Below are 72089 nucleotides of genomic sequence, written 5' to 3'. Positions count from 1 at the left end.
GCCTATGAACAAAGTAAGCAATAATTAGAGCTTGACATGAATGTCATTTTCCTCAACACCTCTGATGCTTCATTTTCAGGTTGACATCTTTATAATTGAATTTTATTCAATAATAGCTTAGGTCAAATACTTATTTGACAAAATATTATGTTTGTTTCTATAAATGATGGAAATATGACAAAAGCAATCACGCAAAGGGATTATCAAGAAAGGGACAAACTTTCTGTACAATAGATCACTACTGAACTATTAAAATGTATTCCTCTCTTTTAGGAGGTCACAATCAAAATTCATACTTGTCTCATCCACACTAGAGGGATATTATAATAGACAAAGTGCTGTTAGTATAAGGAAGGGAGATAAGAGGGGAAATAAGCTATTGGAAACTCTAGGTGCCTTTGGAAGAAGTTAATTTAATTTAGGTGATTAGCTGAGAAATTGAGTGACATCTCTTTCTAGCTGTGTATATCTCATCACCAAAGATCAGCACTTGCCCACCTTACTTTTGACAACATTAGGCTATTTTAAATTAAAACTGACCCTTGAACAATGGAGGGCTTGAGGGTGCCAATCTTGGTGCAGTGGAAAATCTGTGTACAATTTTTGACTCCCTAAAAACTTATGAACAGTCTTGGGTTGATCAGAAGCTTCACTGATAACACCCTATTTGATTCAAACATATTTTGTATGTTATATGCATTACATATGGTAAACAATACATTAGAACCAAGAAAGATCACTTTATGCTATGATCTGCAATTTATTGGAGAAACAAACTTCTCACACATAGATGTCCTATACATTTTAATTGACTGCTTCAACACTTGATTTTAACATAGTAGCAACAGGAGGTGTCTTTGAAATTATTTTAGTAATATAGTATGCAATAGCTAATTTTTTATAGTGATAATTAGTACTTCATCTTTATATCATTTACATTTCTCTGGACTGTGAATGGTGCCTTGAATAATCTGAGACTATGTGCCAGATTTTGATATATTTTAACCTTCCATCATAGATTTAAGAATATTTTATGGTAGAGTATGATAAAGTAGATGATTAAATGTGTATTATGAAATTATGCCATGCCTAACTTTTTCTTAAATTTTTAGATATTTCTAGAATATAAGAGTTTGAGTTTTTTAAAATTATCACAAATCCCCCGCCCACTCCCCCCCACAAAAACAAAAAACAAAAAAACAAAAAAACAAACAAACAAAAAAAACACCTGCAAAGGAGTGGACTGGAACAATTCAAATCTGTTGCACAAGGATTAACAATATTTATAGTTTAAGGAAATTCACTCACTCATATTCCTTATAGTTATTCCATTTAACTTAATGTATTATAAATTTCTTATTTTATACTTTATTTACTTTGATCAGTTGAAAAAACTTATTTTCATCACTCACATTCCCATTAATTTGGAAGTTCTATCATGTATCTCCATTTGTCTATTATCATTCTAACTTTGAAGGGATATTAGGTCTTCATTTCCCTACTGTTAACATTAAATTCAAACAATTACAATGGATTATGCTTTTTTTATTTACTTTCTCTTCACTATTGAGATGAAAACTTTATATTATTTTTTATTTTCCAAATGAAGTTTAATAATAAAAACTATAACTTTTGTTCTAAACTTTTATTTCTTTTCTTATTCTTATTATGTATATAATCTTTACTTAACACATTTTCCCAATGTTCAACGGTATTATCATTAAATATTCGTACATATTCATATATTGTTAACACAATATTTATTTTCCACCACTATTTATGATGATCTTTTTCTTCTCCTACCTTAAAAATTTGTTCTGGCTTACTTAATAATCTCTTCATATTGATTACTCTGAATGAACACTTGTATATTGAAAAATAGCTTTCTTTAGTCTTCACTCCAGACTACTCTGGGTGTAGATTACTTGGATTGCAATATTTATCTTCATTAAGGTCTATAGGTTTTGTTCTTTTAGTTTCTAAAATTAAAACATAGATTTTAATTTTCTTAAATAATATACTCTTTCTGCCTAGAAGTGATATGCACTAATTACTGTTGCATTCAGCTTCAAGAAGCATAACATTGAACATAGGAGCCTTTGTAAGATAGAAGTTCATTTTTCTCTCACTTAAAAGTTCAGATGTAAAGAGTGAATGATTGCCTTGGGGAATACACATCACTGTCAGGGACTAGGAGTCCACCATGCCCATATTCAGCAACCTCTAGGAATAGATTTTGTCCTTATGTCTAGCACAACTGCTAAAGTTCCAGTTATCACATTCTAATTCCCAGAAAAAATGAAAATTATACATTTTTTGTTTTAAATTTAGCTATATTGTTATAAATTTCATATACTAAAATGCACCTATTATTTTCAAGTCAACCAATTTTGACATATGTATATATTTATGTAATCACAATCAAGATTTAGAAAATTTTCCTCATTTCAAAAAGTTTCTCATGCCTCCACCCAGTCAATAACTTCAACCCTCTCTTCTAAACAAATACAGATCTGATTTCTATTAGTATAGATTAATATTGCCCATTCTAGAATTCCACATAAATGAGATCATACTGCATGTATTCTTTTGTGTATTGTTCCTTTTTCACTTAACATTTCGGAGGCTTATTAGTGTTTTGTGTGTATCAGTACTTTGTCACTTTTTATTGCTGCACATTTTGTTTCTAAGATATTCTAGTTAGTGCTCCCAATAATTGTTCTTTGCCTATTAAAGTATTACTCCTGCATATAAAGTTTAATATTCAACTGATGACTCAAGGAACACCCTGTGCTGAGTTCTAGAATTCTGTACCATATCTTTTTAGCACCACATCATATAAATTCCAAGTGTCCACCAATCTCCATTTTTGCAGCTCAGTGAGATAGCTTATTTTTGTCTGAATTTTCTACACCAATGTCTAGAAAGTGCTCACAGATAGAAATCCAGGAAAATTATTGGGCTCACCTCTTTTGCTTTTTTATTTTATTATTTTTGAAGTCATAATTCTTTTGTCTGATGTCTAAAAACAGGCCCTGTTATTTAGTTAATTCACTTTAAGGTTTTTTTTTTTTTTAAGTGTTCATCTTTTACCAGTTTCCATATTGACTAGAAGCTAAGAGAGAGAACTTAGAGATTTGATTAGATGTTCTACAAGTTTCACTAAGCATTTTTGCTCATATGCCTTTAGACATAAATTCATGACTACACTTACAAAAGAGGCTGGAATAGAATAATACATGTAGGTGACAATCCACTCAAAATAGGGTGAAACATAGAGTTCTTCTATTGAAGAATTCAATAAAGTAGACACCAAAAGGCAAGCAGAAGAGATAGTTATAGGAAACCTATATGATTTTAACCTCATTTTAGATAAAATATAAAGACATGTTCTTAGGAAGAAATAAGTTTTTTTGGGAAATTGAAGAGACCAAAAAAAAAAAAAAATCACTTAAGAGACAACCAAACTTGATATGCACCAATTTAAAAAAGCTCATTTTTCTCTAGTAATCACAGAAATTAAAATTAAAACCACAACCACATAAGGACAAACATTCAAAAGTCTGGCAATAAAATATTGGAAGTGATATGAAACAATTTAAACTCTAATAAACTGCTAATTCAAGTTCAAATTGGTACAACCATTTGGAAAGCAATTTAGAAATATCTAGTATAGATGAAGGTAGGGATAATATACATTCTAGTTATTTCATTCCTATGTATTTGCCTTAAAGAAATTCTATAAGGAGACCTGTATGAGTATGATAATAGCAACATTCTTGTAATAGAAAAATAAATTCACAGTTAAGTACAAAAATAATAGAGAAGTAAAATGTACATGTGCTTCAACTAAAAAGAAACTTGAAACCTATCACAAGTTGAAAGCATTATAAGTTGAAAACGCATTTAATATCCCTAACCTACCTGACATGATAGCTTAGCAACACAGTACTCTGTAGAGCATTGGTTGTTTATCCTTGAGATCAAGAAGCTAGCTGGAAACTGTGGATCATTGCTGCTGTCCAGCATCACAGTATCACTAAGCCAGGAAAAGATAACAATTCAAAATTTAAAGTACAGTTTTTACTGAATGCATATTGCTTTTGTACCATTAAAAGTTGAGAAATTCACAAATTATTATTAAGTTGGGGACTATCTATAATATACAATTCCATTTTATGCAACAAAATACTTCACAGGAACAAAAAGGAACTTAGAATGACTTCCACTAAACATAGATGTCTCTACCAGCTTGAGTTAGTTCGTGTGGAATGCTGTTTGAAACTTTCAGTTATTGATGTTCTGAGAAATGGGAGAAATTGTGAAGAAATTTAAGAAGTTGTATTGAGACTACTCTACTCTCAAGTTGCAAGATGTGCAGTTTGTTCTCAGTCAGATATTTTAATTTCCCTCCAGTGCTTCTATCTCTCTCTAGGGCTGGTTTTCACAAAGCCCATAAGAGTAACACCCCTTCCATATTCCAAGGAAACTTTCACACAGACTAACTCACTCCCTTTCCCTTACTCAACTTAATATGATAGCTCCATCTGTAAGCTGTGCTTCAGAATACCATAGTACTAACTTTTTCTCAACTATCTGGATTTTTCCAGGCTTTATCCACCAAGACCTTCAACTATGATACTTCTACTTAAAAGGTCTCAGATATGTGCAAATTCTCTTTCAGTCTTCAACAACCAGCCAAGCTTGGCTAAGTCACAGGAAATGATGAGTGACAGGGTATCCTCCTCTAGGTGAGACTATCATCTTTCCAAGACTTCCAAATATATGTCAATCAAATCTAGAGACCATTCTGAAAATAGAACTTCACAGGATCTTAAGACTTTGGGAATGAATTTTGGAGTCTTACTAAAAATTAGGAGGAATTATTATTTTGAAAGTATTAATGATTTTAAAGATCCAGGCCCTCCTATGTACCTGTTATGCTGATGACATTCTCACATTTTATTGCTATGTATTCTCAGCTTGCTCACTGCTAAGCAACATTGAAGTCCTTCTTTGCTCAAGTAATTACACATTCTGAGTCTTCAATGATCATCTAATTATTGCAAATTTCTCCCACACTGCTTATTAACTGGGTCAAGAATACAAATCTATTTTGACCAAGAGTAGTGTAGTTCAGTCAAATCACTCCTTTCTTTTGCATGCTCAATATTGCTTTAACTAAACAAAAAACAAAACAAATAAAATAAAATAAAGCAAAATATTCCTTTAAAGAAAACAAAATAAAATAAAATAAAACCTCTGGAAATATGAAGACTTCCAAAACAAGGTTTAATGCTCATCCACATGTCCAAATTGCCAACAGAGAACAATTGAAAAAAATGTGTGTTTTTTTTTTTTTTTTTCCATTACTGAATGGCATTGAAGTTATTGGGGCTATTAAAAAAATAAGTCAAAACATTTTTTGAAAAGGAACATCCACTGGCATTAGCAAACATGAATCTACTCTTAAAGTTTCAAATCAAGCAAGTGAAAATAATAATCCAGAGCAACTGGCAATAAAAATTAGGCACTGTGTCTGTTTTTAACATTGGCAATTCTTGATATTTCCAATTTTCTACATAATTTATATCACAAATGTGCTAAAATGGTATTTTAAAAAAACAACCCCATCTATGTGGACAAAATAGATTTCTGAAAGAGCAATACTTTGTGCAGCATACCTGAAGCAATACTCAAATCCAATAAATCAGAAATATATCATTCTGAACATTTCCTTTTTCTGTCTTTTTAAGATATTTCTAAATAGCTATTGTTTACACTTTCCTATTTTTAACATACAATTATTATAAAATAGCAATACATATTGAAAAAGAGGCATTTTAATAGTATTTTTCAGTTTGTTTTACCTTAGTGTCATCTAGGAAGGTTTAACAAACCAATGCTCCTGGCACATCATGCTAATTAAACCAAAGTGCCAGGTATTAGTGGCTTCTAAAGGTCCCTCTTTTGAGTCTAATGTGCAGCAAACTTTGAGGGCACTGCCTTAATGTCACTAATCATGTAATAGTTTGAATAAATAAAGTTTTATTTAGAGTAGGGATATACTGTTAGTCTAAATTTATGTTTCAAAAAATTCTGAATGAATTGTTCTGAGGCATGGCTTAGCTATTGAGAATTTTTCAAAGTTCCCCAAATTCATCTGTTTTTTTCTTTTTTCTTTCTTTTTTGTGTGTGTGTGGGGGTGGTATACTGGGGATTGAACTCAACAGCTCAGAAACCCTGAGCCACATCCCCAGCCCTAATTTGTATTTTATATAGAGGTGGGGTCTCACTGAGTTGTTTAGCACCTTGCTTTTGCTCAGGCTGGCTTTGAACTCACCATCCTCCTGTCTCAGCCTCTCAAGCTGCTGGAATTACAGGCTTGCACCCCTTTGCCTGACTCTAATTTGCAAAGGTGGGTTTGAGAATCACCACCTCAAGTTTTGATTGCTTCTTCCAAGCCTACTCAAAGAAGCAAGTGCAACTAAATAACCAGGAAAAGTCTCATTTGCGATTTGTAATATTTTCATCCAACCAGTATACTAGATTATTTTCAAGTGCTTATTTCCTCAAAATTGTCTCCTGCAGTCATATTAATGTCATTAAAATACTTAGATAATTACATCTTACATGGTGATAAAAATAAATTTCAAATAAGCCCAGGAGAAATCTTTTCAAGTTAAAAAAGAAGATTGTAGTGAGACAGATGAATGATTCTATTTTATAACTGCTGATTTCTGATCACTGTACCACTTCTTACTGTCTGATAGAATTTAAAAGTTAACATCTTAGGAGTAAGAAAAATGTAAGGCATGCTACTCTTCAGTGATCACAGAATTCAATGGATATAAGTTTGCAGTTAGTTAAAACTACAAGCGTTCAGCCTATGACTAAAGCTTTCCTTATGAGATTGTCTTTAGAACAGCTGAATCATATATATGACATAGCTGATGGAAAGTGTGTCTCCTAAATTATACATAATAGACGTATAATACAGAAAGGCCTTAAATTAATCAACAGCCCCCCGCCACCCCCAAACAGAATCAGGATTAATCAAAGAATGAGAAGTAAACAACAAATCACAAAATTATCTCTTTATAATTAGGTTCCAAAAAGTAAGAATTTATATTCTTTGGGAGACATTAGGAACTTAGTTTATTATCATTGTGCCTCTCTTCACCCAAATAATAATGTAGAATATCCATTTCAGAGCAGAGATGAAAACACCTGGTCAAACACACTGGCTTTTTATGGCAATGACTCTTCTGATTGGGACATCCCAGGCACAAGTCAAGGAAACCATGATCATTGGTTATTTCTCATGCCTGCTCATGTAACTATTAGAAAACATATGATTACAAAAATTCTCATGAAGATACAATTATTACAACAAAAACAATTAAAAAGAATGGTTGATAACACTGAAGCTTGTTATCATTGGCTTATAAGAATTTGTTAGGCCTTGTGGAAACAAATTTGTGTTTGCAGTTAAACATTAAAGAGGTAGGCTTTGACACATGATAAATACTTTAAGCAAAAAGGAAAAGCCTGTTTGCATCACTTTTATGATGGGGTTAAATAATAATCCTTTTTGAATACACACAATGCTGAAACATAATCTTTTTTGTATATCAATATACAATGTCAGTGGATTCTGAAAGTTTATAAAACATTGTGAACTTCTTTGACTCTAAGATATACACTTATAAATGTACTATATAAACAGAACATTGATGGGCCTAGAATACATTTTTACTGTATTACAAAACTAGTTGACTCTACATAATTTATAAATTAATTTAGACTTTATAGCTCTAAATATCAGATTGACTATTCTATGAAATGTATACTTGATAGAATACCCATAAAGCCAAGAAAATTGAAAATACTAAATTATTAATTTATTTTTAAAAATGATAATTTAGTATTGCTAAACCACATCCCAAGCTAATCAGGAATAAATGATGGTACTCTAACTTTCTTCTTTCTGTAATAATATAATATTGTATTTGTAATCTCTTGGCATTAGGGTGATATTTAGGATAGTGTGAGATATCAGTTGGACTGATAAATATTTGCAAATGTTTAAGATTAAAGAAATGTCATTGTGGCACAATTGATACATTTCAGGCTAAGATGGTATTACTTGTCACACTTTTATATTTTTATATTTTATTCTCTCACTTCTTGATCAATGACTATCTCATGCACATTAAATGAAACCAGAAAAAAAAAATCGTTGCTTCCAGTATTCAATAGAAAGATAGAGTAAATAAGCCTCCCATGAAACACAACTGTGTTCCAACACTGGTGACTTTAGGGTCTGCAGGCATCTGGTCTTCAATTCACTGTTCATTAGATGGCTTATCACACTCTATTTTTGAAGCTCAATATGCTGAATTAAACTAAAATGAAATGATCTCCTTGGTAGGAATCCTGTTGATAAATACAGAACTGATGATTTGAGTGGGAAGATTAAGCAAGGATTTGCTCATCTGAATGAGAATTGTAAATACTTGCTGGAACCATGCATGGTGTTGAATTTCCCAGAAGAAAAAGTGGAATAATCAGCAGATCTTTTGAAAGATTTCACCTGCTAACTAATCCAGCAAGATATTAGAGATAGATGATGGGATGATGACAAATCCTGCATAGAATAAAGCAGGATTTTTCCATTGGCTTTTACTTCAATTGAGCCCTTCTTTCAGATGGAAATGTGTCATTTTAAAAACGAGAAAACTCCAACTGACCTATCTTGCTGGCAATTTAGAAAATGTAGGTTTGTGGCCAACCAGAAATACAAGAACTAAGTAACTCAGAATTTCTCCAAGTGATGTACTTCCCAAATTTTCAAACATCACCACATGCTTCAAGAACTGTGGAAACATTCCAAGCAAGGTCAAGGTAGGATAGTAACTGGAAGAGAAAAGGCAGGAATTCCATCCCTAATAGGAGAAATGACCCAAAGAAAAGCTTAGCTATTGGAAAGTGAAAAGTGCTTTGGAAAATGGAATACAATTTCAAGTGCTCAAAAGGTAAGTTTTATTGTCGGAAATAAAAATGAAAAACAGCTTCTTGTGAGGATAATCGAAACCTTGTTTATGAAACTAAGGAGTTTTATTCTTTATTTGGGGAAACATGAAATCTCTGAAGATTTTTGAATCCAGTGCAGAAGCTAGTCTGAACACAGTAGGGCTCTCTAGGAAGATCAGATCAACTTGAATGGCCATGAAGGATCAAGGAGAGAGATTACATTTTACTTATGTCAATTTTTTCTTCTGTTTTTGTTTTGTTTTATTTTGTTTTAACAGAGTACAGATTTATTGAAGGTAAACGTGAAAGGTGCACTCCACAAGACAGAGTTGAGTGGGCCAGAGCAAGAGGCTCAAAGGCTGTCAATTATTGTAGTAAGGTTGAAGTACTGAATGAATTCTGTGCCAAAAGCATTGTACCCAAATGGGGAAATATGGGCCATTTTATTCATCTTTCATATTTAGAATACTAGGTATGAAAGAACTCTAAAAACATGATAAAAGAAAAAGATACATTGGTTACAGAAAATAGTTTTGGTTTTCAGCTTAGTATAGGAGAAAGATTAATCCTAATATTCAATACAAATGTGTTTTTTCCAGACTTAGGACTCTTAACAGCAGAGCCTAATTGATCAGTTCTTAAGGAATCCTGATACATATAACCAATGATATACAAAGACCTTTACAAATGTTCTCTTTTTCCTTTTTGCATATGACTGTTCTGGTAGGGATAAAGAAAGAAAGAGAGAAAAAAAAAAGAATAACATCTAAATGACTCATATCTTTAAAAACAGAACCAAACAAATTCACTTCACTTTCATATCTTTAAAAACAGAACCAAACAAATTCGCATCACTTTCATTCAAGTTGGCATTTGAACACATTTCTTACTTTCTTACTCAAAAAACAAAAACAAAACAGTAATAAAAATCTTTAAATTTGTTTCCTAAAGAATAGGAGCAATGATGATGCCTAATAGGTACAGACTTAAGCTTTAGGGCCAGAAACCCTAAAAGGAAAATGTCATGGTAAATCTGTGGTGTGGAAATATGGTGATATTGTTTCTACTTCGAATAAACCAATCCTCCAAGAGAAATTAATTCTGCATAGTTATTTGCTTCTCTCAGAAGGCAATATGAATTAAAATCAATACAGCCATGTTTGGAAATGTTACCATGTTTCTTGTTCATTAAAGAGATTTTCCTCTTGGGTTGAATGATAGTTAATATCATACCTCCCCAACAGTGTGCTGAGAGGATCTAATACACTATTTTAAGCAATAGTGAGAGTTCAACTGTTTTTTTCTTTAAGCATAAGTTAACACATCCACAAAATAATTTTAAAAGGAAACACAGTTATTACTAATATCTCTAATAGGTATAAAGTATATAAATATAAAAGTTACTTTGTATTAAATGATTGTCTCATGCCAGTATCAGTCAAGAAAACATATATGATATCATTTGACATCCATGGGGGACTGGTATTAGGATTCCAGGTAGTTACCAAAAGTTTATGAATGCTTAAGTTTTTTATATACAAAGGCATAGTATTTGCATATGACTCATGCACATACTCTCGTATAGTTTAAATAATTTTTAGATTAATTATAATACCTAATACAATATAAATGCTATGAAAATATAGTTATTATACTATATACTTCAGGGAATAATGACAAGAAAATGTTTACACATGGTCAGTAGAGACATAATTTTTGAAATATTTTTTAATCTGTGGTCAGATGAATCTGAGGATGCCAAGTCCATGAACATGGAGGGCTGACTGGAGTACATTTAGTGATTCTCAAATAATGCTGCCGATTTGGTCTCCATACCTCCTCCCATCTACAGATGAAGACTGAAGGTTCACAGTTCCTTGGGAGGAGGGCCTGACTTCAATCTCATATCATTGTTTCCTCTGCCAAGTGTAGCAGTGGTTTCTTCTGCTAAGTAAACTGCAAAAAAGGTGTAGTGCCGTTGTTTCCATTTATTTTAAATAAAATATGAAGAAAATACATGCATATTTTAGGAATGGTGACTTACCAGGTGGATAACTGCCCCCAATCCGAGAAGGAGAGCTGGAACATGGGTGTTAGGGTGCTCGCAGTTGTTGTCAGGTTGTCATAATGGGTTTCCTTAAAAAGATGGAGCTCATCACGATTGCGTTCGTTGCTTTCCTCATCTAGGAAAACCACACAAATGAGGCATTAGGAATACAACATTTGGTACCAAGTTGTATTAAAAGTAAATTCAGTATCATTACACCATGTGTTTTCACTCCAACCAAAACTGGATTAGTGCTCTCTTCAAAATTCTGCCTCGCAATGTGTAAACACGTACCCTTGTCATCATGGCACCCAGGGCTCCTCACAACTGGACTCCAGTCGTTTCTATGGCCTCCTTATTTTCTGTAAATTATAACATCAGCCATTCTGAATTAATACCACCATTCCCCCAACTCCAGAGCGGGTTAGGCTTTGTTGTTGTTGTTACTGTTTTTCAGTTGCTAGTCCTTCAGTCACAAGATATACTTTTTCTCATTCCGTATACTCTTATTTTTTTAAGACCTAACTCAAACTCTAGTTCTCTCCTCTCTAATGAATACATGTTATCTGTGACTCTTTATCACTCCTATTAGTTTTTTAAAATGATTAACAATTTTTAAAGTAATCAGTTTTTTAAAAATAATTAATAATCTGAAGATTCTGTTCCTCTTAGCTCTGGCCACTTCTCAGCCTGCAGTAATGTTGATTGAATATAACTGAATATTCTCCAGAGTAAAGTGATGATTTCACTCCTGTCTCACTTCTGTGTATGGTTTGAAGTACAGATTTTAATGTAAAATTTGACATGAGTTATCTTTTTCTAGAAACAGGTAACCCAGAAGTTCCAGGAACTCAGGAAAGTAACATTTGCAATAGGTTGGAAAAAAAAAAAAAAAAAACCCTGAAAATTGTTAGACTGAAAGAAAATATGGAGACAGAGTGATTTGTCTTTTTTCATCTAATTTCCAGAGCTGAGAGATAGATAATGAATCACAACCACAGAAGGCAAAGACAAAAAAGAATATTCCAAAATAGATAGTGTACAAGAATGGAAAATTCATGCAGTAGAGAGCTTTACATCTACAGACTGGTTTTAGTGAATGTTGAAATATTATAGAAGGAATATGTATTTTTAGCAGATATTTTGGGAAAGTGGGGGAAGATAATAATATGAATTTTTCAAAGGTTTTTGGTTATTACATCCTGCATTGCAAAACTTCAAAATCATTCTTTCTTCAAATTCTCAAGTACATTGTTCAAAGTTTCATACGTCATTGATGCCAATATCTGAATCATTCAAATCTCGACTTCAGATATTCCACCTTCATAGTCTTAAGCTCACTTTGTTTTCTATGATACATTGAATATTTCACAAATTATCCTACCTTTCAATTTGTACCTGCTAGTAATATTTTTTTCTTTCTGACTATAAATTTAGACAAAGTATCTCCTCACTGCAAGTTGGCTATAAGCCACCATAGATAGATATCAAGGAAAAGAAAGATAAAACATGACTTCTGCCCTTGCCGGAGCAATAAACAAAGTGGGCAATATCCCAGGATTGGAACATGCTTAAACAGTGATAGATTTTTTGTTTTTTTTACAATCACTGCTTTTCCAATTTGTACACTAAAATGACAATTGAAATTCAGGTAGTTTATATCAAGCATTAAGATCCTTAACATAATAAATTTTTGATCATTGGCACATTTTAACATTTATGCACATATTAATTTTAATTACTGTGATAAAGCTCTTGTAATCCTCAAACTTTTTAGAAAAGGACTATTATTCAATAAAATGTGATTATATATAATCTCTAACTGTTTAATCTCCAGATGCACTTAAAGAGATTTAATAAGAGATTTTAAAAAGTTTACAAAGTTGAATTTCATAAACATTGATTTGAATAGTTTTTTGGCATTTTATATAGGTTATTTTAATCTAAGTTATGAGTAATGTTGATCACTGAGAGTTTCTTGGGCCTAAATGTCATCTCTATACAAGTAGAAAAATGTTCACTTGGTAAGTTCTTCAAAATGATATCTGTACTTATGGTTTGCTTCCATCATATGAAAATGAGAATATTCCCACATATAACTAAATTATTATGTCACACATGCACCATTTAAAATTTCCTCATTAAAATTCTTTTTGGCAGCATATATAAAGTATTTAAAAACCTTTAGGTGATTAATTTTTTATGTAGGCAATAAATATGGTAATTTAATTTGTGTATGTAATTGATATACACAAACATTATTAATGATTAAAGGACTAAATTATTCAAATATCAGAAAGCTTAACTTAAAAATGGATTTAAATACATTATATGAAAAAATTTCAGTAAACAATCAAACCTTTTAACATCCAATCTCCATTTGCTTCGTAAAAATGAGCTAATTAAACTCAATGATTTTTAGATTTTGAGAACAAATGAAACTAGTATTTGTTGAGCTTTTATGTCATATCAAGCCTTTTATTAAATAATTTTACACTCCTGATTCAGTTGATAATCAATATTTAAGGAGAATTTAATTACACTAAAAACACCTTGACTATGCACACATAAGGAGGGTCCAGTCATTGGGCTCTGTTTTTGACTTTTCTACTAAAATCATTACCATTATTCCTTCCTGCTCAGTTTTAGAAACCTTGGACAACTCTCAAGAGGTTTAGGAATGAGGGGAAAAAAGTGAAATAATTGTCATAAGGTTGAGTGAATTTGTCTCAGTCATGGATAAAAGTCCATGTTTTGTAATACCTTTTTCCTCTACAAATTTGCTCTAGTAGTTCAGACTAGAAGAATTCTTTTCCCAATTTTCTCTCTTCTTCCCTCTTCATTCATCATACCTTCATCATCATATACTCCAGTACTTTTTATTATTTTGCTTTATAATTTGAAGAAGGAAATGAGAATCACTAAAAATTTTTATGGTTACTGAAGTTTAAATGAAAACCACTTCTCAAGTGCCTTATAAATCATCTGAAGTTAGAAAATTTTAGAAAATTGATAATAATAGTTCTAATAATATGAAATCAGTGTCTATAAATATACTCAATCTGTGATGCCAGAAATGAAAGTATCTGACATTATCCCATGTTTATTCATAAGGTAGACAAATAAAATGCTTTATTGAAGAGATTTAAAGAAAAATAATATATATTCAAGGGTTCACTGTTCCTATCAGTGGTAGTCAGTAGTCACTTTAAGCTAAAAGCAATGAAAATTAAAACTAATATTCTGTGTCAATCCATACTCTAATAAACCATAGTGTATTTAGGCACTTAGATGACATCAGGACTACCCCACTAAGTCATGTAGATGCAAAATCAGATTACATTAGAGCACATGTATCAAGAATCTAAGAGAACTGAAAATAATGACTATATTTAGAAGGTGGAATGTGGTTTAGGTCTTCCATTCCTAATGTATTTGGGTTATATGAACCTGCTATAATTTAAAACCATTAGTGAAATTTTCATACCATGAGATAACTCCATTTGTTTCTTTGAAAACCTTGGTATAAATAACTAATATCCAAGGACTTCCAACTATGACATAGTTCCTCACATAATGCATATCCCAGAAAAGATGTTTCATTGTATCAGACACTTCTTAAGTAAGTAAAATGGTCAATTTTGTTCTCTAGTAGACATAAGCACAGCTGAATAGGACCATCAAACTTAAAAAGATATAAAATATATCTAATCTGGTGGTAGCTTACCATGCATCCTAATAACATGCCATTAATGAAAGATACCTTTATTATTAAACAAAGCATAATGTCAAAATTCATAACAGTTCACAAAATTTTGTGAAAAGTCTCTTTTATTAAGTACCTGAAACTCTATCTGAAGCACCTAAACACATTTTCACCCTAAACATGTGCTCTAAACTCATTTTCAGAGCATGTGCTCTGAAAGCCTTACCAATTTCATAATGGGAGAAAGACCTCCACTCTAAAAAAAAATTAAGGTTTATGTAGGACAGGCCACAAAATAATTCAGAAGATACTATTTTGTCTTATTTGAATCACAACGTCTATTAGAGTTCTATCCAGAAACAGATGTAAGCAAAGTAATTTGAAGAAAACTCAAAAGAACATTCCATGTATTATAAATATGTGGAGTTTATAAAACACAAGAAGATCAGTAAGCAAGTGCAAGAGAGTAGGCTCCTTACCACTGCTAAGAGAAAGAAGAATGGTGGGGTGAAGTTGCTGGGATCCTGAAGAAGACAGGTAAACTCAGCAGCTTTGGGGGACACAGTGGCCTTTGGTGGAGGGGCATATTCAACTCGAGGTAAGTGCTTAGGCAGGATGCTAAAGAAAAAAGTACCCAAACTTCATCCTTCTCCCTTTCTTCAATCTCCTGCTGACTTTTCCCAATCCCAAAGGAGTCAGTGTATACAGAAGGGAGGCCTTTTGAGATGATCCCCAAAGAAGTGAAAGAAGAAAATAAGATGAGGGAGGTTAGAAAGAGATTCTTTGTGGGAATATATAAAAAGGACTTTTTTTTAAAAAAAAACATTTTTTTTCAGAATACAAAATAAAACCTGTTGCTTATGATATAAATTTTGGAAAACAGATAAACTACATGATTGGTTTAGAAAATCATTTTTTTAACCGGTTATTTTCTCTTCCTGTTAAAAGTAGAAAAACAATGGCTAAAACAATGATAACAGAAAAATACAACTCAAGCCCAATTTTTAAATGTTGAGAATTTGTTGACAAGAAAGTCAAGAGTTAAGGCAGTCTTTGGAGTTGGTTTGATCCTGTGATTCAGTGATAACTTCTGACACAAGTTCTTTTCATCTCTCAGTACCACCTGCCATGGTATCTATGTTAATATGAGGCTGCCACTTCCTGGTGACAGTGTTTGCAACACTTTCGGGTTCATACCACAGCAATGTACAGGAAGAGAATGCAGAAAGAGAATTGGTTCCAACACGTGTGTGTGTGTGTGTGTGTGTGTGTGTGTGTGTGTGTGTGGTGGTGGTGGTGGTGGTGGTGGTGGTGGGTAGAGCTTTCAGAAAATTCCCCCTTCTGTCTATTCAGAATGAATTGGATCATCTGAAACCATTTTTATGTTCAGAGGAGAATTACTTACAAATTAGTTTAGGATGAAGTTTTCAAAGACAGTAACTCTGACAGAAAAACAATTACCATCTGTCAATCTAGTGACCGAATCAGTATCTCTTCCAAGGACATGGCTGGCGAACATGACATACCTAGTGAACAGCAAAATTCGTACTGGGAAGACAGCATCAATATCTAGGATTGACTCTTACTCCCTATATATAACCAGCCTGGTATAGATGAGGAAACTGAGGCCTATATAAGGCAGGAACATTTTTTGATGGCAGTTAGCTACTAAATAAAGAGGATGGAACTACATCTTCAATTTTCAGTTTAAAATTTTATAATTTCCAAATTCTACAAATTGTTGTGAGCAGTAATTCTCTGGTGCATAAAATGTCTCATAGATTTCTGAGTAAGGACTTTAAAAATATAAAGCAAAGCATCTAAAGCATAGATAGAATTGAACATTTGAATAAACTCAAATTAACAAAGTACTTTTAAAATTATAATCTCTAATTAATGAGTTTTATTATAAATTAAGAACCAAGGATCACTAATACATCATTGGAAACAAAATTTAGGATAACTAGAGTAACTCAGTTCAAAACAAATACTGGTACTCAATAAGTATGACACATAAATACTTAACCATTTTAAACATAAAATTAAGAATATGAATCTTTAAAAAAATTTTTTAAAAGTTTAAGGACAGGAAGGACATAAGTAGTTATTGACCTAGTATTGACCTAAGGGCAAATACTAACTATTAGAAATATTCTTAAATTTGCATGTATATGCTCAATTAAATCTTAACTCATTATTATCATAAATGTATATATGTTTTGACTATGTTTGTGCCTGTGAGTTTTTATAAATGGTGGCTAGAAGTTTTATGCTCTTAAAAATACTTAATTTTGAAGATGTTTAAGTGAATCTTTTCCGGTATCATGCTACCATTAAACCTGTTTATAAATCTGAGTGCTTTTACTTATTTTCTCCTCTAAGCCTTTTGTACTAAGTAAGTATCAAGTCTTAGGTGATAAAAAGTCAACATCCATTCCTCAATGAAACTGTTTCTTAACTGCATAAAGTTCAAAAATCAAAGTAAAACTTGGATGTGAAATGACAGATCTTGTAGGTTCAGAGAGACAATTTCTCTCACTCTGAGATCGTTTTTATTTTTTGTCAGGCATTGAACACCTCTGAAGAAAGTTAAAGAAACATCACGTAGATAAAATGTTTGCCTTAGTACCCTTGTCCCTCTGGGAGTTTGATAAGAGGTAATAATCTGCCTCTAAGCCCCAGAGCATGATCAGGACTTTGACACGTTGCAGACACATGGAAACTACACGGGCTGGAGAGGGAGCATCATTTTCCCACAACAGTGTGAGATCTACTTGCGTGTGCCACTTGGACCTTTTCTTTCCTTTTAGTTTGTTTTTATATGAAATGCTCAAAATTTTATAATACAGTAGAAAATAATTTCTGCTTGTTCCATCAGTAGGACCAAAAAAAAAAAAAGAAAAACAGTACTTAGAAGTTGTAATAGTATGTACTACAGGGGCATGTGGTCATGTTCTCCCAAAACTAGTTATAATATCCAAATTGTAGTGACAAAACACTTCTTTTCACTTATTGATATAGTTATAACTATGCTGTGTTGACATTTGATATTAAATTTAATCTTTCTATATAACCTGAAACAATCAAGGAGTCCACTAACCATGCTATCTAGAGAACACAACTTGAATTTGAGATTGATCACATCTTCATATTTCCTAAACAGAGGATACATACCACTTCCTGATCATTCCTTTCTGAGTAGGCAGAAGATAGCACATTTGGTAAATTATTTGAATCCACGTTGGAAGAAGCCATCCCATAGCAAATGGATGGAAGTTTATTGGTTGATAAATTTCCCCTCTTATCCCACGTAGGTCAACAGGGTAGATTCTGTGGAGAATCAATGTACTCAGGGAGACAGGGGTGGTAGAAAGTATAGGCAGAGTCAAGATTAGGGTGGAGGTTTTCTTAAAGTCTTTGATTCAGTTGGTGATGTGCTCCCTGTGAAGTTAGCCCTTTTGGTACCTTGGCAGGCATGCCCAAAGTGACTTCCCTCTGGCCACATTTCTGCCAAGGAGCAAAGTGGTCTCCGAAGTTTAAAAGTCCGGAGGAGAATACAAAAGGTATAATTAAGAATGCAAATATAGCCAGTCTCTCTCCTAGTGATAATGGAAAGGAAGCTCTCTGGGATTGGAAATTTCCAGCAACATTCTGTCCTGTTTCACATTAGAGCTCACACTTCTCAAACCCTCCCTACCACCCCTGGTCCCTTTACTGTTCCTAGTAGTTCTTCTACTATTTTCATGTTGTCTTTAATTTACTTATTTTTTATCCTAGATTCCATATTGAAGAGATGATATATCATACTTATCTTTCTGTGAATCACTCGTTTGGTTTAACATAATGACTTCTGTTAATTTCTGAAAGTGACATGATTTCATTCTTCCTTATGACTGAATAATATTCCATTGTGAACATATACCCTATTTTCTTTATCCAATCTTCATTTGATGGGAACCTAGACTGATTGCTAATAGTGCTGTAATAAATGAATGTGCAAAGGATCTGAACAGTACAAACAACCAATGAATATATGAATAAAATGCTGCTTTTAGCCATGAAGGAAATGCAGATCAAAACTACATTGAGATGTTATCTCACACCAATCAGAATGGCTATTATCAAAAAACAAACAAACGAGAAGATAATGTGGGGGAAAGGAACCCTAATACTCTTTTGGAGGGAATGTAAATTCGTACAGCCACCATGGAAAAGAGTAAACAACTAAAAATGGAACTACCATATGATTTAGCTTTAGCACTCCTAGGTATATACCAAAATGAATGAAGTCAGATTATCTTTTAACATCACTGCCTCTTAATTAAAACAAGGAATCAAAATCCCATGACATGAACTCTGAAGTTTGTTTAGTTTGTTAGACCTTTTGTACTTATTTGCATAATTAAACAGATAAGAGAGGACTAAGTAAATTAACATTTGTTTGAAAAACTACTGTTCCATGTTGACAAAATGTTAAGTGTTTAAGTTTGTGGAGAAAGTTCTCAGGAGAAGATTAGAAAATTAATTATAACTCACCCCACACCAATGTGTAAAAGGTAGAACAGAAAAATAATTCACAGAGGAAAATATAAGAAATAATGGAAATTATACAAAACAGTATACTATTTCTTTAAAATATTTAAGAACTTAAATAATTATTGTCTTACTAGGCACATAGTAAGTTATTTTAATTCGTGGACTGCCACTGCATATGTCTGTTTCTTCATACCTCTTCCACATGTGTGTATGTATGTATCTTTATTTCCATCAGCTTTCAGAAAACATACAATTGCATCAATTCATTTAATTTACAGATTTTTATTGATTACAACCTAGGTTGACTCCATTCTTAAACCACAAAGAGAGCTATAGCATGTCACCAGTATCTGATTCCTCAATGATTTTCAGAATGGGTGATTAATGGGAATATTCTGGGTTTTAGTCAATTACTTCCTTCTCAGGCAAGACTATTTAAGACTGTGTCTTAAATAGTATCTCATAGGGTCAATTTTATGACTAAAGTTTTTTTTTTTTTTTTTCCCAATTATATGCCTGAATTATTTCTTGCTTTAAACCTTGGAGTTTGTCTCAGTTTTGTTTATAAACTAGACTTCTACCAATTGATAATACTTACTGACTAGTTTAATAACCACTATAAAAGATAAACTATCTAAACAAGAAAATCAACCTCCAATCTTCATGTGGTTTTGTGTATTTAGCAACTCTGTTTTATGTGGAAAGCTTGGGTAAAATCATAGCAAATGCATTTAACATTAATCTGGAAGAAATTACTCTGCATGGTAAACTATTTTGCTTGAAAATGAAATACATAGTTGGAAGAATATTTTCAAAGACTTTTTAAAAAAGATATTGAGTGAAAAGTCTACTCATGAGTTGTTTGCAAAGCACTTTGAACTTTTTTTCATTCTTTTCTTCTTTTCACAAATTATGAGAGCCAAAATATATTTGTGTACCATGCTCATTCATTATTATTTTCTTTTTATATTGATAGTTTATTTTAAAGTATCCCACTATTTCATAGGGAAATTAACATTTGATATGAATTGGAGTTCCAAGTACATTGACACAGTTTTTAAGTTCTTTGCAATATTGTTGAGGCTACTTTAGTTCCATTTCTCAGACCCTGGAATAGCTCAACTTCTCAGGCATCTTCAGTTATCACAAACATATGGATGACATACGGTTCTATTTTTTGCTCAGTTCTCCTATCTTTTAGGCTGCAACTTCAGGTGAGAATCTTCACATGGATGCCTTCTTGATATAAATCTCGACTGTCCAAAATTAAACTTCCTCATTTCTCTTCCTCTATTCCTGCTTCAATGCAGAGTATACTACTTCATCCAGTTCTAGACCGTGAGCCTGAAGGCTATTTTTGACTTTTCTTTCTACTTTACTCCCCTTATACCTTGTTAATCATGGAATCCTTTGGCTGTAACTCCTAATTACTAAAATTTTTTCTTTACCAGATTTTCCACCTACCATTCGGGCATGCGCTAATCCACTCATCGTGTGCTACCAGCATGATCATCTTCTTTCCTTTTTCAAATGCCCTAAGCTGCCAAGATAGCAAGTGTACTTGGAGGATTTATGAGACTTTCAGCACCTGCCTAGTAGCTGCCTCTTCATACTGCTCTTCATGTCATTCCCTTGCGTTTGCCAAGATACAGCCATAGGGAATTCATTTCTGCTCTTGTGCTGTGCCAGACTGTCTCTCTGCCATGTCTTACAATAGGCACATGTAGTTCAGAATACTGTTTGCCCTCCCCTTGCTCTTTTTGCCATTAACTGTCCTAACTCCAAGTCCAACATCTGTCTCAGTTCCCTGAAAGACTTCCTGTGAGTCCCTTGAAGCCTCTCTTCCTGATTGGTGTAGGAGTCCCTTCAGTGGCTCTCACTACACATCGTACTTGTTTCTTATATTATCCATCATATTTTATTAAAAAGACTACTTTAGATGCTTAAAATTTGTCATTTTATTGTATGTCTCTACTACTAGATTTTAATCACCATTCACAAACTTCAAAATTTTATTAACATTTTATTTCTTTTGCTTAGGACAATATCCACATGTAAGTGCTTAGTGAACAATCATTGAATAGACAGATTCTCAAAAGTGGATACCAATAAGAAATTTCTGCTTAATGTTATTGGTAAACAGTTTTGTTAGAAATTATGTATTCTGATACTTGTTTGTATACTGTAAATAAAATCTGATGACTTAAATTTGATTCAGAAATATCACCTTTCCATATGCCATAAATAATATACTACGATTGGAAATAAAAATCTAGGTCTTAGCTGAAAATGTATTACATAGATGCTAACAGATGTCTTTCCATATTGACCTAGTAAGATTATAGATGTTTCTTTTCTTACAGTGGGGGTTATATAATACTAAACCCATCACAAAATAAAAATATCTAAAGTTGAAGATGCATTTAATACACTTAAACGTCTAATCATTGTTCCTTAATCCAACATAACTTCATCCTGTTCAGAAAACTTATATTAGCCTAGAGCTGTGGAAAATATCTAACACAAAGTCTATTTTATAGTAAAGGATTCAGTATCTCATATTACTAATCAAATACTGTACTTAAAGTAAAAACCAGAATGGTTACATGGGTCTGCTTTCACATCATTATAAAATTTTTTAAAATCCTAAGTTGGACCATTGTAAGACTGACACTGTATTCACTTGCAGCTATAATTGAAAATTAGCTCAATTTAGCTAATATAATTAACTCAATATAGCTAATATAGCTCAACATATTTTCCTTAAGAAAATCTTGTAGTGCTAAGTCCCATGCATTTTTTTTCCAATGTAAACATTCTTTTTATATCAGATTTTTTTTTGGATAGGACAGTCATTAATGCCATCATATGCAAAGAAGGAAGTCACCCATTTGGTTAGTTTCCATGAAACACCAAATATTCCACTTTGAGGCTGTTCTTTTGTCAGTATGTATTTTATCTATAAAACATTTTCTTAGAGTAACTTAATTTTATACAAGCCGATTCAAACAGATAGCACCTATGTTATTTTTTTCCTTTTACAGAGAAGAGAAAATCTTTATTGGGGGAGATGTTTCTAAGGAGAACTTGTCCATGTCCAATTCCGCCTCATAACATAACTATTTAGTACCCACAAAGTAAGTTCCAGGAAGACAATGCAAGCATAAAATTTTCATGTGAACTTTCAAAATGAGATTAGATTTTAGAAGCAGTTACCTGTGTGATAAAATAACAATTTTTCATAATTTAATTTTTGTGCATATGTGAAGTGTTTTCACCACAGAGCATTTACATCATCACTGAGAACTAAAGCATTTGGAATCAAGGCCTTCATGGACTGGTAATCGACAAGTGTCAAATTTTCTCTTGGTCTAGTGATATTTATTTTTGCAGTGATATGAATGAAAAAGAGTACTGAAAGGAAAATGTAGAGTGCTGTAATAACCTTGGCATTATGAAATTTCAAGCCCTGAACACAATCCCAGTATTTGTTCCTTTTGTTGTTGTTTTCCTCTATTTTCACCCTGATTCTTAATAATGATAAGTGATGATTTACTGTTAAAAGTAATCTAAAAATTCTAAATCAATTTATTTAAATCTACTTTATATATTTATAAGGTTCTTTTGCAGATGATATAATTCCTTATAAGAAAATCAGCAAACTATTAAAATATACAATTTGCCAATAAAGTTAACAAAAACATAATCAACATTTATAAAATACATGACAGAGCTTTCCTTTCCACCAGCAATAATCAACTGGAAAAATAACAAAGAGTAAAATAATTGTTGCAATAACCAAACATTAGTTTGTTAAGTGTTTGATGTTTAATAATCATCAAGGAATGCCAATTTTGTGGAGAGCATTTTAAAATGTTACTAAAGAATATGATAAAATAAATGAATATATGAAAAGTTTTATAATGGTAATGGATGGAATAATGTTAATTCTCTAAAATTATATTTCAATTCAGTGTAATTTCAAATAAAGTCCCAGCAATATTTTGTCTATCTTCTTTTATACTTATCAGTTCTTCCTTTCTCTTTCTTCATCTCTCCCTCTCCTCTCTCTCTCTCTTTCTCTTTCTCTATCATGTGCGCACACGCACGCACACACACACACACACACAAACACACACACACAGCCACCGCCTCAACCATGATGCAGTCATTTTTAAAAGTAATATGGGAGTAAATTAAATGTTCGTGTTCCAACAATTCTATAATTATCCTTTGGGAATATAGTTCAGAAATTGTTTATATAGGTCCTCAAAGAGACATGCATGAGGTTTTTCTATTCTGGGCCCTGTTGATGAAAGCGAAATGTTAGAGATAGTCTAGAAATAGTCACCAAGGTATATACCGTTTTGTTGTGACTCTACAAAGTTCACTAAAACAGAAGTCAAAGTCAAAGAACTACATCAATAAGACAATTGTGACAAAATAGAAAAGAATGTTGAATCAAAATTTGAAAAAGTGCTGAACCAGGAAAATGGCAGAGACACAAAATACATTTGTTTGGAATGCACATATATGAAAATGAATTATTGGAAGGTGAATTGGAAGGCATATATTACATTTTTTAAAGTCAGTGCCTATTGGAGGGATACTGGAATAGGGAGATGAAAGGGAATACACAGATTCATATAGGAGCCAATGGCAACTACATGACATGAACTGAGAAACAGTTTCAATTTGGCCTGTGCACTTAGGAACTTAATTAAAGGAATAGCAAATTCAAAACCAAATTTAAAAAATTTGGATTATATGCTGGAAATTCATTTTCATTCTTATTACTGAGTAAATGTTTCTAGTAGGAAATAGATCAAATGACCACTTTTGAGGGAGATTAAAAATAGAAACATTTGCTGGGCACAGTGGTGCATGTCTGTAATCTCAGTGGCTCAGGAGGCTGAGGCAGGAGGATTGTGAGTTCAAAGCCAGTCTCAGCAACTTAGTGTGGCCCTAAGCAACTTGGTGAGACCCTGTCTCTAAATAAAAATATATAAAAGGGCTGGGGATGTGGTTCAGTGATTAAGAGCACCTGGGTTCAATGCCTGGTACCAAGAAACAAATAATTATTTAATGCAATAATATTAAAACAAAAAATATTAGGCCAAGCTAAACACTAATATTCCATTCAACAATACTTAGGTGTCATCAACTGCGTAATATACCCATGGTAAAAACATAAACTCTTTTTTAATACTCATTAAAATCTTTATCAATAATTGAAGGTTCTATTTCACACACAGATAACCAGAATGCACTAAATAATAAAGTCTCAAAATACACAGAACAAAAGTTTGCATAAATTCTAGAGAAAATTTGCAAATATCATTGCAATGGGAGATTTTTAGCACACTTTTCACAATCATAGGTGGTTTAAGCAATTCAAATTAGCAAAGTTTTAAAAATACTTGAAATGTATAATTAAAATTTACATATAAACAGAGATTATATTTTTATAAAATATCACTTAACCAAAATAATTCAAGGAAACATGGCACTAAAAACAAACACCATAAAATCTGTGTGTGTATAAATATTTGGTAAGAATAAAATATTTATATATAATTTTATTGAAATCATTGTAGAAAGTGTTTTTATAAGTAAGAATATTCCATATCATAAAGGTATCATTGTCTCTAAATTTATATATGTGTATATATATATATATATATATGCTACAGTTTCCTTTGTATAGATTGATATTTTATATAATGTTACAATTTAAAAATCATCCAAAAATATACTTTACCTTTATATTTCGAACTCATAAATAGTACCAGCACAAAGTTTGCTATTCACACACAGTTGAAAAATGAAGAACAATTAAAACTATTTAAATATTTACAGTGGAAAGAGAAACTTCATTATACCTGTAAAAAGAAGGAGGTCAAAATAGCATAGAAGAATTAAACATTTTAATAGAGTGCAAAGATAAAGTTTAGACATTAAAAAATGCCTATTTCTGAGAGGCATTTCTTTAACCACTGAAGCCATTTAACCAGATGTCATTTCTCTTACAGGTAAAAGAGCAGTAGAGCACTTAGTATTCATAATCTCAAAATCTCTTTGCAAGGTCCAGATGACTAAGGCCAAACAGAAAATAAGCATCATTAAAATCCAAGAGATATAATTTATTCATAAATCATGAAGCATTCATAAACATGTAAAAGGAAATTCAATTCATAAAGCAACCTTTTCAATCAAAGGCCATCAGAATTTTCAGATTCTTTATGAATTATCAAATAGCCTCTCATGTTATTAAAGAACAGGACTAACTTGCTTTTAAGAAGAGTGAAATTCTCAGTACAAGATATTAATTACCCCATTTTTATTTAGTATTGACAAAGGAAATTAAAACTAATTACTGTGTTTATGTCAGTGCTACAATTTGCTGAAAGATTGTAAATGAATAATGTTCAACTGATAATTTAGAGGAAAAAGTCTTTTCCTGTGGATATACTTCTTTTGGCTGGGTTAGCAAATGTGTGATTGTTTTGCCTATAATTCTTGCAAGATCACAGAATTAGCTATGTTACAGTGAAAATAGGATTGTTGCACAAGTCTTATAATGAGTCAAGACTTTTTCATCACCATTCAACAAACTTCTACTAAAAAACTTACAGGTTAATAGGTCAGATATTTGTTTGAATGTCCATCAAAGGTGCATGTGTAAAAGCCTTGGTCTCCAAAGTAATGCTATTGGGAGGTGGTGGAATCCTTAGGAGGTGAGGCTCATGGGCTATCCTTAAGTCATTGGGAGCATACCCTCAATTGTATTAGGTGACCCTTTTCCCTCTCTTTTGCTTACAATGTAAGCATATTTTCCTCACTGCCTGCTCCTGTTATGATATGCTGCCCTTCAGAGGACCTAGGAAATGGATGCGCTCAATCTTGAACTGGAACCTCCAGAACCTTGAGCCAAATTAAACGTCTTCTTATATAAAGTCGTTGACTCAGGTATTTCATCATAGTGATGGAAAACTGAGTAATACAAGTGCTTCTCCTGAGCCAAGTTTTCCTCGGTCCAAATCCTGATTCTGGAATAACTAGATGTATGAATTTCACTAAGTCATTTAATTCTTTAGGGCCTTAGTTTATCTTCTGAATGTGGGAAATGGTAATATTTCATTAAGTTATGTGAGAATTGAAGTCCAACACATGGTAGAAATTTTAAAAACCATTAAATATTTTTGTGGTTCCATACTAAGTGGAATAATTTTCCAAATAATATAAAATATTATATTTGTTTCTTTATTAATATTCTCAGATACAGCATTTGCCATATAGTGGATGTTTAGTAAAAAGTTACAGAAGAAACATACTTTTGGATATTGCTCAACAATTCTCTAGTTTAAGTTTCTTGACAACCTATTAGTATTAATTGTAAGGAAATAACAACATGGAGAGAGGTCTGGGGCTGGGGCTAGGGCAGAAGTGTGAGGGTGGCACAGTTCTTGCAGACATGCTCCTCATTTGATTATGTTGTCATCTCTGTAGTTCACACTGATAAAACCAAGAGGCTATTGAGAAATTCACTGAAGACTCAATTCATGCAAACAACATTCATTCAGAAGTTTCTAGACATTAGGCACTGTACTATGGTCAGTAAGTAAAATGTCCCAATTCTCACAGAGCTGTTCCAAAGAGGTAGGTAAACAAGAGTATCCTTTTCTCACAGTTCCTTAAGAAATCCAAATTTTTTTTAATTTTCTGAAAGTAGGAAAATAGTTGAGTATTTGGTCTTCTTTTATGTATTATCTGGGCAGAGAAGCAAATTACCTTTTCCCAAAAATTTATTGGTGCCATAGTGGTGCAGGGTGGCAAGACAAAGGGAAAAAAAAATTCTTCCTCAGAGCTCTGGACATTTCTCTTGCTATAAGCATTTAGAATCTTCTGGTGAAAGATGTGATTTCTCTTCATTTTTTTCTCTTTTTATTTTTTAATTTTGAGTTAGTCCCAATTATTAGGACTAGGAATGCTGGCTTATAGTACCTAAGTGTTTTTAGAACCATGGCATCAAATATGCTATCATAAAGACTTATGTAGTGAAGGAATCTTAGAACTGTAAGTCACATAAACTCACCATTTCTCCCACTTAGCACATACTATATTGAATGTGTATAAAATTAAGTCTATGTGGTCTTAAAAATGAGTATGTGCATACATATCCACACTGTGTGTCTATTCATGGTATGAACTTTAATAGTATACTTGGTTGGATGAAATTTTAGTACAAAGTGAATTTAATAGCTCTGATTGCTTATACTATTTCCTGAGGTTAAACTAGTTCCTTTTGAAAATGTTGACCGCTGCAGATATTGAATTCAGTGTTTGTTCACTTTTAATTGAGGTTTTATTACAGTCTTTAAAAAGCTATTCCACATGAAAATATCATTCTCTACTCCCTTCCTTCTCAGCAGCAAGCAACCTAGGAAAAGGGGAATTTAAAGCAGTTTCCAAAAAAGTTGAAAAACAATATTATGATACAGCATGATCTGGCTTTCACATCTTAAAGCTGAAACATACCTCTGCTAACCTCCAGCAGGGCACGAAATAATTGTGTTGCATGCTAAAAGGCACTTTTTACTTTTCATTTGTGCTTCAACACTCAATTTTCAGTAGATCATTTGGAGATGATCAGCAGTCTTTGGAAACTAAAAACACACTAGGGGTCAGGGCAGCGGTGCTTGATGGGGAAAAAAATTCAGCCCACAAAGGTGGTCTTTGTAAGAAGTGACGACATGCTGGTGTCTGTTACTGAACCGGAAGGCTCATCACTTCCCCTAGTGTCTGCTCTTGAAATACTAAACTCATCTGTTTTGCAAGGCAGGACAGGAGGAAACAAGCAGGCTTTTAAGGTACCCAAACCCTCAGTTCCAGAACAAGTATCAATTTTACACATTTAGGTGAAATTTTCTGCAAGGGAGCTTGGTGCTGTGCAGTGGGTTTTGGTGCAGGCCCATTCAGTTTTGAAAAAAAATTTTTTTTTTTTTTTTTTTTTTTTTGATATGTAACTAAGGACTTCTGAGGTTCAAAGTGATAATTAGAATAATGGAAACCTTGACATTTTCTAGAAATTTATTGAGTGTTCCAATTGATCTGTTCTTTTCAGAGTCTTGAGTTGTTTTTATCAAGAGGACAGCCACAGCATTTTGCACTTAGTATTAATTTCTTCAGGCCTATTTGAAAATGAGTCACTTTGAATTTCTGTAAACTACATTAAAAGTGATTTTATTAGAATTTGAAAATATTTTCTACTTGAAAAACAATCCTAGGGATTTACACCTTATCCTATTACCACATTGAGTTCTCTTTTCCACCTCTACCACAGAGAGCAAGTCGCCTGTGCACTTAAGCATTGAACATTGTATACTAAGTTGTCATATCTGAGTTAAAGAAGGATCTATTCCAATGGCTAGGTAGTCTGTCATTCTCATTTCTTCTTTTTTAATTCAATACTTATGATGTCATTTTAATTCTTTTCTCCTTTTCAATTTCTCCCTAAATTTATAGTTAATGCATTCTTCGATTATGGTGGAATCTGCAGGAACATTCAGTGTTAGAATTATGAGACAGGAAATATCTTTAGGACCTCATTTTTGAAGCATTTCAGAACATAGTAAGGCATTGCATTGTTTTTGCCATTACTGTGCTAAATATTGTTCTTATTTTCTGAGAAAGAAAGTATGAATTAAAGGTTTCTATAACTGCATGGTTACTTGGAATGAATATACATCACTCTGACCTACAATTCTAAAAAGACTTTGACATTTTGAAAAAAAAGTCAGTTTTCTATATTTTCTTTCTTTTTATTATCACATGTAGACTTGTTCTTTTAGTTTTTGTTCAGAAGCATGTTCATAATATTATACTCATCTTACTCTGTATTTTCTTTTTAATCTTCCTATGATAGTGATGGGCTTTACAGTCAAGAGAGGTATAGGAGTTTGCACTTCATCAATGCTTTCCAGAATATTGTCACACTTATTTCTTACTTCCCCCCTAGGTGGTGAGTGACTTACCAAGGTTTTATCACTCTGGCATAGCAGATTGGAACCAGACTTTAAAAATGATCCTGATTTTTAAAGTCTCCACTGTTTTCCTTGTCTGAAGCTTTCTTTCATATTCAACAACAAAATTCTCCATTTCATGCATGTATTTTTCCAATTTTAAAAATTTTGTGCAAATCACTACCTAATGCCAGCTGACACATTTTCTAAAATGTCCTTCAAGGTGGCGTATCTGTCCAAACAGCACAAACTATTCTGTTTTCAGTCATGAAGGCATTGGGTATGCAAAATTAACTGAAAATGGGTGTATATCAACCCTGTGAAAGGAATATATTTTCAGATAGAATAAGGTAAACCGAAGTCCCAAAGATTCAACCAATGTGAATCTTAGTTAATAAATGGTGGTATAAAAGTTTTAACAGTAATTGAAACGGAAAGAAATTCTTAGTCTTAGCTTACTGGTGTTTGAAGCAGTGGATCAGAGAAATGACAAAGTGCTACGATGGCTCTGACTGAAGGTTGTTCTCTAATACTAGTGTGTTATGCATTTATCTGTCTATAAATAGATTATTCTTCAATTTTTTCTGTGATTTTCTTTTCATGCTTTTGACAATGAATAATATAGTGGAATAAAAATGTAAATGAATATTACGTTAATTCTAATTCTAATATCCTAATACTATTTATGTTTTAAAGGATATTTCAGTTGTATTTATGTTTAAATTTTTGAAAATATGCAAATTCTACTTAGTATTCCATTTTCATTTATTAGTTACAAGAAAAATTATTCTAGTTAATAGCAAATGGTTATATTTAGTTCAATTGCTCTATATTATACTGTCTCTTTTTCCACATATTATTATTTATTGTTTGTTAAATATATTAAAAGCAAAAACCCATTATTAGGGGAACTGGCACCTCACTATTGGTTTTGTAGAGAGCTGGACTCTGATTGTTTTTCTCTTTGTTTTATCTGCTTGAGGATGAGGTGGGTAATGCTCATTGTGGGAGGTCATATTTTAGGTAGTAGGACCATAAAATTCATCCTTCTTCTAGAGTACGTTTGAAAGTGAAATGGAGCATTTTAAATTAATTTTGGGCAATAAATTTTAAAATATTTTTGCCAGCAGAAAAGTGGAATATACAGTCATTCTAGTTTTAAGTCCACAATAATCTGTTCTTTCATAAGCCATTCTATTAGCCAAAGAAACTCTAGAAATCCTCTTCTTTAGATAATATAGTGCATAGTACCCCACCATCAGCACTGTGAGAGAGGAGTCAGCACTGACTTTTGTTGAGGAATGGGCCAGACTTGGCCTTGTCAGCAGACCCCAGGTTAGAAAGATGCACAATATAAATTCCTGCATAAGGGTTCTCAATTATTTTTTAAAGATAAGAATTAAATCAATTACAGAACAGGTGTAACTTTTCCACTATTCTTTAGATGGTGAGGTCTGCCATTGCAGTTCACTGGGTACTGAGATCAGAGAGAACCTCACAGAATTATTCTCTTATTTGAATGGGGTTGGGAGAACAAACCAACCCTGCAATAGTTGACCTTCAAGGAGAAGACCTGACCTGTCTTTTTAAAGTGATACTTTCTTCATAAGATGCAGCACACACCCATAAGTGGTTTAGAAATGATAGTTATGGGATTTTTTTTCCACATTACACATCACCATTATTATTGCAAGGTGTCTTGAATCTCCTTCTGCTTCTTTCAAAAAGAGTGAACATCGTCATAGGACAAAACCCCTGTACGGCAAGAATCTTTTACTCACAATCACTGAAGTGCCTGAGTTGAAGACATTATTCAAAATCTGTTTCCTAAAAGAGAGTTCAACATTTAAGATGGAAAAATGGGTATAAAATATGCCACAGAATCAGGAGGGACAAGAACGGGTGGCAATAGGAAATTGGAAAAAAGTATCACAAAGTTTCAAAAAGGCAGAGAGAATGAATACTACAAAGTTCAGACCATTTGAGATTGATTGAAACAAGAAAACAAACTCAGTCTACAACATGATATTTATTTATTTCTAGGGCCTGCCTACTTAAGCATGTTGGATCAATTTAAATGGATTGGAACAAATGTGCATTGTTCATGCCTAGAAGATTTTGTTAGACCATGATTTGTAAACCTGTCAGAGTGTTAAAAGAAATGAAAATATGGTTAAGAAATCCATTTATTTTACTTATATAATTTAAGTGCAAACACATTTATCAACTTTTAGTTACTGTGCAGGGGAATTCAGATTATTACATGACAGTTTTGTATCATCAACAAAAAAATTGTGGTTGTCTTTGGTCTATCTGGCAAAAATAATGGAAAGCTTCCTGTTTTCAAGTCCTGCTTATCATTCACAATTATTTTCAGTCTTCCAATTTATTTTTCCTAAGTGATTTTAACTATATGCTATGAAAATGTTTGTTACTAATGAACACTATAGATTTCCACCCCTTCCTATGCAGGCCACAGCTGCAGCACCATAGTTGGTCACCGCAAAGAGTATGGGTTGGGGGGATCCTCAGGACAGACCCAGTGTTGTTGTACTCAATTTGATTCCCTGTTTTTCTGGCCTAATCCCTAATTTACTACCAGTTTTGTTTATCAGACTTGCAGTTTTCAGGGACCCTTAATTCTCCAAAAGCTCATCATTAATTTGTGATAGTCTAGAGGCTTCTCAGCTCTATATTATTCCTTCATCATTCCAATGTCATTTTCTCGTTAAGCTAAAAAGTTCTCTAGATGTTCAAACTGTTGATAGTACCATTACATATTCCTTAACCCCATGACTAATTTTTTTTTTTATGCTTAAATATCATCTGTATTTTCAAATAGCTTTTGGGTAGAATGTGATGTCAAATTTGTTATCTGTGGAAATATACACCTAATTTATCTTGGATTATTACTATTACATATATGTTGATGGATTGTCCAACAACCAATTATGCATTATTGAAACAAGTTTTCTTTGTTTTGTTAAAATGCTATTTGGTTCTGTTCACTATTTTTCAATTTTCAATTCTGCATTGATATTCCTAGTGATGTTAGTTTTAAATTTAAATTTTAAACCATATGAAATCAATGTTATATCTATTGAAAATAATGTGCAAGTTTTCTTTATTTTTTACACATTGGAAAATTTCATATAGCATTGAAACCTTTAAAGTTTCAATAGAATTCTGTGAGAAAAAGCATCTGGGTCTAGTAATTTTTTGAGGATCAGTTGCACTGTGCTGGAACTGTTTCAAACCACTGTTCCAAAGTTGATTGTTAAATTTTCAGGACTTTTTACAAACTTGTTGTTAAATAAATCTACTACTAAATAATGTAAAATCAAATGATACTTCTCTATTCTATACAACTGTTCAATAAGATGAAAATATGGTCTTGGTTGTACTGATCACGAAGAATGTGATCAGTAGTGAACATGTCCATTCCAAAAGTGTTTTCTGCCCTTTTGTTATGTCTCCATCAGAAGTGTCAACAACCTCCATCTCTGGGCAACTACTGGAGCATAATTCTTTTATTATTTTATTCTGGCATAATTATTTTTAGATTTATCCATGTTTTGTATATACTCATAATTCATTGTTACTTATTTCTGCATAATAGTCCATTGTTTGAATATGCCACAGTGTATTTTACCAGGCACCCCTTGATGGACCTTTGAGCTGCTTCTAGTTTTGAATTATTATATAGAAAATTTCTGTAGTAGTAGGGGATGTAAGAGTCCTGTTATGGACATACTAATTTTTATGTCTTGAGTACATAACCTTGGAATAGAAAATCTGGATCATATAGTAGGTGTATGTTGAACTTTTTAATTATCTAAGCTATTTCCAAAGTAGTGTATCATTTTGCTTTCTAATCAGCAATGTATGAGAATTCCAATTCTTCCACAATTTTGCCAATGCTTGTATGGTCATTGTTTTTAATATTAACCATTCTAACACCTATGTGGTGGTATTCATCCATGATTCAGTTTACATTTCCCAAATGACTAATGTTGCTGAGTGTCTTTCCATTAGCTTATTTGACATTTTTATTTCTTTTTTAGACAAGAGTTCTTTCAGACCTTTTACCCATTTTCTATTGAGTTGTTTTATTATTGTAGTGATTGAAAATTCTACATATAATCTGGATACATGTTCTTTTTCAGACATATGTTTCATAAAACTTCTTCCATCATGTTTTGTCTTTTCATTCTTTCAATGCAATTTAAATAGGATAAATTTTAATGCCATTCAAGTGCAAATGATCAGCATTTTTCTTTTGTGAATTGTGTTTTTAGTATCATATTTAAGAAATTTTGCCTAACCCAAGATGACAAAGATTTCATTTCATATGTTTTTAGAATGATTTTACTGATAAGTTCTTAAGTTTTACATTTAGATCTATGATTATTTTAAATTTTGTATGTTGTATAATGTGTACACATATTAAAGTTCATTTTTCTGCATGTGTTTATCAAATTTTTCCAGTTACACTTGTTGAAAAGGATGTCCTCTCTCTACCAAATTGCCTTTGTATCACTGTCAAAAGGTTTATTCCATGCTTGTATAATTATGTCAGAATGGATTCTGCTAGCATGTATAACTAAAAAAAATAAAATAAAATAAAAAGCCAGTTGTTCGTATATATCAGAGTATAATCTTGCACTTCATATTGCTAATCTCTTTGTCCATATTCATGCCAGTATCATACTGCTAGAATGCTGTTAACCTTCCTTCTTCACTTTTCTTCAAGATTGTTTTCATAATCTTGGTACTTTTCATATCAATAATTTTAGACCAAATATGTCAATTCTGACAAAAAAGGCTACTTAAATTGTGATCTCAGCTGTATTGAAACTAGATGGAAAGCCTTGACATTTCAATAATATAGAGGTATTAGTCTCATAAACAAGATAGCTCTCTCCATTTATGTAGCTCTTCCTTAAAGTTTCAATGTTGTGTAGTTTTCAATGTGACTGCCTTGACTTCTTTTACCTTTTTTTTTTTCTTCATGTGTTTACTTATTTATTTCAGTTTGTGGTTGTTAGTTGTTACATGAAAATGTAGCATATTTGTGGGGTTTTATATGCACACGTACACACACACCTCACACACCTCTATAATTTGACTAAATATAGTCCTTTTTTTGTAGGTTGCATTAAATTTTCTACATAGATGAGCCTAGTTTATAAATATAAACACTTCACTACTTCTTTTCTGTATGGATATCTCTTATTTCTCTCTCTCTTTATCTCCCCTCCAGGACTATTTTGCATAAAAGTTGTCAGAAAAGATATTCTTGTCTTATTCTTTAATTAGGAATAAAAGGCCTCATATTTTTTACCACTAAATCTGATGGCAGCTCTAGATTGTACCTAGATAGATGCCTTTTATCAGGTTGAGGCAATTCCATTCAATCCAGCTTGCTGAGAGTTTGATCAAGAATGGATGCTTGATTTTATCAAATGCTTCTAAGAATTTATATAGTATTTTTTCTTTCTAAATGTGTTAACATTACATTAACTGATCTTCAAATCTTAGAACAGTTTGTATTCCTGGCATGAACACAGCTTGGTCCTGATATGTCATCACTTTTATGTCCTGGATTGATTTGATCAAAGTTCTGATTAGAATTTTTTGAATCTTTCTTTTCATTAAGGATATTGGTGTGTATTTTCTTTTCATATAATGTCTTTTTCTGATTTTTGTCTTCATAATATTCCAATTGAATATTTGAAAGTATTCCTTCTTCAAATATACAGAGAAATTTCTGTAAAAGTGGTAAGGTTTTCTTCTCTAATGTTTGCTAGAATTCACAAAACTTTCTTTGTAAAAATGATTTTAATGTAGATTCAGTGTCTTTAGTAAATAAATGACAACCCATGTTACACATTTATTGAATTTTATTTTATACTTGGCACATTTCAGAGAATATTTTATTTCAGATAATTTTTATGGTTATAATTTTTTGTATTTGTCTGACCTTAAAATTTATATTTTGGGGTGGCTATTTTGTGAGGGTGTTATTTTAATAGTTTTCTCCTGTTTCACTTCCTTTTTCTCTTTATTCTTCTCCTTCTCCTTTATGTTAGAATTATCTACATCCTCTACATCATTTTTCATGACATGTATTTATTTTTATTTTTCTTCTACTGACAGGATATTGTTTTTCTTTCCTCCTAACATCTATAAAATTCTTTTTAAATCTGATTTTAATTCAGTGATGTCATTTCTAATTTTTCCACTTTTTTTTTTTTTTAATTTTTGGTGTTGAACCCAGGGGCACTTAAACACTGAGTCACATCCCTAGACCTTTGTATTTTATTTAGAGACAGGATCTCAATAAGTTGCTTAGGACCTTACTAAATTTTTGAGAATGGCTTTGAACTTGTGGTCCTACTGTCTCGACCTCCTGAGCTGTTCCACTTCTTATTTATATGCTTTCATATCAGAAATAATTAGTTGTCTTAATTTCTTTAGATCATTTTAAATTTGACTATAACTATCCTGTTTTTCAGCAGTCTTTCTGACAATCTTATTATTTGTAGAAATAACAGTTTATTGTAGTGCTACTTTATATTATAATTTCATATGTCAAATGAATTGCAACCCCATATTGCTCATATTTACATGTTTTCCTGGATTCTTAGAAAGGAGTTTGAATAGTATTCTAGACACCAGGGCTTTAAAGCTGCCTTTTCCATTGTTAGAACTATCTTCTTAAATTTTATCTTCATTGGTTCCCTTTCCCACTTTCATATGGACTTTTGCTTTCAATGATTTCTGTTGTCTTTTCTAGCTCAGTTTGGTTATTTCTAGCAGTTTTGTCCTCAGTGACACTTCGTGCTGGTAGAATCTTTGATTATTTATTGGTCTTCATTTGGCTCAGATGTTCCATCTTTCTGAGGTCTTTTTGTACCCTTGCATTGAAGAGTTTAGGGCCTTCTTTCAATTTTTTTTTTTTTAAATTTTTTTTATTGTAAACAAATGGGGTACAACTCGTTTCTCTGTTTGTACATGAAGTAGGGGCATACTTGCATATCAGCAAGATCATTCATCCTTTGGTTTTTTGAGATTGGCTTATCTCACTTAGCATAATATTCTCCAATTTCATCCATTTGACTGCAAATGTCATTTATTATTATTCTTTATGGCTGAGTAATATTCCATTGAATATTTTTACCACAGTTTCTTTATTCATTCATCAACTGAGGGGCATCTAGGTTGGTTCCATAATCTGGCTATTGTGAATTGTACATGAAGTAGAGGCATACTATTCTTTCAGTTTTGAATATTATTTTCAAATAAGTCAACCAGACTTTGCACATGAAGTGAGTTCTCCTCCCTTTGGCAGAAAGAACCTGTTGGCAAATATTGGGTTTTCTGGTCTTTGGAGTTCATAGAAGACCCTTTGCTTTCCCTCTCTCTGCTTCTGTGAGTAGTTGCTGGTAATGCTTGAGTCTTGTGCAGCCACAGGGCAGACCATATTTTGAAATTTGCAGGAGAATCTCCTTTCACCTTACTTGTATAACAGATGATGTGTGGAAGTTTGTGTTTTGCTATCTTTGTTGCTGACTTGTTCAATGGGTTGAAACAGGGAAATTCAAACACTTTGACACTATTTCTTCCCTATTTCTTCTGTCTATAAATATTTTGAGCACCAGATATTTGCTGCTCTCAGTTCTGGGAGCAGCAATGAAGAAGACCAAGACTGCCCTCTGGGGCTTATATACTTATGGCGGAAAGAGGAAAACTAGCTATCAAAGTAGTAGAATAGTAATAGACAATAGAATTTCAGGTAGCATCAAATGATTTAAGAGAAAATAAAGCAGGTTGAAAGAACAGAGAAAGGCAATGAGAGTTTATTCTGAAGAGAGTAGTTAGGGAAAGCTTCTATGAGGCAGGAATGTTCGAGCCAAGTCTGAGTGAAGCATAAATCTGAAGACAGAGCATTTCAGAGATAGGAGAATACCAAATAAAAACTGTGAGGTGGGACAGTGTTTGCCAGGATGAAGTCCAGACTGAAACACAGACACCAACTATCAATCATAAGATCCTTATGAGTTAGATGCACATAAACCAGGGTCTGAGAGACTGATTATTTCAGAATGTACTGATCATATTGAGTTTCTAAATGTCTTGAGTAGAAGACTAGACTTTGGTTGGTGATACTCAGTTAAGAATATTATCCCTAGAAAACCCTGACTAAGCAGCCAGCCAAACATCTGTAAGCACATTTTTCTTTGAGTCCATTTCAAAAACTCTGACTTAAGAGAACAGTAATGCTTTGTGAATCATCAGCTCTACGTATAGACTTGTAACCATGTTATAAAACATCAGGTCTCTTGTATCCTTGGAAGGAAGTATTGGCTTGCGATAGTGAAGATAGCTTGGATCCAAAATTTAAAAAGAATATTTTCTTGATTGATTATAACTTGACTCTGATGTCTTGTGATAAGTTGTTTGATTCTTAGAGTAAAAGATTATTGGACATCTTAAAAGGACTACCACACCCCCTAAGATTTTGTGCTAATTCAAAACAAGTTGAAGTCTGCTTTTCAAATTTAGTACAGGGTATAAAGCTATATTTGGATAAAAATGCATTTGGAAGATAATTGGAGTTTATTGTCCACTTTTTTCCATGTATACCACATACAAGCTGCCTTTCACATATCTTAGTGGTTGACCCTGTATGGTCTTTCTCAAAAAAGTTTGAAAAAATGAACAATGCAAGTAAATAATTCCTTTCCAAGTCTATCTATGAAAGAAAAAAATATATTATCAAAATTGGCAAACCTCTTTGGCTTATCATTCATGAACTTTTTCCCTTGAAATACGATGACAGAGAGAATTAAAAACATCTACTCACTGGAAAACCTTGTTTTAACAAACCAGTTTGAAGACTCCCCATAAAAAAAGTCAAGGTAGTTTTATTTTCTTACTATAATTCACTTTCTGTGTACTAAGCTAATCTCAATTTATTTTATTTCAGTATGTTTTTGAAAACTTAACTTCTACATTAAACATTTAAAAACTCAGAAAATAATTTATATAAATTCTGCCAAGACAAGTGTATTTTATCAGTCGAAAAGGCCAAAGAGATTAATATGGACTAGAAAGTAATTTAAGAACTTGAAAAATGAAAGAGATATGTGATTGTCTGAATTGTAAAAATTAAGATAATCTTTTCCTTGCCAGAAGAATAATAGGTAAAACTTGATTTACATATTCTTTGCTGGCTGTGATGTTTAAGAACTATATATATATTTTTTCTTTCTTTCTCCATGTCCACCTCCATTCCCTAATTACAGATTTTAATATTAAACCTATACAAGGCTTATGGATTAGAAGAAGTTCAAGACTACTTTCAAGTGCCATACTAAAATAATTAACATTTCAATTAAATTTTTGTGGATTCCACCACAACTTTGGCAAAAGTAAATCAGAGAGGATGCAGCACACCTTTACTTCTTTAATAATTTAACACCCGAAGCTAGTTTCAAAAGATTGCAAGGTAGCTGTTAAAGCTGAAAATTCTATTAATTTATGGGGTAATCAATGACAATAAATATCTTAGAGCGTAAGTGAACTTGATTTCATACTCAGAATATTTGAATTATATATCAAGTTTTATTTGTGTTTCTGAGACCTGGAAAAATTGCACAAGGCCAATCCATGTATCCCTTCATTTTCAATTCCCTTTCTCCCTATTTGTACTTCCAGAGGAACTTTTTGTTCCCATCAAATGAGTCAGACCAGATGGGAACTGTAATTTATTTTTTAATGAATGTGTGTCAATCCAAAAACGAGGGGTTCTGTCATTCTGGAGACTGAATCTCCTTGTAGGCTTATGTTTTGGCAGGAAGTCCTCTACCCTCTGATACTTCAACTACCTAGTTTCAGTTATTAAATTACTTTATTGAAGAACACAGTCTTTCAATGTACTATTAGAAATAAAGTCTAAAATCCAAATACCAGTGGAATTATTAGCATACTGTTTACATAATAACATGACAAAAGTAAGCAATGTTGATGCCCTCTTCAGTTCTCATTTTTACAATTAACATGTTCTAAGAAAAAATGCAAACAATAATGTCTCAATCCAGGTCCTGCCACTGGTCTGTATTGTGAATTGTCAAACAAGGAGTAAAAAAAAAAATGATAATTTTTTAAAAATTATTTTTCCAAATCTACCTTTCTAAGTTAACAGCTTAGTCTATGCCAGTCTTTCTTTTTAAAATCAATATTCTCAAAATTACATGTAGATCTACCTGTCTGTATGTCTACCTATCATCCCTCCATCATATTTCTACACAGACACAGGGAATTTCCAGGAAGTATCAGTTTGCATTTTTAAAGGGTGAAAAAAAGACATTCCAAATGTAACAGCTATAACCAGGATGTGAAATATGCATGTTTCCCTCTTAACTATAACCTGGGATTTTGCTAAATCTACCATTTGGACAAGAAAGAAGTAAATCTTTATCTCCTCTATACCCTAATAAGACACAGTTCATGAGGTTTCTTCCAAAGACCATGCTGATGAAGTCCTACTGAGCAAGAGCTGGCCAGGGAACTGGACAGCCTCATTTCAGATCCACTCCCCCCCTCCCCTTATCTGGATACTCTAGATAGTCACTTAAGCTTTGGGTGTTCCTCATCTACAGAACCAGTCTCAATTTCAGTGTTCAGGCATGAACGCGGGTGAACTTGTAATTAGCATTTGAGACTGCACGGAACTTGCTGCTTATCAAATCTATGGAGACAGTTCCAGTGTACTGATTTACAGATGGAGCATATCACAAAAGTGCCCCTCTGCCAGACTGGATTCAGGAAAAAAAATGACTTCTATTCACTCCTCACTTAGTCATGAAGGAAAAAGTACTAAGACTTTTATTTTATTTTCCTCCGTTTTATTTCCCCGACTGCCTCTGCATGTTTCTCATATAAAATATATTCTTCTAATTGACTTTAGCTTTAATTTTAAATAAGTATGCACTATAATTCATGCATAATTCAGTCCTTGTATGTGAAATACTAATGTCAGATATAGATAAGTTAGGAGGAAGTTTGTATGAAGCAATAATTTTTTAAATAAAATATAACTGTTAGGACATTTTAAATTCACAAGAGTGGTTAGAAAAAAAAAGTAGTTTCCTTGGAAAGATTCTGTAACACTGAGAGGTTAAACTTGGATTCATCTCGAAAATTGAATCCAAACTTATTCTTGTGCACAGGATATAAAAAAGTCCATCTGGATACATTGAAAAAAAAAAAAAAAAGCTTTAATAATCTGGAAGGGAGCAAAGGGGAGGCTGGACTTCAGACTTCATCATATTTTGGAGAGCCATGGCCTTGACCTGACCTTGAGGCCTTTGGCTTGCCAAGCCGTAACAATGAAAGAAGGAGCCAGACTTACTTAGACATGGTTCAGTTGTAGACAGCATGACCTTATTGTTTGTGTTAAAGCAAAGAAAAGCTGAGGGGTATTCTATACTGCTTTAACTTGGATATATCTTTCAAAATTTCTTTAAATTTATATTGATCTTATATATAAGACTTCTGCTTTTGTTCGGTTTAAAAACAGGGAAAAACCTTTTTTGGAAAAATAATATGAAAAATAACTGTGTAAGTCTCTTTCAAAATATATTACATTTGGGAAGTTAGAGATAAATCATAATTGATTCTGTGTCCTATTGGGTTTCAGAGATTCATTTTCTCATGTGGTTTTAGTAAGGTCATTTGAGTATGTGCCTCATTAATTCATAGAACAGGGGAAAACAATCCAAGCAATAAGACTGCCTCTAGAGAAATGTGGATTGAATGCTTGAGAAATCAGTATATATTTTTCTCTCAGTCCAAAAAGAACTTAAAGGAGAAGGAATAACTATATTGATTATCTCTAATGTCTACTGCTTTCAGTGTTTCCCTTGTTAGCTGTTTGTGCCTCAGAGGTTATAAAATTTCATGCCATGTAAACAGGAATGGCACTAGGCACCGGCTCTAGACTAGAGAAGAAACGTGGATGAAAAGAAAACTCTACCTGAAGAGTGTGTGCACTGCTCTTACTGGTGACTGGTTAGTCACTTAGGATACCCATCTCAATTCACCTCATTAATGAGAAAATAGAGACAAATAGTTGTTATCCCAAAGTCATATGACACAGAGAAACTAGCAAGGAGAAGCTTTGAGGGAATACAAGTTGAAAGACAGTAGAAGCAGTGAGTAAGGGGAAATCATGAAGCAGAGGGGGTTTCTAGCAATAAAGCTAATATTTTACCTTTGTTGAAATAAATGAAATATTTATTTTGTGGGTCAAATACAGTAAAATATTAATGGTTTTATGTGGTTCAATCTTAAAAACACAACTTTTGGTAAGAATGCAGTTCGATCAATGCAGAAGGAAAATAGCTACTAGAGTTGCTGAGGCATTACCAAAAAGAACTCTTGATGTTGGATTGTATCTGGTATTTTCATGAAAGCCAGCGTCAAGGACAATATTTGTATTCTCCATTAGACTTTGCAATGTGTCTTTGCTCGCTGGAATGAAAAAGAATTCAAAACATTGAAATAAATATGGAATCAGTAACATTGGCATGCCCTATCTTAATCAACAAAAAAGAATTATGCAAAGGAAAGAACATCCCACCCTTCAAAGTTATGTCATCCTCATTCTGTGTTCTGAAAGTGTCATGTGTATTGTTGTGGATATAATAAGACTTTAAGAATCTAAGAATAATCAAAATAAAGCCCCAATAAGTCAGTGGTGAAAGAGAAATGGATTATACGAGGTGGTTCACAATTCTCACACACAAAATTTATATACTTTGAGAAAGCTCAAATTCTTCAGGAGGGGACCCCATGAGGAAAATGTATTTTATTCAAAGGAATTACTGAAGTAATAATCTGTAAGTTATGGAGAGCAGTGTACATGAGAGGGAACAGACTATGGAAGTGGAAATTAAATGAAGAGTGTCACATCCACCGTCCAGTTGTGCTAGAGCAGTGGCATAGGTTGATAAACCAAAGAAAGTTCCCAGAGACAGTATGCAAGACATATAATTTATCATAAAACTTACAAAGATCCAGTGGCAGCAGGCTGGACAATTTGCAACTTTATTCCTCATAGTGCCTCATCAAGCAGTGCCTCCATCTCTCAAGATACTGATCCAAGAAGAGGTTCATTGGTGATAGGCTGAACAGGTGATATCACCATCTCTCATGGCGCCCCACCAAGTAGTACATCCAACCCTTAGGACACTGCTCCAAGGAGGTAAGGACTCCATTCCTCAGAGAATCTTGTCCAGTGAGGGCCAACTAGACAAATGATATGTGCTGTCTCCAGAGTCCTCAAATCTGCACCAGGACTCATCATTGTTGGGGTCTTAAGCCCCCTCGCCCTTCTCGACCAGCGACAAGGGAAGGGGACACTCCCCAACAAGGTCAGACCGGGATAGGTAAGGCCAACTGACCGCCCACTCCCAGCCCTCCCTTCGGAGGACAATCAGACGCATGTCAGGGAGACCCGTCACAGCAGGAACTCGTTTATTGAGGAAGTCACACAGCTTTTATGTAGGGTGGGGGCTAGGCGGGAACCAATCAGCTTAAAGGTCAGCAAGGCAGGGGGTGTTCACACAGGCAAGAGTCCCATAAGACAATATGGTAAGCACGAGCTGATCAGTTCACGGAGCTATTGTTAACCAATCCCTGACGGTGGTCCGATTCATCGTCATTAACTATTGAAACCGCCTTTGAGGCCTTGATCTTGCTCACTCACCAGGGAGTAAGGAGTCAGCCTGAGTTAGTTAATGTGTCATTAGTCCCAACACATCATGAGGAGAATTTATAGATTAGTTGGTGGAAATAGTGACATCATTAATTTGCTAGTTTGTTTTGTTTCTTATGTGGCCAGCATTCCAAGGAGAGGCTGTTTTGGCATTCATGGAGGCAAGTAGTATTTTACAAATAAAATTAACTTGTCCTAGTTCCCAGCATTCATGAGAAGAACAGTGTCCTTCAAGATAATACTTATCTAGGCATTCTAGTTCCAGGACCATTCTCATTGTTCCCTTGAATTGGCTAGGATCCTGGGAACCAAGTGGCACTTCAGGGACATGGTGTTCTTTTGTTACCATCCTTCTTTTCTTCTTGGATAACCCACAGAGACAGAGAAATATCAGGAACAAAGAGGCAAATAGAGTTCTTAATGGGAAGAGTCTTCAAAGCTCCCTTAGTTTTGTATATCACCTGGGGACAAAAATACTTTTTTAAAGTGGAGTTATGAATATGGACTTGGGGAAGAACCATAATTTCAGCAGACATAAGAAATACATTTCCCATCATGTGTCATCCTACTAAAAGTATAATTCATCAACATGTTCTTTGACTTTTTTAATAATATTTGAGACTTGTTCCACCACACTTGATATATTTTTATCTCTTTAGTTACATAAAACAATACAATCTGGATCTTCATCTATTCCTTGACTATTTCTTTTTATTTCTTTCAATAATAGGAGTTTGTAAGGCTCTGTTCTTGAACCAAGGCATTGTAAACTAGGAGGAGTAAAATCAGGTTCTTGATATGTCTTGCTTTTAGTAATACTATCATTTTTGTTTGTGAAACTTTACACAATTTAGTTTTACAAGTCCTCCATGTATAACAACTATCTTATAAGATTTCCTCCCAAATTTTCATAAAGTACTTACCAGCTTTGACCATACCCATTGTCAAAGCCACAGTGTTCTGTCATAGCTATTAACGTAGGAGAAAACTAGATTCAGCTAAAATCTGTGGTTCTGAATTCATCTGCTGTTATGGTATACCTGTTTCACCATCTGCTGTAACTGTCAAAAGGTGTCTGGATTATGTTTGATTCATTTATTGAATATTCTGCATGCTTACAATAGCATATCTTTTTCTGAGTTCTCTTAGATCCTCTCTGCCCCACTCTATGGGCCAAAGACTAAGCTATTCCATTCTATACCTAGGTTTCATGGAAACAAACTTGGGTCTGGGATCCTAGGGGCCCAGTATTTGAGAAGGGTTCAAGAGGTTGTGTGAGGAATTAAATTATAAACATGAAATTTCTTTGTAAGTTTGTAAGTTATTAATTATTAATATGACCTTAAAGTGTGTATTGAGTGCTTGCAACACACTGGACATTATTCACCTTACAGAGTAATCAGGAAATAATCCACTGTGTTCTCATGAAGCATCAGGACAAAGCAAAATAAAATTGTATGATTCAATGATAAAATTCATTTGTATACACTAAAATAGGATGACACTGTAAAAATGATTAATTCTGGCCCAGATATCAGAGATTTACACAGAAGAAACCCTGAGACTCAGCCTTTCAATTATATGCAGATATTATCAGGAAGGTAGTTTGAAGACAGAGAAAAGTATAATCCAAAGAATGGAACTGTGTGCTGAGAGAAGGGATATTTAAAAGAAAACCTGAATAAGTAAGTCATACAAGATCATAGAGTCCCTTTATATCGTTAATGCAATTTTAGATTTGAGGACAAATTCATGCCTTACTTTTCTCAGTGAAAGCAAGTTCATCTACTGAGATGGGAAAGGTATTCCTCGAGAAGAGTGGTAAATTCTTGGTTGGCTGATGTAGCAGTGGCAGAAGGGTCCATACAAGGAAAAGGTAGAGGATTGCTGAGGACTGCAACACACATTTGCACCAGCTCAATCTAACTTGTTATGGACTTCTCCTCAGGGAGGCCAGCAACACTTCTTGGAATCAAAAGTACAGTAATCGTATGGGAACTGAGACAATTGACAACATTTCAATTATTATTTTCCTATAGATTTATCTTTAGTTTCTTGTATTTTTTTGCTTCAATCATTAATATTTTACTGAATTCTTATCAACTTTACTGAGGACTAATAAACTGAACTTATTTAAAGTAAGTAATTCAACAAATATAAATTCATAAAGAAACAACTAAAATTGTAATAAAAAATATTTCTGTTACCATCAAAATATTTGATTTGCCCCTCTGCAATCCTTTTCTCCTTTTATCTTGGCCCACACAACTGATTTTTTTTGTTGGTATGAATTCATTTTCATTTTATTTAAGTAGAATCATAGAGAATGGACTTATTTGTTGTCTTACTTTAAAACTCACATCACTAATTTTATAATACATGCATGCCCTGGTGCGGACCATCACTTCTTTTTTATTGCTGGATAGAATTCCATCATATAACTGCACCATATAGTATTTATACATCTGTGTATTGATAGCAACTTGGGTTGTTAGACTATAAGAAGATACTATGTACATTCACATGCAAACTTTAATGTAGACATTTTTGTTACTGTTGGATAAATACCTAGAGTGGGATGAATGGGCCAAATACTATTTTTATGTTTTACATTTCTGGGGAACAGTCGATAAGCAGTATAAAAAATTTCTACTTGATCTGCATCCTCCCCAATCTTTGCTCTGTCCATCTTTTCAGTTTTGCCATTCTACATTCTACATCACTGGGGTTGCAAAATAACATTTAACATTTTAAAAATATACTTACTGGGTATTCATATATCTTTATTTTGTTCTTTCATCTATTTTTATTTTGACATCTAATCTTAATATTGGTCTAGGACACTTTGCCAAAAATCAATTAATCAAATGCATCTGTATCTCTTTCTGGAAGCTTCAATCTTTTTCAATGACCATATGTTCATCATTCACCTGTAGAATATGAACTGTAGAAGCCTCATAAGGAGACTTGGTTCAGGTCGTAGAATTGTATTTTGTTTTAGAATTGCTTTAGTTATTCTGAGTCATTTGCATTTCCATATAAATTTGAGAATCAGATTGTCAGTTGCTAGTATTTGAAAGCTAGAATTTTATATAAAATAAAAATTTTGATTGGAATTTTATTGATTCTTCAAATGATTTTGGTAAATTCAAACTCTTAAAATGTTGAGTTTTCTAAGCATAACATTACATATTCATCCATTATTGGAATCTTCTTCAACTTTACTCAGCAATATTTTCTTTATAATTTTATCTATGGATAATATCTAAGTCTTTTGAGAATAATCCGTGGCCTAATACATTGTTTATCTTAGAATATGTTCCATGTGCACTTGAGAAGAATATGTATTCTGTTGTTATTAGTATTGTTGTGTTTATGTATATTAAATATAACTCATGTATAAGGTTGTTCAAGTCTTCTATTTCTTTACTTAGTTTCTGTCTGGTTTTCTACCCCATTTTTGAGAGCAGGATAATGACATATCCATGTACTATTTTAGATTAGTCTATTTTTACCTTCAGTTGTTAGTTTTTGCTTCATGTATGTTGATGGTCTGTTATAAGGTATGCAAATATTTACAATTATATCTTCTTGCTGTATTGAATCTATTTAAATATATTTTTAAGATGACAAATAATTGAAAATATTTCAATATTTGTGTACAATGTTTAATTATAAGATAATGGACATACACATCACCTCAAAATTTTATCATTTCTTTGTTTTGAAAACATTATTGGTGTGCAAGGGAAACAGTATGGTAATAATTGATCAAATCAGGAATGAAAATATGATACCTTTTAATATTATGAAATCTCCCAAGAAGGAGATGACCAACAAAGAAAGACCAGGGTCAAATAAATTATCAGCTGAATACAACAGATCTTTGAAGAAGAACTAATGACAGTGCCCTTCAAGGTATTCCATAAAATATAAAGGAATGAAACACTTCCAATTCATTATATAAAGCCAGTATCACACTCATACCAAAGGGAGGAAAGGATACATCAAGAAAGGAAAATTACAGACCAATATCCCTGAGGAATTTAGATGCAAATATACTTAATAAAACATTAGCAAATTGTGTTCAACAACATATTAAGAAGATTGTGCACCATGATCAAGTGGGTTTTATTTTAGGGATGCAAGGATGGTTTACATTGCCAATCAATAAATATAATTAATCACATAAATAGGATTAAGAGAAATTACATAGGGACTGGGGAGATAGCTCAGTCAGTAGAGTGCTTGCCTTGCAAACACAAGGCCCTGGGTTCAATCCCTAGCACCACCAAAAAAAAAAAAAAAAAAAAAAAAAAGAGAGAGAGAGAAATCACATATTCATCTCAATAGATGCAGAGAAAGCCTTTTACAAAATTCGTCATCCATTCTTGATAAAAACACTAAAGAAACTAGGAATAGATGGAACATGCTTCAGCCTCATAAAGGTTATATATAAAATCCCAAAGTCAACATCATAGTGAATGAGGAAGACAAGGATGTAAGGATGTGCACTCTCACTATTCGTATTTAATTGAGTATTAGAATATCTAGACAGAGCAATTAAGCAAGAGAAAGAAATAAAATGAATTAAAATAGGAATGGAAGAAGTTAGATTATCACTGTTTACAAGTGATATAATTCTATACTTAGAAGATCCAAAAACTCCAGTGAAAATTCTAGAACTAAGAAAAAAATTAGACAAAGTAGCAGGTTACAAAATTAACACAAAAAATGAAAAACTTTCCTATATGCCAATAATGAATTTTCTGAGGAAGAAATCAGGGAAACAACCCATTGACAATAGCCTCAAACAAACAAACAAAAAAGTAATAAATCTAACCAATGAAGAGGAGAAAGACCTCTACACTAAAGAAAGAAATTGAAAGAGACAGAAGATAACAAAAAGACCTCTCATGCTCGTGGATAGGCAGAATTAATAGTTAAAATGACCATATTTCCAAAAACAATATACAAATGCAAGGCAATCCCCATCAAAATAACAAAGACATTCTTCACAAAACTAGAAAAAACAGTCCTAACATTCATTAGGAAGAATAAAATTCCAAAATAGCCAAAGTGATTCTAAGCAAGAAAACAATGCTGGAGGCATCACAATACCTAACTTCGAATTATACTACAAAGTATAGTAACAAAAACTGCATGATACTAGCATAAAAACAAACACACAGACTAATGGAACATAATAGAAGATGCAGAGAAAAACCCACATAGATAGAGTCATTTGATCCTTGTCAAAGTTACCAAAAGCATACATTGGAGAAAAGGCAGTCTTTTTGACAAAAGGTGCTGGGAAAACTGGGTATTCATATGTAGAAGTATCTCTCGCCCTGCACATAAGTCAACTCACATGAAACAAAGGCCTAAAAATTAGACCAGGAAATATGCAACTTCTAAAGAGAATTTAAGAGCAACACTCCAACATGTAGGTAAAAGTAACTGTTTTTTAATGGAATCCCTAAAGTTCAGGAAATAATGATGAGTTAATAAATATGATGACATCAAATTAAAAAACTTCTTCGCAGCAAAGGAAACCATTCAAAATATGAAGAGAGAACCTACAGAATGGGAGGAAAATCTTGGTAGTTACTCTTCTGACAGAGAATTAATATTCAGAATACATAAAGAACTCAAAAAACAACCCCAGAAAAAAACAAATAATCCAATTAATAAATGAACAAATGAACTAAAAATGTCCAATATCATTAGCAGTTAGGGAAATGCAAATCAAAACTACACTGAGATTTCATCTCACACCAGTCAGAATGACAGGCATTAAGAATACAAATGATAATAAATGATGGAAAATGTGTGGAGAAAAAAAGAACACTCTGACACTTTTGGTAGAATTGTAAATTAATACAACCACTATGGAATTAAGTATGGAGATTACCCAAAAGACTGGTACTAAAACCACATGATGACACAGCTATATCATTCCTTGATATTTATCCTAAAGAATTAGTCATCATACCACAGTGATACATACATACCCATGTTTATAGTAGCACAATTTATAATAACTACACTATGGAACCCGTCTGTGTCCACCAATGGATGAGTGGATACAGAAAATGTGGTAAATATACACAATGAAGTTTTACTCAGAAGAATGCAATTATGTCATTTACAGAAAAATAGATGAGGCTGGAGAACGTTATGTCAAGTGAAATAAGCCAAACTCAGAAGGTTCAGTGTCACATTTTTTCTCACAGGTACAATTAGAGAGGAAAATGGAAGAGAAAGTTAGCAGGAAATCTCACGAAAATCAAAGGCATATTACTGGAGCAGAAGAATGGAGCGACTGGAGAGATGGAAAAGAAAGAGAAATACTAAGGAATGATATTGGCTAAAATATATTGTTATATTTTGTGCATGTATGAATATGTAACAACAAATCCCACCATTATGGACAACTATAATGCACCAATTAAAAATACGGAATGAAAAATTTGGGAAACTCCAGTTCTAATTCCAGCTCTACTTCCACATCTTTCTGTGACTTTAAATAAAGGTAGAACATGCTTTTATACCATGAAAAACAATGAACTAAATAAAATTATTAAAGGTTCCCAAAACAGATGACTGTGAAATACATGGAAATAATAAATAAAAAATATGCTATTGTTAATATTTCAGCAACTATCTTGACTTTGAAGGAATTTCATTGTGGAATTTTGAAGTACAATTGAGACAATCATTTGTACTTCTGTTGGGCAGTTGAGGATCAAAGACTTAAGAATCAGATCTATGGTCTCTATAAATAAAGTCTCCAGGAATGGAAAAGCTACAATATTTTTAAGTTTTATTTCCCCTCATTATTCCCCACAGAATATTGCTCCATATATTTGCCAAAATTAATACTCTTTCTCTCCTGACCTACAACAATTATTCCTATTGAGTTTGCTCTTTGAAATAGCTCCACAGATTGATACTGGGAATGACCAAAGAAGTCTAACTTTGGAGGGAAGAAACTATATGAGCTTATGCTTAATTGTAACTGTTAAATTTTTCATGTTCTTAATCTGTATAGCTTCATGGTTTCAGCCTGGTGGAGTCATTATTTTGTTCCAAATACAAACTTTTGAAGTTTCAGGTATTAGAAACAAGCATTTTCTGTATTGAGGGACTATAGTGTTATTTTTTAAAAGATTTTTAGAGCTCTCTTAGTTTCACAGAAAAATTAGAAGAAAGGTTCAGCTATTTCCTATATACTTTCTACCCACACAATTTCATGGCTTCCAACATCCCCCATGAGACTAATTGACATATTGCAATCAGTGGAACCTATGTTGACACATTATAATCCCTTAAATTCCATAGTTTACTTAAGGTTCATTCTTGATGTGGTATGTTCTATGGGCTTGGATGTATGTATGAATGATATGTAGCCAACATTACATTATCATACAGATAATTTTCATTGCCCTAAAATTACTCTTTCTTTGACCAATTTATCCCTCCTCCCACTTCAACCCCTGGAAATCACTGATTTTTTATTGTCTTCAAAATAATTTTGTTTTAAGAATGTCATTTAAATGGAAAGATTTGTAGATTTCTTTTTTCAGTTGACTTTTACCAGTTAGGATTATGCATTTAAGTTTCCTTTGTGTCTTTTCATGGTTTTATAACTCATTGCTTTCTAGTGTTGAATAATATCCTGTAGTCTAGGTCTACCAGGGTTCATTTATTCATTCACCTAAGGCATGATATTATGATTTCTTCCAAGTATTGGCAATTATAATTAAAGCATTCACAAAAATCTCTATGCTATTAAAAAAAGTTTTATAGTTGTAGATGGGCACAATGTCTTTATTTTATTTATTTGTTTTTATGTGGTGCTGAGGATTGAACCCTGTGCCTCACACATGCTAAGCAAACCTTCCACCACTGAGCTACAACCCCAGCCCTGTATGCAATTTTTGTATGAAAATAAGTTTTCAAATTCTTTGGGTAAATACTAAGGAGCAAGATGGTTAGATCATATGGTAAAAGAATGTTTAATATTATACGAAACAACCAAACTGTCCTCCAATGTGTAGTATCATTTTGCATTCTTATAAATCATAGAAGAATATTCTTACTATTGTCAGTACTATTACCATAGTCTTACTGTTGTCAGTGTTCTGGATTTTGGCCATGTAGATATATAATGACATATTATTTGCATTTGCATTTCCTTGATGATACATGATGTGGAACTTTTTTTATATTTTTATTTGATATCTATATAGCTTCTATGGTGAGGTGTTTGTTAAACTCTTTGGGTCAATTTATAATTAGATCATTTCCTGATTGTTGAGTTCTAGGAGAGTCTTTGTATATTTCAGGTGTTTCATCAAAGATGTCTTTTGCAAGTATTACATACCAATCTGTGATTTGTCTTATTCCTTTGAAATTACCTTTTAGAGGGAAGAGTTTTTTATTTTAATGAAATCCAGCTTGATGGTTATTTCCTTCATGGATTGTATCTTTGTTGGTGCAATTTGCAAAATTATCACCATGCCCAAGATCATCCAGAATTTATCCTATATTGTGTTTCAGGAATTTTAAATTTTATGACTTACATCTTGTTTTCTGACTTATTTTGGTTAATATTTGTAAAGAAAATAAGATCACTTTTTAGATTCATTTTTGCACAAAAATGTCCAATTGTTCCAGCACCATTTGTTGAAATAACTATCTTTGCTCCATCATATTTTCTTTGCTCTTCCATCAAAGAACTATTGCCTATATTCATTGGATGTACATGTGAATTATTGATTCTTTTCACTTGTCTATTTTTTCTCTTCTTGTAATAGTACTGCACTATCTTGATTACTATGGCCTTATGGTAGGTCTTGAACTTAAGTAATGTCTGTTCTCCAATTACTTTATCCTAATATTTTGTTGATAATCTGGATCTTTTCCCTTTCCATATATACTTTAGAATAAGCTTGTCAACATCCACAGAATTATTTTCTAAAAATTTAGCTGGAATTTTATCACATCTATAAAATATATTAGGGAGTAATTGACTTTTTGACAATATTTCATGTTTCTATCCATGAACATAGAATCCTGTACCTCATATAGATGGTGTACATATTTTGTTAGAGATTTATGTAAGCATATTGGTTTTGGGATACTAATATAAACAATGTGCTTTTAATTTTAAATTCTACTTTTATTCATTTACTTATTTTGGTCTGTGTGAGAGTGTTTGAATTTTAAATATCAGACTGGTGTCTGAAAATCTTGCTGTAATCACTTAATTCCAGGAGTTTTTGTTGTTGATTCCATCAGATTTTCTGCATAAATGATTGTGCTATTTATAAGAAAAGACAGTTTCATTTTTTCCTTTCTAATCTTTACTTTTAAAGTTTTATTGCATTAGCTAGAACTTCTAGTGTGATGATGAAAGAGTGGTGAGTGGAAATCTTTTCCTTATACCTAATTTTAATGGAAGAACTTTGATTTTCTCATTATAAAGTAAGATGCTATGTTTTTATAACTTTTCTCTATCAAGTTGAGGAAGTTGAAATGTTCATTTCTATTCCTATCACTATTTCTTATAAATTATAAAAGGTTGATAAATTTTGTCAAGTGTTTATTTATCCATCTCCTAATGTTAGCATGAGGGGTTGCTTTTGTTTATTTGTTTGTTTCAGTCTGTTGATATGATGTGTTACTGTTTGGATCTGGAATATTCCTCAAAGGCTTATGTGTTAAAGGCTTTATTCCCAATGCAGCTATGTTTAGAGGTGGGGAAGTGGTTAGATTGGAAGGCTCTGATCTCATCAGTACAATAACCCAATAGTCAATTCACATTCTGAATGGACTTTTGTAAGATGGTGAAAAATGTAGGAGGTAGACCTTAGTTTGAGGGAGTAGATCATTGGGGTTGTGCCCTAGGAGACAAGCTCTTGGTCCTGGCCCTGCTCCGTGTATCCTTCTGGGTGTCTTAAGCTAAGCAACTTTCCTGTGCTACAACCTTCTGCCATTGTGTTCAAGTACAAAGCAATGAAAACAGTTAACTATGGCCTGAAAACTCTGAAATCACGAGCCAAAATATGTTGTTCCTTCTTTAAGTTGTTCATGTAAGGTATTTGGGTCACAACAATGAAAAGCTGACTATCACATTATGGATTATATTAATCAATTATTGAGGGTTAAGCCAACCTTGCATAGCTGGGATAGTTCCTACTTAGTTATAGAGTATACTTTCACAAATTAGATTTCTAACATAAAGTGTTAAGTTTTATTAAAATGTGTCTATCAAGTTTTGTGCATTACACTATTAGAGCAGAAAAACAGTAAAAAGACAACTTTATGCAAATTATTAAGGGAGTGTTTAAAAAAATGATGATACTTCCCCATAATGGAACACTAGGCAGCCTTTGAGAACTTTTAAATACTTAAAAAGCACTTCATATACCTATTATATTTTAAACATGAAATTTCACAGTATGATGAAAGTTGTAAAAATATAACTACATGTGATCACATATTAAGATAATATACATATATTTCTATACCTAGTTAAAACTTGAATATTCATAAAACAGTAACAGAAATTATTTCTGAATTGACTGTAAGATGACTTTTCTTTCCTGTTTATATTTTCAATTTTTGGATTTTTAAAAAAAAAAAATTTAGTTGTAGATGAACACAATACCTTTTTTTTATTTATTTGTTTTTATGTGGTGCTGCAGATCAAACCCAGTGCTTCACTTGTGCTAGGCAAACACTCTACCACTGAGCCACAATCCCAGTCCCCCAATGATTAAATTTTGTGCAGTGCATTTATAATACTTTTACAATACAAATGTTAACAATCAAAAGTTAGAAATGTGACTCCATAGAAGGACTTGAGTAAACAAATATATGAAATATGTTCCAACTCTTCAGAGGTTCTGAAAACTTCATTATATTCCCATCAACTATATTTTTAAAAACTTGAAATATTTTGTTTATATACTTATCTATTAAAAATGTGTTATGTGGACCATTTAACAGGTGCAAGCAACACACCAGAAATGAAATAAATTAGTCTCTCTTTTTCTCCATATTTGCTAAGGAGTTGGTAATAAAATGAAGGGGAGTTAAATTTCTATGTCAATATTGTTAAGTCTGATAACTAGTACCTTTAAAACCATCATCTAAAAGGGAGTGATGTACAAAGACTTTTTGTTTACTTTTGTCTGCACCATACCATTTGAAAAGTACATGGTGGTTATATCAGATTTTTGTTTTGAGACAAATTATCTCCTGAAGGACAAAAAGGAGGAAAGATTGACTTTGGCTCATGGTTTCCAAGGTTTTGGTTCATCCTCAGCTGGCTCCATTGCTATGGGCTTGTGATGAAGCACAGCATTATGGTGCAGAGAAGGTGGTGGCCAGAGCTGTTTACCCTAGTGGCAATCAGGAAGGACAGGAGAAGGACCCAGGGACAAAACGTACCCTTCAAGGGCACACTCCCATCCTCCAACTAAGTCCCACTTCCCAAAGTTTCTACTATTTCCACCAGCTGGGGACCAACCTTTCAACACATGAGCCTTTGGGGGAACATTCCAGATCCAATTTCTGTAACAGTTATCTATCATTGCATTTATTAAACCAAATACATTTCTAGGCAAATTGCAATTTATCAATACAGATGAATAATTTTATACATTATTTTATAGGTTTTCCCCTACCCTCTTCATAACTTCAAAATATCTGGAAATATTTGTAATGCAAACATATTCTTTCTTAAATTTTCTTAGAGTTGCTTAACAAAATAAATGTTAAGGTAAATTTATACAGAGTGAAATTCAAAATGATTAAGCATACAATTAAGGAGTTTAGATAAATATATAAATTTATGTAATTATTTCCTCAAATGAGATGGGGAACGTTTCCTTTGTCTCGGAAAGTTCTCTCATGCGCCAGTCATCCTCATAGATAATACCGCCACTCATTGCTATTGAAGCAGATGAATTTTTTCTGTTCTTGAAGTTTATATGAATGGGATCATATAATTAGTACTCTTTTGTATCTGGATTCTTTTGTGCAATAAAGTATTTTTGAGATGCATGTATGTTAGGGTTTATGAATACTGTTCAATTTTTTTTTCACTGCTAAATAAAATAATAAAATTGCATTTTGTTTATTCATTCTCTTGTTAATGAATATTTGGATCCTTTTAAGTTCTGTATTCTTACATAAAAAGATGCTGTAGGGTTGGGGAGATAACTCAGTCGGTAGAGTGCTTGCCTTGCCTTGCAAGCATAAAGCCCTGGTTCAATCCCCAGCACCACAAAAAAAAAAAAAAAAAAAAAAAAAAAAAATGCGTAGACATTTTGCACATTTTTTGTTAATATATTTTTATGGTATGTTTTTATAATTTTTGTTAATATATTTTTATTTTCATTGGGTGATTACTGAGTCTAGGCATTGCTGGGGAGTCATTCCAGTGGGTGTAAAATCATATAGTATTGATTTTAATTTTAATTTCCCCAATCAGTAAAGATGAACTTTTTCTTTTTGATCATTTGCATATGTTCTTTTATTAAATGTCTGTTCAAATTCTTTGCCAATCTTAAAAAAAGAAAGGTTTCCTTTTTTGTTAACAGTTTGTGGAAGTAAGCCATATATATGACATACATATTGAATATTTCCATATGCAAATACTTTCTCACAATCTACAACTTGCTTTTTCATCTTCTTAATAGTGACTTTTGATTAGCAGAAGGTTAAATTTCTGATGATACCTAATTTTCCTGAATTTATTTTTGCTTACTTCCATAACAAATTATGGCTTAAACAATAAAAATCCATTCTCTTACAGTTCTTACTCGGGTCTCAAAGGGCTAAAATCAAGGTATCATTAGGCTACATTCCTTTCTAGAGCTCTAGGGGAGAATCTATTTCCTTGTTTATTTGAGTTGTTGGCAGAATTCAGCTACTTTCAGTTGTAGAATCCCATTGAAATTCCCTTTTCTGGCTGGCAGCCAGCCAAAGATTGTTCTCAGCTTCCAGAGGTTTCCTGCATTATTTGGCTCCTGACCCCTTCCTCCAGCCTCAAAGTCAATAATGATATGCTGAGGCCCTCTTGCCTTTTGAATCTCTCCTTTTTCTTGTCTCAATGTTCTCTGGCCCAGCTGGGAAAGGTTGGTTCTCTGTTTTTAGGAATTCATGGGATTACATTGAGCCCACAAGGATAATCTTCCCATTCAGGGCCCACACCCTTTTTCACATCTGGAAACTACCATTTGATATGTCAGGTAACATTCAGTTTCTGAGGATTAAGGAATGCACATGTTTAGAGGCCATTATGCTGCCTAACACGTTATCAATTTTACTCCTGTAATAATTAGGGTCTTTTGTGTTCCAAGAACTTTTTGCTCCTTCCTTTATCACAAAGAATTTTTTTTTATGTATTAAAAAATAGTTTAGCTTTTATATTTAAGTGTATGGTCTATTTTTGAATTGATTTTTTGGTATGAAGTAACATTCACTTTTCCATAAGTGTATTCCTTTGTTATAGCACCACTTGCTGAAAAAACTTTTCCCATTCCATTCATTTTGTGTCTTTGTCAGGAACTGATTGACTGCATGCGTGTAAGTATATTTCTGGAAATGGACTAGATATTCTAGAATCTCAATAAATTTTGAGTCCTTTGTAATCGTTTTACATATAATCTGACTCATAGATGTGTAAAATCATTGCCTTGTCTTGCATTTTTACTATTTGTAGGGGGGAAAAAGTAGATTTAGGCTTCCCTATATTCATTTTCCTTTTCTTTAGAATATTTGTTTTTCCCCATGAATATCAAATAAGTATGTTTATGTCTGATGATTATACCATATCATTGACTTAATGTCAATTTATATAAATATTTTCAAAGCATCATTTTTATATTGTTAGAATAAATAATAATTCTGAAGGAAAAAACTCAGATATTTTCCTGAAATCCCTAAAAATAATAATAATATAATTGTGAAGCTATAATTATTTAGATATAATACCAGCATCATTTTTAAAAAAATGTGTGCTTTAGCAAGTAAAAAAATTGTCCTAGGAACATCTCCCTCTAAACGTACATATGCACTGAGAAAGAGGGAGAGAGTCTGACTCATAGCATTATTTTGCTCTGAAGGCTTTTTGGCCATCAAAGGACTCAGACTTCCTAAAAGTAGAGGAAGATTGATGCTATCTAATTCCAAGGGGAAAAACAAATTGACTCACTGCTGGAGGATAACTTTCCCAAGATTAAGAGACACTAGGGTTTTTCTGTTTCTTAGAAACATATAGACTTTTCTATATTTGAACACAGCATCACAAATAAAACTGCTATATTTCATCATTCCATGGGGAGTCCCAATTATACAAACTAAAGAGTGAAAGAAGCCTTTTATAGTTTTATAATTCAGTGTCTGTGGAACAAAGGAGCTGTCAAGACCTTGTAAGAAGATGGTCTCAGAAATGTCTGTACCCATTGACTAAGACTACAGCCATGAGAGAAATGCTGAGGAATGTAAAAGTTAACATGCATTCAGATGAGTGAAGACCAACCTGCCCACACAGCATCATCAGGAGTATGATGTCAATTGACAGTATTGATATTTAGATAAAGCTATTATTAGTTAAGTTTTGATTTCAGGAGGCTCTTTCTTCTTGTTTTACTATAAGTTTTATGGTGTTTAGTATCTGAGTATGACATAGGGGAATAAAAAAGAGCCACGTGAAATGAATGTATGTTTTGCTATATAGGGAAGTGAGAACTTCAAGCTACTGAGATTTGATTTATAAGAAGCCATTGATAGGAAATTTGTATTTATATAATGAATCAGATTGTGTGCACTTTTAAATTTTGCATTTTGTTCTTACTTCTGGATGTTTAGAAATTTTCTCAGTCATTAAATTTACTTTAAACCATGATTTGAAATTGTAAAGCTTCTTCCATAGTTCCATAGTATGGTTGTACTATATTTATTTATCAAATGGTCTCCTATTAATTTTTTGGTGGGTACCTGGGATTGAATTCAGGAATACTCCACCACTGAGTCACATCCCCGGCCCTATTTTTTGTATTTTATTTAGAAGCAGGGTCTCACTGAGTTGCTTAGCCCCTCACTTTTGCTGACACTGACTTTGAACTTGGCGTTTCTCCAGCCTCCCAAGGCGCTGGGATTACAGGCATGTGCCAGCACCCAGCTCTTAATAATTTTTAATAGTTATCATATGATCTCCAGAAAATAACCATCAAATTCCCCCTTCTCTCAGTATTTAGCTGTGCTACCTACATCATTCAGAATAGTTCATCTTATTTAAAAACTCTCAGTTAACTAAAATTAGCAATCATTACTTTGTCTTTCATTAATTTTTCAAAGAAAACTTTTATAAAACATTTCTCCTAAAAGTTTGTTTCCATTTCTTCAACATAATTGGGATAATTTCGACTAATTTTATCAAATACCTAGTAAAAGTTACAATCCAAATAAAAGCTTATCCCCTTACCCTGAGAAAATCAATTGTTATACCTACTTTCTTAAGAACAACCCACTTTCAACTACTTTATAAAAATTGCTTTGGCTCAAGTATCTGAGAAAGTGGGAGATTTTATTCTTATTTTAGATTATTTTATGAACTTAACATTTTATGTTAGAATTCTAATAATTAAATTCATTAAGCACAAATAGATTTTCCTAAAATGCATTTTTGCATCTCCCTACTTATCTTTCTGAAATAATCTATAATCACTTTTGAAGCCAAAAGATAATGTTTGTGTCTGGTTCCTGGATAATCCAACAACATCTTAATTATGGCCTTAGCTTCTTAGCTTGGGTCTCTACTTCCTAAATACTTATCTTTTTCCATAAGTTTATATTAAATATAACCAATAAAAGTTTGGGTCTGCTTTTTTCATCATTAAAGCCAGGTTCAGCATAAATTATTTTCAATGAAATTCACATTTGACTGGACCAACACTAACTTGAGAGAAATAAAAAACTTACTGGAAGTCTCTTATATAATGGTAAATGGTGTTCCATTCACACATATATCATATCTTGTTGGAAAGGATTGCCTCTGTAATGACACCCAGTTGTAAAAGTTTTCTCCAACTCCCTTCTATCACTCCTTGAACTAACTTTACTTTATATGCTCAAGCTGCATATTGGTCACGTGTTGTGACAATGTGACAAAGCAACAACCACAAACTTCATGCGTGTAAACAACAGATAAGTTTCAGTTTACAAAACTAAGGTGATCATTAGATTTAGGCTGGTTTTGCCCATATATGCATGGTCAACTACAAGTCAGGTAGGTGGCCTTGCTGATCTTGGCTGATCTTGTTCATTTGCTGGAGCCAGTGCTTATTAATTGATCCTGAATGGTCTGGACTGGAGTGACTTATGGATTTTACAGGTGGCTCATCCTTTTTCAATTTTACCCAGGCATAGTTTTCTCATGATGATGGCAAAAGATGAGAACTATCAACCCAATTACTCATATACATTTCAAGTCTCTGCTTTATTACATATGCTAATATCTCATGGGTCAAAATAGTTCATAAAGTAGAGCTAAAGTCTGAGTGCAAGTTAAAGTGAAATACAATGGCCTTCAGTATAGGTAGGAGCAAAGAATCAAGCCTATGAATGAAAACAATTTACAAATTCCAGTTTTATTTTTCTCTTTCCCTCTCTGTATATATACATGTATGTGAGTGTCTAGTTTTTTTCCAATTTGGTTACAATCTCCCTCCTTTTACAATATATCTCTAGAAAGCCTCTTAGGCTACCTTAATTTTGCTTTCAAACCTCTGGTTTGCATAATTAAAATGGAGAAATAGTGAAGACTAACAGTGCAGGTGTTCAAATAAGAATAATCAGAGTGGACAATAAATTAAACTTATTTTGTTTGAGGAAAGGGAGATAGGCCATGAATTTTTCGTGTATTGTTTTTAACTTGTCACCAAAAAAACAATGTTGGAATAAAATAGATCCCAAGAGCATATTATTCTAATGCAGAAGCTACCCCCAGAGATAAACTTAGGACTTTGCTCTTAGCTATTAGGGATTCATTACTCCTTGGCCTGATCATCTGAATGCAATATTATTCAAAATCAGATATCCCACTGGAATAATATGATGGTCCAGATGGTTAAATTAAAATATCTCCTCTTCCACTTTTTCCAAGCTCAAACAATTAGTCCCATTTGCAATGACAATATTTGTGGGATGAAAATTAGTGTTTTATTACATGCTTGCATACATCCAAAGTTTTTCTCAAAGGTACTTTAGCAGTCTATACTATTATAAAACTGGGGTGTGAGGAATAAAAGAACTTCCCCAATGTTTTAGAAGAAAATATAATTTTATTTTTGTTACCTCAGGGTCATCTGTATTCAAACTCTGAACCCCAAACTAGGGGCTATATAGAGTCAGAGAGAAATGGTTTTGATTCAGCTTCTACCTGTTACTAATTTCATGTTCGTTTCAGTTTAATTGATGTTATTGTGTGTCAATTTCCTCTTTAAAATATGGAGGCAGTAAGATATGTTTTTTTCAGGATTAAATAAAATAAGATGAAACATCTAGTGTAATGTCTTATAATAGGAGGATCAGTACTTTTGACTCCTTACTTTCTATCAAAAATCCAGCTAATTTATTCTCTGGACAAAGTGACTAAGAGAAACAAAAACAACTCTTTGCATTATGGCCATGATTTTCAATCTTGGCTGCGTATTAGAGTCACCTCAGGTGTTCTTGAAAAACTGTGTCTTGGATTCACTATGGACTAATCTTAAGTCAGCATGCCCCTGAGAGGATGGTCTAGATCATTGTTTTTTATTTTGCTTGTTTTGTTGTTGTTGTTATTGTTGATTTGTTTGTTTTTGTAAAATGTCCTAGATGATTGTGATTCATTGTGAGAGCATTAAGGACAATTGCTCTAGTCCAGTGGTTCACAGTATGGGCCCAGACAGGTAACATCAGCATCTCTTAGGGACTTGTTAGAAATGTGAATTTAGCGCCCTGCCTGAAGTAGCTAAATCAAAAACTTAAGAGTAAGGAGGGATGGAGAACAACAGGGTATGTCTCACCAAGCTCTCCAGCTGGATCCAATGCACAACACTTGGGAACCACTGACCAGCAATGTAATTAAATTTAGTGTTTAAAGAATCATCCAGTGCTTGCTTGATGTATGCATGTGTGTCTGACAAAATTCACTAAAAAAGTCAATATTTACCACTGTAAATTATACTATGATTCTTTTAATAACCAAATATGTTGCCTTGTGGACCCTTTATCAGAGATACTAAGTTATTGTGTTTGGGTTGGGACTCAGTCAACTATATTTTTAAAGCAGGGCAAAGACTGTATTCCAGTAGGCCAGCAGAGTGCACCTCAAGTTTGCCTATTCTTATGTATAGTCCTTTATTATTGTATATCACTGCAGAGATAATATGTCAGTATCTTTAATCAAAAGCCCCTTTCTCCCCACATCCTTACAGAAATACCCTAGGAAAACATATTTTCATACAACTTTTGATATAACACTTTCAAAAAGTTAAAATAAGAAATAGTTTTTGTTAAAATTAGGAATGTTATAAATCTTAAGAATAAAATATTAAAAATGGAAAAAAATTTCTATATAAATGTTTTTATTATTTAGTAGCTATCTTTATAAAACTAATATAATGGTTTTCTTATAAAATTCATTTCCAAGTACATTTTCTTCTTTTATAGTTGTTGAAATATTTTTTATCCAACAATTAGCATAAAATAATGAAAATAGTATTTATGCTTCACTTTTTTATTGCAATTGTGGAATAATTTAGACCTACATTTAATGCTAGTTTTAACAAACTACACTGACATAGGTTTTTGATATATTCTCTCCATATAGTGTTTTACCATATTAAAAACTTTTGAATGTATCCTTTATTATGTTACCTTAAATCAGTTTATGAACATAATAGAATGAGGAATTCTGTTAAATAAGAAACTTAATGATAATTCAAGTCCTATTTAAGACATTCTGTTTTCCTGGGATAGCAAATGTAATACACTGTTTTCAAGGATTCTAAAAAGAGGAAAATCGGGTACTAGTTAGATAAAACAACAACAAAACCCAACTAGAAATCATTTGTAGTTTAAAAAAAAAAAAAAAAAAAGACACCTTAGTTTAAAAACAAAAAAAAGACACCTTTGTGTTTAGATAAAACTTACAGCACAATTTGTCATTGTCTGAATATATTAGGCAATATAAACAACAAGAGCGTACTTGGTATTATGTGAATGAAATCTAATGTATGTGAACATACATGGGGAGAACCCCATGATCCAATGACTCAAATGCCTCTGAGCTTGACCCTGGTGGCTGATCAACTCTGCTGTGTGGATCAAGAGTAGACTCTGCAAGTCTCTGGTTTGCTTTACTGTCTTTAACTGGAACGGTGCTCAACTCATCTCTGTGGGTGAAGAGTCAAAATCTATAATCTACATATAAGGAGACTTTAAATTTTTCAAACCAAATATCAGAATGCCTGCAGTTTCCTGTCAGCAAGTCTCTTAGTGAGTTAGACTCACAAACTTAGTGTGCACCCCCAAAATCATTAAAAAACAGGTTTACTTGGAAATTTATCAAAGTATAGATCTCTAGAAGGATTGAAGGATTTCATTTTGTTTTCAAAGGTGGTCAAGTTTATGACTGCTTCCTTAGTAATGCTCTGAGAAAAGGAAATCAACATATTTTACATATTTTCCACACTTTACCAAGATTTTGTTAAACCAGTGTCCCAATAGTCTATATAAAAATTCATATTTCTATATCAAGAGAAGTCCATGGAATGGTCTCTTCTTGTATTATAGTGAAAAAAATGCCTCTGCAAAAACAGATGTTTATGATTATCTTTTTCTGCAGAACATGTGCTTCTGAGAAAGCCACGTGCAGGGAGAGAGTGTCAGGACAGTGTGGCCTGATTTCTATGTCTAGGCAGGGAATTCTTGTTTGATAATCTCAGACATATTTTTAAATTCAAAAAATACAATTATTTTGGAAAAAAATGAAGCATGTTTTATCAAGCAGACATTTTTAACCTTCAACACTGTGAACGTTTTCTGACTTTTTAGTTGAACTGACCTACTTTAAAGCATTTGTGTATAAATTTTATATTTTTAAACCATCAAGTAAAACAAATACAAGTTCAGGACACATAAAAATGTAGTTGAATAAATTAACTGTGCTATTTTCTAAAAAGAAGCATGAAGTTAATAAGTATTGTCAGGTTCCCGTATGGTCTGAGAGTTTGCCAGGGCTCTGTGAATGCATTTCAACCATCCTAGAAGGTGGCTGGGTTTGGCCATGGTGAAGAGAAATCTGTGTTCTACAGGTTTGTGATTGAGTCTGACTCCATTTTCTTTTTCACATCTTTTTGATTTGTTCTAATTAGTTGTACACAGCAGTAGAATGCACTTTGACATATCATACCTAAATAGAGTATAACTTCTCATCCTTCTGATTGCACATGATGTAGAATTATACTGGTCATGTGATCATATATGCACATAGGGTAAAACTGTCTGATTCATTTCACTCTTTCTCACCCCCATACTCTGAAACCTCCTTCACTCCCTTCTGTCTAATCCAAAGTACCTCTATTCTTCCCTAGCACCACCCATTATGAATTAGCATCTGCATATCAGAGAAACACTCAGCCTTTGGTTCTTTGGGGTTGACTTATTTTGCTTAGTGTGATATTCTCCAGTTCCATCCATTTACCAGCAAAAGCCATAATTTTATTCTTCTTTAAGGCTGAGTAATATTCCATTGCGTATATATACCACCATTTTTTATGTTTGCTGAAAGTTCTCAAGTACGACCACCTCCTAGGTTGCCACAGCCCCACATCTGGGAAAACTGATAAGAAAACCCAGGTTTACCTTCTTTTGCTGTGGGTGGGAAGTTCAAATCTCAAGATGTCTGCCCACAAAGGAAACCTCATTCCAGTCCCTGTCCTTCATCACCATAAATCCTCATGTTCCACACTGCATTTTCCACACCCTCCTGAGAAATCTTCATTTTGTGAGTAATAAGCTTTTTTATATCCTTTTTGTGAGTGTGTGATGTCAGTAGTCTCTGTAGCTGAGCCAGGTTTTTTGTTTTTAGAATTTGCTCAGTTTTTTATTAATTTAACCAATCATTTAGAAAATGTGATTAATATCTATATGTCAGAGTGTTTGCTTGGAACGAAACACATGAGGATAAGTCACAATGTCTACAGTGCAGTGTGTACAGATGCCCCAGCTTAAGATGTCTCTGCCATAACCCTTTCCTCCCCTCTCTCTCTTACATTTACTTAAGGGATAGATGTATATCCTCATCTCTTTGGGGGTAGATGTAATAATAGGAATCTAACCTTAAACAACTTATGTACAATGTAGGTTGTTTCCCTTCCAGCCTGATTTAAGTGATTCCAGTGTAGTGAAAATGATTGCTAGGGAAGTTGTTGGTATTATCTTAAAATACTTGGTATTCTTCAGTTTACTTCTTTTCCTTGGCTGTAATTTGTCACCATGTAATCCTATAACATAGAAAAGTTATTGGCTTTTACTGAGCCAGGTTTTGAGGAGGGATGTTGAGCTCTCCTTTGTGGGTTGCGTACAACAGTGTTGAATCACACATTGTATTCTTGACGTAGAAACTCAATTTTATGTCTTAAATGGATCTTTCTATCTCCTTTGGTGAAAGAGAACTGATGTTGAGTGAGCTGGGCCAACATTGCACATGTGATTATGAAAGGACTCAACTGAGAAGCAGGCTCCACCGTTGACATTTTTTAACATATCCTTTGCTTTAACAGAACACCTAGGAAAGTACATATGAATGTATCACTAGGGAGCATTAACATTTTATAATAATGATTTACTTTGCTTTCACATTTTAATACCATTGTCTTCACTTTTACCATCATCCTATCTGTTTTAATTCCAAATTTCCTTTATATCATCAATTTATTAAAGGGCTGTTGATTACTTTCTTTGACTTATTTTATCTACACTAAAGCGTTACGTTTATATACTGTAGCTTTTCCTGCAGTTTTCTTTCTATTTAATATACTAAATCTGTATTAATTCTGGACCCATTAAACTCATATTTCTCTGAGGAGAGCAATTCTCTCTTTGGTCATTGTTGTCTCCAGTGTCAAGATAAACAAAAGGGATTCAAACATATAAATATTCAATAAATATTTTTGAATGCATAATTGAATCCATCAATAAACATGTCTCTGAGAAAGTTTAGGGCAACCTTCAGTAACCTAAACTCACATTTTGCAATAGAAACATCAACAAAAATAATTCACTCAAGTTATGTGCTGTTTTGATGAAAATGTCAATTACTTTTTAAGCACTTATCTTTTCCAACATTGAGTTAATTGCTTTATATGCATTATCTAATTTAAAATCTTCAAGAGTCCAGAAAGATAGATATTATTTCCATTTTACATTCAGAAAATAATTTACATGACAAATATGTTCCTTCTTTTCTTCCTTTTATAAAATAGCTTGGTGAATAGGCTTGTATGGATTTGGATCTTTCTCATTCTGAATAGTAAAACAGAAGTCAAATCTGTGTTGGATCATTTCTGGTGGTCCCAGGCCTTGGCTGAGAATGAAAAAGAACTAGAATATCAGCTGACACAGAGTTTATGCCTGTTCAAGAAATGAATTCCAATACATCCTCCTCCCATGACTGATTCAGTTTTGGATTTTAGTTGGGATTTTCATTCACATGTGGTTATTAGATGCATATGCTACATACCATGGTATAGGATGGTGACCAGACATCATCCTTCTTTGCATGGAACTTTCAACCTAATGAGGAGGAGGGAAAAACAGGAAAGACTTGGGTTAAAAAAAAGTAAATATTTCATTTCAAATTAAAGAGTTGATGTTATATGAAGAAAATGTTATTCTATGAAACACACACATACATACACAAATAATTGTCAAAGACAGAGTGGATGTAGTGTGGGCTACCTAACGAGAAATGTTGGTTACAGCCCAAATCCTTTTCCAGTGCATCCTGCCTCAGAGGATTGTGTGGAGCTGTGACTTTTCAAAGGGAAACCAGGTTATGAATAGTACACTTTCAAACCCCAGCTGGAAGGTGGTTGTAGAGGCATCTGCCTATCATACATCTGAAAGTTCGTGTCAGCGCAATTGAATGCTGGTTGCAGTACTCAAATTCCAGTGTTTCAGGAGCTTCTTCAGTCCCAGGAAAACCCCTGGGTAGATTATTCTGGTGGAACTTTAGTGTTTTTCACTTTTAGCAAGGTTACTAAATTGCAGATATAAGCAGTATTCTCCTATATCAGCTTTTATCAGTAATAAAGCTAATATTATCATTCTTCAGCTGCTTGCTTGTCTTAACTTTCACTTGGCTTTGAACTTGGGGATAGAAGAAAGATTATATTTATTGGATTTCCCTAGATTCCTAATCATCATGTTCACCACCAAAGCTTTTAATCCAGATGGTCTGCTTTTCATCAGAAACATTCATCCTCCTCCCCGCAGGCTTTTAAATCTGGGCTTGCTCTTTACTCATAGCACTCAGCTCCCAGGAAAAAGTCCTATGCAATGATCTTTTGAACCCATGGATTATAGAATTCAAGAAAATTTTTGGGAGGGACCCTAGGTATTTTATTCACTATTGAATGTCCAGTAATTAGTACTTTACATAAACTTTAATAAACAATAAGTACTTTATTTTAATCAGCTATTTCACTGATGTGACTATAGGACCTGACCAGAACAACCGCAGAGGAGGAAAGGTTTATTTGAAGGCTCATGGGTTCAGAGGTCTTAGTCCATAGAAGGTCAGCTCTATTCCTCCGGGCTGGAGGTGAGTCTGAGCATCATGGTGAGAGAGGGTAGTGAAGGAAAGCAGCTTACATCATGGTGATCAGGAAGCAGAAAGACTCCAATTGCCAGATGCGATTATATACCCCAAAGCCACGCCCCAACTCCCACCTCCTCCAGGCACACCCTACCTGCCTCCAGTTATCACTCAGTTAATCCCATTAGGGATTAATTCACCCATTAGGTTAAGACTCCTACAACCCAATCATTTCCCTGTTGCATTGTTTTACATGTGAGCTTTTGGGGGACACCTCACATCCAAACCATAATATAATTCTTTCATATTAAACTATTTTCTTTTAAGCAATATGCTCTTCTTAAAAGACCTGATAATCATCCTCTATCAACTCACTTTTGTAACTACCTGCCTCATTTCTTAAACTTACACAGACGAGACTATGTCACAAACAGGTGTAAATCTGAGACCAAATTTCAGGAGTTGGGAGTAAAAGAGGAGGTCTGCTTGTATTTATTTCTGTTTATTTTCTTGCCCAGTTATTTCCATCACAAATGTGACCAATTGTTTTTCTTCAGGATATTTCTAAATCTCATACAAATAATATATCTAATTAAGAACTATTTTCAAGCCATTTGTAAGGCACAGAGATGTCTAACACACCTCGTACTATAATCATTTGCCTTTTCATATGCACACCATTGAGCACTATCAGCAACATAAAAAATTACTACTACAAATGAGTAATAAAGTACACAAACACACAAATAAAAATAACCCAGCGGCTATTATTTTTTGTGTCTAACCATGAAAACACCTATTTTAAACTCCTTCTTAGAAGTGTCATGTAAAAAATAGACTGTAGTTTTGAATTAGCTAACTTTAAAAACAAAACAAAACCTTTTCTTGGGACTGGGGAGATAGCTCAGTTGGTGGAGATAGCTCAGTTGGTAGCGATAGCTCAGTTGGTAGCATGCTTGCCTTGCAAGCACAAGGCGTGGGGGATCCCCAGCACTACAAAACAGAACAAAACAAAACTTTTTCTTAAAGTTAGTAAATACATAGATATATGTAAATTTGAACAAAGATACTGTTAGACTATTCTTACTGAAAAACATAGCTATTTTGTAAATTAGTTGTATGGTATCTTTTAAGAAATTTCAGTTTCTGTGTCATATCAATCACTAAATTATCCAGCTAATATTTATTAGACCACTCTTATGTGCCAGAAATTATTCAGGCTCTTCAAAAGCTTATAGAATTCAGAGCTTCTGGTCTCTAAGTTTTTGTGGTCTAGCAGAGAAGACTAAAATAGAAACACTTGAGAATACGTAGGGCCAGAACAGAAATATCTATTTTTATCTATAGACATGTACTGCAGAGAATTTTTTTTTTATGTCACTTAATTGCCTCAGAAGTATTTTTTCTTTTAACAGGTAAAGGGGACTGTATCAGATAAAGAGGTTCTCTCACCTGTCCAAGGTCATGGTCCAAGAACACATATCCAGGTTTGGAAAACTCTTTCCTAATATGTTTTTATTTTTATTTAGATTCTTAAAATAATATCTGTAAGAAAAATAAGCTTCTTTTTGTCTCAGTTTTTAACCTCATTAATTACATTGTAAAATTATGATCTGTTGGCAATGGGAAGAATTTACATATTCATGCTCGTACTGTAGTTATCTCATACTAGACAAAGGCACCAAAAACATTCATTGGGGAAAAGATAGCCTGTTCAACAAATAATGCTGGGAAAACTGGAAATCCACATGTAGCAAAATGAAATTCAACCACTATCTCTCACCCACAACAAAAACCAATGCAAAGTAGATCAAAGACTTAGGCACTAGAACAGAGACCCTGAACCTAATAGAGGAATAAGTAGGCCCAATTCTTTACCATGTCAGTCTAGGATCTGACTTCCTTAACAAGATCCCTAAAGTGCAAAAAGTAAAATCAAGGATTAATAAATGGGATGGATTCAAACTAAAAAGCTTCTTCTTAGCAAAAGATACAACCAATAATGTGAAGACAGAGCCTACAGATTGGGAGAAAATCTTTACCACATGCACCTCTGATAAAGCATTAATCTCTAGGATATATAACGAACTCAAAAAAGTTAACAACAAAAAAACAAATAATACAATCAATAAATGGGCTAAGGAACTGAACAGACACTGCACAGAAGAAATACAATTGATCAACAAGCATGAAAAAAATGTTATCATCTCTTGCAGTTAGAGAAATGCAAATAAAAACTACTCTAAGATTTCATCTCACTCTAGTCAGAATGGCAATTATCAAGAATACAAGCCACAGTAAATGTTGGTGAGGGTGGGGACAAAGTTACAGTCATTCATTGCTGGTGGGATTGCAAATTGGTGCAACCACTCTGGAAAGCAGTATGGAGATTACTCAGAAAACTTGGAATGGAACCACCATTTGGCCCAGCTATCCCATTCCTGTTTATACCCTAAAGCCTTAAAATCAGCATACTACAGTAACACAGCCACATCAATGTTTATGGCAGCTTAATTCACAATATTCAAACTAAGGATCCAACCTAGATACCCTTCAATAGATGAATGGATAAAGAAACTGTGGTATATATACACAACGGAATATTAGCATTAAAGAAGAATGAAATTATGGCATTTATAGGTAAATGGATGGAGTTGGAGAATATCATGCTAAGCAAAATAAATTAATCCCCCCAAACCAAAGGCCTAATGTTTTCTCTGATATGTGGATGCTAATTCACATGGGGGTGGGGGGTTAGGCAAGAATAGAAAAACTTTGGATTAGGCAGAGGGAGTGAAGGAGGGGAGGGGCTGTGGGGGTTGGGAGTAGGAAGGATAGTAGAATGAATTAGATATTATTACCCTATGTGCATATATGACTACATAACTGGTGCAATTCCACATCGAGTACAACCAGAAAAATGAGAAGTTATACTCCATTTATGAATGATGTGTCAAAATGCATTCTACTGTCATGTGTAACTAATTAGGACAAATTCAAAAAAATCATAAAAAATAGACCTGAAACCCAGAATCTTCCACTCCACCCTAGCTCATTCCTTCTGCAGCATTGTGTTATGCTAATTTACTTGCTGATCTGAATTGTTAGATTCAGTGGCAATGCTTCACTGCCCTGTTCTCATGCACTAATAATTTTCCCTCTCCTCACTGGATAGTAAGCTACTTTAGGAAAGCTGGATATTTCTTGGTTAAATCTACCTACTTGTGATATGAGTTAAATGTTTATATATTAAGAACATTACTTGAAAGAAATAATATTTCAATGATCTGAAGTTATTTTTTCCCTAAATATTCTGCTCTAGTTCCAAGTTTTGGGAAAAGAAGAAATAGCTAGTTTATTTTTTCTTCTGAAATCCATGCTCATCAGGTGCTTTTCTGCTATTTATATAAAGCAAGAATATAGAAATGGATAATTAGCAATACTTATCTAAGAAGGTTAAATTTGCCATCAAGAATGATGTTGAGAGTTTTATAAAAGAATAAATAAAAAATTTAGTGTCACTTTTCAAATGCAGATTAATAAATATCATCTGTTAGGGCAGTGTTTTATTATTGAATCGTTTTAGGATAATACCCTAAATATCTCATTATGATATAACAAACAATCCAAAGAATTTATCTTTAATTATGGCAAGTTAATATGTTCCCCTTTCCATTTATGGGACATAAAATATTTCCATATGTGTATGGGAGTATATGTTTAAAATGCATGCATATTAATGTAGATATTATACTCAGAAATATCAGGACAGATGCCCTGCACAAAATTTACATTGTAGAACAATATTCAAAAAATATTCAAATAAGTTACACAATCAAAGATTGGATAGTCTTTGAATGTTGATAGTGACTATTTTTAGGGCAATCGTGAGACAGTTGCTTTATAGCATTTTATAGTACGGGAGAGTTGGAACAGAAGGTAGGATTAAGTTGGCCTACCCAGGCACAATTAAATGGCCCATGCCCTGTTCCTGTTCCATGTGGTCAAAGCTAAAATAGAGATTCCTACTAGAGACAGTGTGGGAAAAAATCAGGTCAGAATCTTGAAAGTCTAGAGGGTAAAAAAAAGTTTGATATTCTGGTTGAGAGCTGGGAATGAGAACACAGATCAGTAATAAATAAGGAAGATTATGAGCATTCACTGTAAATAGCAAGTGTTCCCTTTGGGCTGGTATTTGCATAGCTGTTGATTTCTTTGGAATGGTTTGAAATGCAAATGGATACAAGTGGTGTTGTAATTAGGTGTCACTTTTGGATAGGGCCATCTAAATCAAGCTGGGGCCTCTGTTTCCAGGGATGCTTGGGTCTTTTATCTGTTGCCAGAAGACCACCTGAGCTCTCTTTACTCTTATAACGTAACACTAGGACTCCAACTAGGGCCACTATTGCTGCACCACAGTATAATAAAAAGTTCTTTAATCTTATGAGCATAGATGATCTCCAACTCATTAATGATGTTTTAGTATTAGTTGATTAGTGACCTTTTTTCTCTCACGTAATACTGTTATCTGAGAATTCATATAGAAAGTAGACAAAAATTTGATAGATTTCTGAAATGACTCCTTTTCTCCCCATCACGTATACTTAAGTCCATTCTTATTTTTTGTTTTCTCCTTCATGTTACAAATGTCACATTCATTTCAAGAATATCCTAAAACTTTTAACATTGACTTTACATAATATGTTTGATAACAGAGAAAACAGCAACACATAAAATTTTAAATAACTAATTTCAGTTAAGTATAGAATGAGAGCAGTTGAATATATTTTTATTAAAATATTTCTCTTGATGTTAAATTTATGTGATTCAAAATATGAATATTTCTAATGCTCTATATTTTCCCTAAAATATGTGAAATGTTAGCACTAATTAATTTAAAAATATTTAGAATACATGGATGAAAAAAATTAATCACTATGTCATAGATTTTCAGTTGGAGAAAATGCCATTGAGTATTACAGAAATACTGACAATGTTTAAGTCCTCCTTTGGATGTTTGTCAGAACATGCCAGCGGTTCTCATGCTGATTCTTGTCCTGTGGTGGACT

This window comes from Sciurus vulgaris (genome assembly GCF_902686455.1).
Source record: "Sciurus vulgaris genome assembly, chromosome: 7".
NCBI lineage: Eukaryota > Metazoa > Chordata > Mammalia > Rodentia > Sciuridae > Sciurus > Sciurus vulgaris.
The sequence above is the reverse complement of the archived record's forward strand: the minus strand, read 5'-3'. Positions refer to the sequence as shown.